This window comes from Nymphaea colorata, chromosome 10 (assembly GCF_008831285.2).
Source record: "Nymphaea colorata isolate Beijing-Zhang1983 chromosome 10, ASM883128v2, whole genome shotgun sequence".
In the NCBI taxonomy this organism is placed as follows: domain Eukaryota; kingdom Viridiplantae; phylum Streptophyta; class Magnoliopsida; order Nymphaeales; family Nymphaeaceae; genus Nymphaea; species Nymphaea colorata.
The window spans coordinates 21,752,392-21,822,362 of NC_045147.1; the positions used below are offsets into that span (position 1 = coordinate 21,752,392).

Genomic DNA, 69,971 nt, shown 5'->3' on the forward strand with positions numbered 1-69,971 from the left:
ACCGCCTTAAGACACAGGAACATAACGCCCACAGGGAACTAGAGACCTGCCTTAGTACAGGCCCCTAGCTCAACCACTAGTCGTCACATTTATGTAGGTAAATTTGTGCAATCTCATTCAAGTTGGTTTCTCCAACAAAAAGTTAGGTGAAGATTTCTACGGGCAGGTTTGGCCATTTTTCTATCGTGTTTAATCAAACTTTGTGGGGCTTTTGTAGGTTTTAAGGCATGTTTAGCGACAAATTTCTTGATTTGCTGAGTCGATTTGCCTCCAAATACCCATCAAACATAACTCAAGTTATTAGACCAGGTGGAAAAGAATTCTCTCCTCTCTATTTCAGGAAACCTTTTCCATGGTAAAAAAAATACATGAATTTTTTCTCCCTAGGCATTAAACGCCCCCATAAATAGAACAGTGACTGAGAATATCAGGTTCCAAACCATTTGACTCCAAATGGCATTTACTTACAAGGAAAGGTACGTTAGGTAGATGCATGAATTTTCCCCGTGAATGGGATGATTCTGAAGCCGATCGGCGGGGTGGGCCCGAACCATGCATGTGAGCTTCTTGAACTTGACCCACCCACCACCCTGGTGTTTCGAACTGAAGACGTGCTTTCAACATGCCTCTAAATAAGTCCGTTTGCTCTGCTGTACCCTTCGCGGAAGTCTTTTTCTTTATTTAATTAGGGAGTTGAACAAAAGGAGTTTTTCCTTTTTTTGGGTTTTACGTGGCCGAGTAAACTGTAAGCAACAGTAGCACGGCAAAAAGATTTAAATTCCGGTGATAAAAAGGCTGACAGGTGCTGGCATTCAATGTCACATTTATAATTAAAGAGAGAAAGCGGGGGAGGAGAAAGAGGTAGGTATCTATAGTATACTACAAATGTTGAGAGTCATAGAGAGGTAGGTATCTACAAATGCTGTAGCAGTAAGCCTGAATCAGAGACGTAAGAACAAAGAGGCAGAGTACTTCTCAACAGCTTCTAGCCTCAACCGCTCCATAATCCCTTGTTCTAAGAGTGAAGAACTAGAAGCATGGCAAGTATGGCACAAAGTTCAGCAATGAATCTCTATGCTGTCATAAGTGGCGTTTTCCTGATCTTTTTGTCTGTCTGTGTGTTTATATATTTATACATAATGGCGTTTTTTACCTTGCAGATTGATGTTGGTTCCTCTCCAGGCACATTTCAGATGGAATTTAAGTACCAAGAGGCATATCTCATTCTCTCGATTTATTTCTTCATTTCTTGTCTGTACTCTCCTTCTAAATTAATGAATGAATTGCAGGAGTACATAAGGAGTCGCAGGGGAGTGCAGCTCTTTACATGCAGATGGCTTCCTGTCCTCCCCCCAAAGGCCCTGGTTTTCCTTTGCCATGGTAGAATCTTCCAATTCCCCGCCTTCGATGATTCATGATCATCTTCTTTCCTGAAATGGATTAACCATCTTGGTTGGTTGCAGGATACGGCGTGGAGTGCAGTAGATTTATGAGAGGTGACGCATTGATGTTTAAGACATCGAATCAACACTTGATTTTCTTTGCATAATTTGTCAAGGATTCTGCATGCATGCTTCTGTAACTGAACAGTTCGATCATAAAAGTAGGCGTCGGGAGGAGACTCGCGTCGGCCGGATTCGGGGTGTTCGGAATGGATTACGAAGGCCATGGCAGATCGAAGGGGGCACGTTGCTACATCAAGAAATTCAGCAACATCGTTAACGACTGCGACGATTTCTTCAAATCCATCTGCGGTGATTTAATTGAATTTCTGAATGCATCAACTCCATGATCATCCTTCTCATGATGACTCCCCACTCACTCTCTTTTTCCTTCTCTTTTTGGCTGAGAAGCAACGGAAGAGTATTGTGAAAAGTCTCGGTTTGTGTATGGCGAATCCATGGGAGGGGCCGTGGCTCTCCTGCTTCACAGGAAGGATCCATCTTTCTGGAATGGTGCTGTTCTTGTCGCTCCCATGTGCAAGGTAGGTGATCTTCTATATATCAGTTTCTTTTTTTTTATTTTTTTTGTTATTGAATAAAAAACCACTTTTAATTTAAATAATATTTGGCGAACTGATCATTTGCTAGTTAAAATTGCAAATAATAGGCAAAATTATATGAATTAGCACGGTGGGGAAAATCGCAGCTTTTTTTTAATAAAATTGCAAGAAAATTGTCAATTTTAGCAGATGTATATTTGAGTGGTCCAAATGCAATATTTTTAAAATATGTGAGTTTTTTAATTTGTAAAAATGTTGTGACATGCACCGCTTCAATGATACACCGTTTTTTATAGGTGGAGACATTTAATATTTTTCCATTTTCTTCTCTTAGTATGACACAAATTCAGCAAACCCTTGTGCTTGTCTTCTCAAGGTTGGCAAAGAAAGACTTATTGCAAGTGAAAAGAATGCCCCAAACTTACAAAGGGCCCTCGATGATAACGTTCCTATTCGCAGTTCATTAAATTGCATAGAAAATTGCCATTAATTTCATTACGCGATTTTCTAATTACAGAGAAGGGCAGTGGGTCGCAGCTTTCATTTCGCCCTTAAATTGTCGCTATTTGTAGTCTAAACAAGTAGCGTTCACGGAAAAACTACAACTTGATTTGTAGCATAAGGTAATTACAACTGAGCTCTCACCAGCCAGCCAACCTCACCAGCTACGGGAGTCCAATCACTACTACAGATTGTAGCCTGAGAAAGTTAATAAAACAAGTAAGATGAAATGGTAAGTGTTTTCATAAGGCCTGGAGTCAAGTGGTGTGACAGTTGCCAAAAGTGAATATCTATTTTTCCATCAACGCTTTGCTCGTTTGTCGGTTAATTAATTATGTAAGTATTTACAAAAGCTCGTTCAAGTTTGTCTAAGTCTTAATCGAGTGGAGCTCGATTGATGACAAAGTAATAGTTCATATATTCAAACGAGTTTGTCGAGCCTTAATTGAGCCGAGCTCGACACGTAACTGCCGAACTCGAGGTTTCATTAGTTGGGCCGAGTTCGAGCCAACTGAACTCGGGCTTGACTCGGCTTATGTTCACCCCTATTCGCATGTTTGTCGTCTGAACTAAGTCAACATCTTGGCATTTGATTTCAACTCTTACAGATATCAGAGGAAGTAAAGCCGCATCCTGTTGTCATCAACTTACTCACTACAATTGAGGAATTGATACCCAAGTGGAAAATCGTTCCCGCTAAAGATGTCATCGACTCGGCCTTCAAAGATCCAGTTAAGAGGGAAGAGGTACCATTCTAGCCAGCCATATTGTTATTGTCATGCATATTCCACTAATTTTATGTACTCTCTGAGGTCATTTGCCTACATGCAAGCCAATTTGTTCACGAACATCTGAAATCCCAACAAGAATCATGAAAAAAGTCACTATGTTAATTTGCAAAATCACATGTCATTGACATCACAATAACCTTTTTTAATGCATTTTACAATTTCCAACATTATGTTCTACTATTAAAATTTGAAAATGAATGAACTCAACAACCTGGTTTCCTCTTACAGCATGGAGACGTTGATATTGACGACGTTTCTCTCTTACAACTTACGTGAGCCCGTGAAGATATTATGGTCTACTGAAAAGTGGCATTTCTATATCTATATAAGGAATCTCATAAAGTTGCACACTTATAATTAACTATAAAAGTTATGTGAACCGATATATATATATATATATACAGAGAGAGAGAGAGAGAGAGAGAGAGAGAGAGAGAGTTTGCCGAGCCTAACTTTTTGATAGGCAAACTTCATGAGGAAGTTTATGAGATGGGTTGTTGACTCGTGAGTCTCAGGTCGCCCTTAGTTGGAGTTTCACGAGCAAGGTGACATTTCTCAGGGTTGTTCGAGTCCATGCGTCAGTCTCAAAGTTGGATCTGAGCTTAATTTGCGTCAACATTTCTTTGGGGATCGTTATTACTTTCGTTCACTGTTTCGACACCTTTGAGGGATTTTCTTGTGATGAATATTCAGATTCGAAACAACAACCTCATATATCAGGAGAAGCCGAGACTGAAAACAGCCCTTGAGATGCTCCGGACCAGCATGAACCTAGAGAAAAGAATGAACGAGGTTTGATATATACACACACATCTCTCTCTCTCTCTCTCTCCCCCTTTCCCTATATATATACACACAAACACACACACATATGTAACTACCAGATTGTATATCATCCTTGTTGAAATCATATGAACCGTCAATTTTAAGGAGATCGAATGGTGGAGATTAAGATACAAAATATATAAACTAAATTACTTTTCAAGAGCCCAAAATGCCCTTAAAAGAAGATAAAGGGTTTTGTTTAGAATGCCTTTGGTTGCCTCTGATCTAAAATCCCCATGATTTGAAAACCATAGATTTAAGATCAAGTCTTCACCCTTTCGATTTTAAATTTGACATTTTCTCAATATAACAAGGTGGAAGTAAAGATCTTTAAGTGTAGATAGTAGGACTGACCTAAGATCCTTAGTTTCATAAACCATAGATTTTACCATGAATTTTTGTCACATCAGCAAAATCACACCATGTTAGATCCATAGATTTCAAACATCGGGTAATTAAAGACACTCTTAAGAGAGTTCTTTTGTTTGTTGGTTTCTCTCTCCTTATTTGAAAAGTATCTCAAATTATTGAAAAAACAACTTGATTTTTATGCTTGTAACTTAATCTCCACCATCTAAACAACTTAACTTATATATATCCTATGTAATGTTAGTATATTGGCAAATCATTAAAATAACAAAGATTGAAAACGGAAATGCTTTTTCAAAAGAATTGGAACAAGTTTCCATTGTTTGGCTATAAAATCGTCTTCGTTTGCCCTTCTCTAACAGCGAAACCATGGGCAGGTGAACTTACCCTTCCTTGTGCTACATGGGGAGGACGACACGGTCACAGACCCGGGCGTGAGCATAGGCCTGTATGAGACTGCAAGTAGTAGGGACAAGACACTAAAGCTCTATGCAGGAATGTGGCATGGGCTCACCAGTGGTGAACCAGACAGCAACATTGACATGGTCTTCGCGGACATCGTCGCATGGCTGGAGTCGCACACCATCCTCTACCCAATGCCTGGGACACCTGCACATGCTGTAGTTAACCAGTCTAGCAACTGGACTGGTCAAAGTGGGTTCAAAAATGGGCGCAGGTCCTCTCGACCGCACCCGCACCAGCGTGCGAGCATCCTTTGCGGACTAAAGGGCCGATCCGTGCTTAATAAGGACATGTAAGGGTGTAACTGGTCCAATAAGGTAGCAATCTGGACCACTTAATGATGTGTGTAGGTGAGTCTATGCCACTATGCGGCAGACATGTTCAGACTGCTTATCTTTCCCTGGAACATGTAGTTTTTATGAGAATCTTTATACTGCTCATGGAGATGCTGGTCACGAAAAATAGAAGAATAAAAAACAAAAATACAAACATCCATTTGACGAAGCGCTTTAAGCAGTAAAAAAATGTGAAAACCAATAAAATGTTAAACTAAGTATTATATATATGACTAAGCGTTTTTAAGCAGTAAAAAAACGTGAAAACTAATAAAATGTGATACTAAGTGTTATATATATATGTGTGTGTGTGTGTAAACTTTAAACCTAGGCAAAGCTAGGCTCACTAGAAGAACCTGTACCAAAAAAGAAAACCAAACGAATTCAATACTAAGGATTACAAAATTAAACATTTCTCAATGGAAAACCTGCAACCATCAATTAACAACAATAAAAGAATTCAAATGCAAACATATTAAAAAACTCATAACATGATAATAAACCTAACTAAAAGTTAAATTTAATGAAGTTTACAAGTTATATAGCCCAAAACAAAAAAAACTTGCAAGTAAAAAACAACGCTTTTCAATATTAGAAAGGAGGGAAGATATACCAATAAATAAATCTCCAATAATCTAAAACAAAAGCCTAAAGTAAAAACTAAATATACTGTCTACTTAAAAAATAAAACATAAATCCTCAATATGATCACATTTCATGTTAACATTGTTTGCTGAAAATTTGTTTTATGCTATAATTCTAATGCCATCCAATAAATTTCCATTTCTAATCTCTAAAACTAAAACACTACCGTAAAACCTAAAATTACTACCTAATTAGAAAATGACATACAAATCCTCAATATAATCACATTTCAGGTTACCATTTTTTGCCGTGAGTTTGTTTTATATTGTAATTCTAATATATAAGAAAAAATATAAAAGAAGATAAAATATACATATAAGTTAAAAATTTAGAATAACATAGAATATTTTAAAATATCATAACATAAAAATCATAACTGTAATGACACATTCACATACACAAACACCATATACTTTAAATGTAAAATCACATGCAACAATAAAAAAAAATAAAAAACACACACAAACAGAAGAAAAAATGTTTCAAAAAGAAATACTATTTAAAAAAATTAGGTTACCAATAAGAAAAACTAAGACATTAACAGCCCAGGCGATGTTCTACAGCCTTCGAAAGGCAGGTTGCCCAAGAAAAAAATAACCTCAGCGATCAGCCAAGCCGGAAAGCCTAAGCAAGCCTAGGCAAAAGTACAGGCAAGCCTTTGTCGATATGGACTGAAACAAACAAGGCTTAAGCCATCGTCATCGCAACACCAAAGTCATTCTAACACCAGGTAACTTTGTGAGAATAAAGGAAACAAATAGTTTCTTGCCCCACTCTCTCTTAATGCACTCAAAGGAACCATGATTTAATACCCTCATGAAAGAGATCAACAGGATCTTCTCTAGTCAAACATACATCATCATGAACCAAACTTGGGGTTATTAGGTACACGAGTCATCCTCTTGGAGAGCTGTTCCACATTGAATGGTAAATACCAAGAAATTACATGATCCTCCTAATGTCACGCACGTGCTAACCACTATGCAGATTACCTAACAACTCATATTGATGACAATTATTGAAAAAAGGAAACATTAAGTGTTCGACAACTTTTGGCAGCAGCAAACCAAAATGACTAACAGGCCAGAACATTAGACACAAGCTAGCAATAACACAAGCTACACAACTCATGTAAACAGAGCATGCTGAGATGATAATTTAGCTTGTAGCTGCAACCCTGCTACTGAGTCTGGGATTTCAGGAACGCCTCCTGGACCCCTGCACCATCAAACCATACACATCTTATGAACTGTTGATACAAATAAAACAAAACATCCAAAGTACAACATGTGAAAGGAGCTGTGGATCATACCGACTTCCAAAAAGTGAAAAATAAACATGCTCAAGAATCTAGAAAAAATATTCAAACTGAAGGATGATGGAAAATATGGATCAAAATTTTGGAGGAAATGGACTTCTAAACTAATATTTGTGCAATGGAATTTCTATAAGAATCAGGCGACTTGAAAAGTAACAACCACAACTACTTGTGGTACCAGACTCATCACGCTGCCTGTTTTATTCAGTTGTGGTATCAGACATGCTACTCTGCTTGCTTGCCTAGTTAGTCCTTGTGTGCAGGGGCATCAAACCGACTGAACTGCCTTGCATATTTGTCTGCCTTTGCTCCAGTCTTGTGATCATAGTATTCCACAACTGCAGCTCCCGCCAATGCAGCCAGTGTCAAGAATTGAGCATGCAGCCTGAGAAAACACAAAAAGAGATACTGAAGCTAAGCCGATGTGAAGCTTCTATGCTTTGATTAGTAAAATGAAAACCATGTCAAAGTGGAATTTTCTTTCATCTAACATGAACAAGGACCACAAATTTCTGACGGAGGCAACATTGTGTCCCTGAAGGTATCACGTAACTTAAGATGCTCTCTTTTAGGTGGAATCTTGAAATGGAAAGTAGGTGTTCCTAAAACTCACGTATCATTATCATGGGGAGCATGCCTTTGAGAATGTCAAATTTATTTAGGAATTTATTCTAATAAGAACATCATGATTGATGCAACTAAATCAGTTTGAGGAATCAATTATAAATAACATGCCTATTATATTATTTATTTTGACTTCTAGCAAAAGCGAACACAGAAATATTCAAACCTTTCTTATCATTATAAAAGCATGCATGCTTATCTTGCTCTCTTATATAATATCCATAGCAATATGATCTTAAATCTGAAAGTAAGCAACATTATCTACCAAAAAAGTAATAAGTACGTATCAAGTAATAATTAATCAATCCATATCATATTGTCCTCATTTTCCCTATCCAAGATTGGTCTGAGCCCCTGGTTTCTCTAGGATAGGATGCAAAATCAAACTTGACCTGATGTGAGCCAAGTTCACATTCCATAAATTTTTGAAGTCCAAGTTGTAGCTATGAGCTGAAAAAACATCCAGGTAAAACGCAAACAAGCTTTCCATATGCACGTGTCAACTCTTATTCTTGTATCGCCCAGTGGGGCATATGGAGAAGGTTCCAGTGTGCAACATCACGCTTTTCTATTGTCACTTGTGAGAATATCAATAAATTGCTAACACAACTTGTTCTCAGGCATATGATTCGTACAACTGTGTTATTCATTCTGAAAAATAAGTAAATGTCATTTACTGGTGAAGCAACAAAAGGCGTCATCAAGTATTAAAAAATAACTCATGTGGTGCATCCTCATTTTCCCTGCCTAAGATTGATCTAAGACTCTATTTCCCTAGTATAGGGTGCAATTCAAGTTTACCTGGATGCGAACCAGTTCAGGTTCTGTAACTGTAAGTACTTAATGTACAAGTCATAGTTACAAATATTGTCTCGGAATTTAAACAACAAAGTTTTTATCGGGTATAATACGGCAGACTTATTTTTCTTGGGAAAAAAATGGGAAAAACATGGCAATTTTTTTTAAAAATAAAAAAAATAATGAGAAGCTAATAAGACAACATCAAAAAATAACTAGAGAGGCAACAAATAAAAATTAGAATATGGAAACAAGTAAGCTTATGTATTCATAAAAACAGATGCAATCGCTATCAACACAATATCTCCTTAAACATCAATCAACAAAATTTGTCATCCAAAAAACCTGCTACCTGCTTTTAGCAGAGTACATGAAACATCCATTACCCAACTCCTAAAATTGACGCCCGTTAAAAGTTAAAAACTAAAACATGTTCAATATATTCAACTTATCCAATACCTACATCTAAAACAAAACATATTAAAAATTTGAAAGAAAAATACAAAAAAGCACAAAAATACACGTCTATTACCTATCTGATTTAAAATCAAACATTTTTAGGCAGTGGCATCATGTGTAATATTAGAAAATATAATGGCAAAAGAGGAACAATGCTTAAAAAAAAAGTCGACTTCTTTTCAGTTTAAAACTTGAATCAATTTACAGAAACAACCATTATTTCTCTTTGTGGAGGAGAACTTCTTTTGGGTTTTTACATCTGAGGAAAACTGAAAAATCGACAAACTTTGGAGAATTTTGCTGGAGGTATTCTGCATTCAGCCAAAGACCGATGCTGGGAAGCTGACTGCAGGGAAGTGTCCAATGAGGTAGGTAGCAGAAAGTAGCATTTCTATTGTTTTTTTTCAAACGATTTTCTGTGACTAGAAGGTTCACATAGAAACACAGTAAAAAAAAATTGCAAAAAACACACTTTTCTGTGTCATTTTTATTTTTGACATCCTTATGGAAAAGAGGCACCTTTTTCGCATCTTGTTCGAATGATTTTTTTACCCTCATTTTTAATGCTTTTTTGTAATAGCATTTTTGTCACTATGGTTCAAGTTACACTTTAACCTAAAAGGACAGACAGGTAAATTACATCCAAGGTTTTCATATCACCTGCTCTTCTTATAGGAGCACAGCAGGACCAACTGAGAAAAAATTAGTGTATAACTTCATGCCAAAGTTTCAACTTTTTTCGTTACTTATCTGTGGGTATATTGATAAATACTGTTTTTCATTTAAGCAGCTAGTACCAGATATCTTTCTTAAACTACACGTTTTGTAAAGCATCAAGTTTGTACTCTGTAGTAACAAATTCAAGAAAACGCATATTATATTATATTATAAGTTGATTAGCTATATTATTGACAAATACTAGAAAAATAATAAACATATCCAATAAGATCTTAGACGAATTAGCAGTAATTGTAAATGATTTCTTGACTATTAAATGGTTATTTCTTGTAACATTCATGTTTCTTGCTTCTGCTTTTGCAGTGCTTCTGTATTATGCATTCTGCTTCAGCAGCATTATAAATTATAATGAACTGTCACCTTTGGAGAGTATAAGTTCAAATTACGAGCTTAATTAGTAAAGATATAGATGTGAGACAAATAAAGTTCACTAAAAGAGGGACATGCCCTTGAGCTCCTAACCTCCTAACCATAAAGGGCTTAAGGGGCCTGTTTGGCATGAGAACCTTGTGTGAGTGTTCTATCATTTTACCCCGAATATTGAGGTAGATTCATGAACCACTCGAACAAGTGTTACATGAATTTGGCCTACTATTTTGAGGCAGATTCATGAAACACTCAGGCTATGTTCCCCATACCAAACGGCCCATACAGAAACCTTTGGTGTCTGACAAAACCGATCAGTTTTCTTGAGCCACTATATAGCTTCTTAATTTTATAACAACCCAGCCGATAACACATTTGAACTGAAGAGGCAGCTTACAACATAACCCCGCACAAGCTAGATCAACTCTCTAGCAATTGCAGGAAGCCAATAACACTTGCTAACTATGTGAAAATGAAACAGGTCCACCACTGACATCAAGTGCCACTAAAATTTTTTGTTTTGAGTTTTAAGGGTTAAACCAAGGAAACACAGCATTTAGACCATGACAATCACCGACTTCTCACATCAATCGTCTCATTCCTGCCAACAACTTCTAGTACTAAGACAATATGCACATATCACTGCCCCATCTGAAACAACATACGTCAAGCACTAGAACACCAAAAAGATTCAAACCACATAATGAAACGCCAAATGAAAAAAAAAAAAAATTAATACGATCTCGACGTGCTATAAGAAACAGCTCATATCGGATCGCCAGAACCTATTATTTCGCCTTATTTTCTTGCTGAGAGATAGTGAGGTTCTGTGGTTCTCGGTTACTATAAGTTGTTGATAGGAAAAAGGAGAGTGGAAAACATTAAGAAAAAGTACAAAAAGATCCAGAAAAGTAGATCTACGGGAGAGAAGTAATTAGTCACACGAAAGAAAATATTCAGCAAATCGCATCCCACGTAACCAAACCATTCGAAATCAGAAAACAAATAAGATAAATGATGGGAGCAATACCTAGCGTGGATGATCTTAACGCTAGTTTTCATGTTGGGTTGAGACCAGTTGTAGGCGACTGATCCCGCAAGTCCGCTCAACCAAAGAGTTCCTAGAATCCCAAAATAGAGCGCACCGGAAAATAAAGCCCCAAAAATGATAAGAAAAACAAGCAAGAAAGCACCGAAATCGTGCTTGCATAGATTAAAAAATAAGAAGATGGATGATTACCAACGGTTCGCAGCTTGTGTTCGACGACCCATTTCCTCATAGACTCAATCGAGCTCGTGCCTTCCTCCGCCATCGTTGTGGCAAGCAGAGACAATTCCCCGATGGCGAGAGGAGTTCTGAACAGGAAGGAGGAGACGGGGAGAACTTGCCTAATATCGAACCTTTTATACATAAGCGTCTAACTTTTGCTGGTATTAGGAAAAAAAAACAGCATCGCTTTTTGGACCTAGGCGCTTGAGTCAATTATTGTGTCAATAAGTTTTACAAATGACCGCTCTTGTCAAAATAGCTGAACGAAACCATCAATTTTCTTGCATCTCTTTATTATTTTACACTTTATTTGTATAAAATATACGTTTTTCATTTTGATTTGAAGAGGGCGATTGGGGTGATATACTTCGTAAGAAAGTCATAACAAACTCACATTTATTTCACTTCCCCATTGGTTTAATGCATTTTGTGCCTTTTATGATAATGTATGCGACGTTATGTTGTTATAAATACACAGCCGATTTTATTTATTTTTTACTTATTTTCATGTTTTTTGGTCATTTCATATCTTTTTGCATTTCACATATACATTTTTTCGCTTATATGATAGTTCTATATACATTTATGGCTTTCAACTTTCTAGTGTTTCGTAAGGTCCAAGTGCTTGTTTCCCATTCCATTCCATGTGTTGCTTCTTGTATTTATTTCGTATATTGATAATGTACGTGCTATTCTTCTTATTAGGGAAAATATTGGGCGTGGACAAAAGATATCAACTTGGTTGATTGAGTGCAACAGAAAACACCAATACAACGAAAAACATGTGGGGCGGGTAAAATGGATAAACGGAAAATTTGAACCGAGGGGAACCGACCCGGTCGACGACCAGGGAGAGTCAAACGACACGGTTTCTTGCAAAAACTGACCGAGACGAACCGGCATTCTGGCCGTAGTTGGCGGGAAAAACATATCACTTCCTTTTCCTGACAGTTACGCTCCACTTCATGCTCACCGTTGCGCGCCAACTTCATTCTCGCAGTTGCAGCGGTCGCTGCAGAGGAGAGGGAGCGAAAGGTAGGAGGCTGGCGAGCCCTAACACTCTGGTTTTCTTTGAATGCCTTGGCGGTCATCCTGATGGTGGCAGTGGCAGACCACGTCGTCGTCCTGAACGAGGGCAATTTCGAGTAGGAGGTAGGCAAAGGAAGAGGCGCGCTTGTGGAGTTCTACGCCCCCTGGTACGATCATGCCCGTCTTGCTCTATGACTGAACTCCTCTGTTTCTTGACTTCATCAGTCGGTGTTAGGGTTTGATGCGTCTCGTTGCCCCCTGGTACGATCATGCCTCTCTTGCTGTATGATTGAACTCCTCTGTTTCTTGACTTCATAAGTCGGAGTTAGGGTTTGATACGTCTCGTTGTGGCCCGGTCATCTTTATGATCCACTGAAAACTGAGATCGTGCTGTGCTTGTAGTGCATTGATGGTCTTGTGATTGATCTTTGTTGTGAATTGTGATCCGGAACTCGGGGGCTTTGTTTCAGGCTGGTATAGTGTTCTGATTTTCACAACCAGAAGCCCGCGTAGTTGATCTGGATCTGGTTTTCCCTGGGGTTTTGTTGTCATGGCAAAATAGCAATGTCTGATGGATGTTGTGGATCGAGAGTCATGTATTTGAAATGGACTATTTGAGACACCGAGATTTGCACGGTGAACCTTTGTATTTGTGGTGAATTATAAGCGAGGCATTACGGCTGACTATCACGGAGACGGCTGAGAACCATATTCTTGCTCGGTAAATTTATTAATTGCACAAAATTAGAAAGATCTAGTTCGGTATTATAATTTCTGGTTTTTCTGTTTACTCATGTCTTGGAGAACAAGCACGTATCGGTCGGCAGAAGTGGTAAGCTTAGGTGTTGCTTTGCTTATTCGTTTTGCATGTTTTTCTTGTTATTCATGTCCCTGAAAGCAAGGAAAGGACACCTGCAAAACTTGATACTCTAGGTTTCCTTTTGCTAGTTTAGTTCTATTTGACTTCTTCTTTCAAGTGGTTATCTGGAATCCTGGATGCTGGATTTTGATAGCGCGTGGGAATTCTTTCATATCCGAAGATTTCTTGTCTTTCATCGCTGATGTCTTTATTTGTTTCTTAGAAATATTTCTCAAGCTTTAAAGTTGTAGTTCCTCAATCATAGCTTTGAAGGTGCTTTGTTAGAGAAGTTAGTTATTTTCTTCAATTTTTTTTTTCAGGTGTCGACATTGTAAAAAGCTTCCTCCAGAATATGAGAAACTTGGAGCAACCTTTAAGAAAACAAAATCCATTTTAATTGGAAAGGTAAAACACTCTCTCTTTTTAAACATGCATGCCATCCACTCGAATCTCAGAAGAACACGGACGAGGTTTAACTGGTCTTACTGTCAAAATTAGGAGGTTGACAAGACTTTGCTAGTGCTGACAAAGAAAATGAAGAAAACATCCTGTATGTTGACAATTATGTATATGAGTGATTCAACTAATAAAGTTTGCGTTTATGAAACAGCATGATTTTGAATAATAAATTTTCTCTATGTTTAAATGATATTAACAAGATGAAAAATGGCTGAGTGTTGCAACAAAATATATGTAAAGTTTAATATTTTTGACATGTTCATTCCTTTTATGCTGTGCGCTTAAGAAGCACTACTTATTTCACTGACTCAGTATTTTTAATAGGTGGACTGTGATGTGCATAAGTGCCTGTGTAGCAAATATGGGTTTGCAGGATGTCCTACAATTAAGTGGTTTCCTCATGGTTCCTTAGATCGAAAAAAAGTAGGTTCCGTATTGTTATTAACTTAAAATAGATGGTGGAGACGAAAACATATTTCTCATTTTTCTTTTCGAAACTGTGTTCATTTTTATTATAAATTTTTACATCATGCTTAATCATATCCAGCTATGAGGGTGCCTGGACTGCAGAAGCCCTTGTTGAGTTTGTAAACACTAAAGGAGGTACTACTTGGCCCTAAATTTAAGTGAAGTCTTTTAGGTTTCCATCTTTCTACATACATGTGTTTGTGAAGTTTATTGTGGTCTTATAGTTGGTCAGAGGTTCTAAGCATCCATTCAAAGATCATGGAAACAAGCAGACCGAAAAGAAAAAAAAAATCTGAGGTTGTGTAGTGTTAAAATCTTTTGTTGTAAATCTGATGTTCTTCTAGTTTGGTATCCTGCACGCTAGAATCTTATCTTTCTTTTCTATCTGTATAGATCTTGAGAAGTCCGGTGTGTATCTATTTATGTGTATACGCTACATGCATGCATGAGTGCACATGTATATGTGTAGAAATGTAAATGACTTGAATACTCCAAAGTAGAATTGTTCAAACTTCATTTATTCCAATCGTGACTCAAAAGAAAATAAGGACTGTTTTGAAGCCAGAAAAAGGCCAGCTTGTGCTGGCTAGTTCATGGAGAATGCATTGTTTCAAGAATATGAAATAACCTTATCACCAAATATGGTGCTTGCAGGGTTGAACATTCCTAACCATTTATTCTACAACCCACACTAAACCATGTGACACAAGTTATGCTTTTTAAGAAGTTGGCATGTGTAATTCAGCCAATCCAATTTATCATAATCACTTATATAAATTCCACACACACTTTACAAGAAGTGCATGAGTAACTTGTCTCATTCCTTGCTTCTCTATGTTTATGAATGAATTTGTGTTGCTGATGTGTGTGTGTGCGCTTCCCTATTTCCTTTTTTTTTTTCTGGTGGCATTTCTTCTCCCATCGACCATCGTCTTATGGGTTCCCTGTTTGGAAGCTGGCATTCTTTACAAGTTTAAAACTTATTAAGACCTTTTGTTATGCCATAAAATAAACAGAAAAATTATTGGTGTTGCCCGAGTTAATGTTGTCAAACCATAATTATAGACTGTAGAGCAGGTTGGAATGTTTGGTTGGCTTGTTTCTTGTTAGTATCTATCACAAAGACGGCAAGCTATGTCAATGGGTGTGAGGCGCAAATGTGTTCTTGCGGGTGCCGGCATGGCACATCTCAAAAAACTTGGGTGAGGGGGTGTGACAAGAGTATATATACAAATATATGTATTTATAACATATATATAATTATATGGTTTTTTTTAGCTTAATCTGTTTTTTTTTTTTTACTTTTATTACTGTAAATAAAGAAAGAGAGGGAGAGAGAACAGAAAAAGAAAGAGGGAAAGAATGTTAAAAGTGAACTGGAGAGGATGCGGTTGGTGTGCATGTCGAAGCCACACCTACGTCCGCACCCGCACCTGTGTCACATCGATGCGAATGCTGCTCCTTTTTTGAAGAGACCATGTGACATAGGTGACAAGTGCCAGCACTTTTTGATGCTTCCTTTGAAGGTCGGCTTGCCTTTCTTGTATAATGATTGAGGTTCATGAGGTTGGCACAAAAAATTACAAAGTTGAATTTAGAAACTTGTGGTATTGTTGCTGGTTCATGATTGTGTTAGTTAACTTCATATGGTTTACACTGCACTGTTTTTTTTTTTTCTGATTGTTCAAAATTTGCAGAAAAATCGAAAATTCTTTACTACAACATTGATAATTCCGAAACAAGAGACAACATCTGTATACCGTAAGACATTCTCGAGCAGGATTGAAATTTTTAGCCTATCTTGCTTTTTGATATCTTCATTCTTCTATTATCACTAACTATGAAGTTGCTCTTGTGCCCTTAAGTGTCAGACAACCAATGAAGAAGAAATTTTTGATGTGCAAGGTCAGCGTTCTCTTTTCCCTTTTGGGTGGATTCATGTGAGATTTTCAGTCATGCTCCTTTTCCATATTAAATAATCTCTAGGATTTACATAATGTCTCTTCTGCTTCTTCATTGGTTTTCAACCATGGCATCTCTGATGTTAGGTATTAGAGAAGGAATAAGAGTTTATTCTTCCTTTATACCAATAAAATTTATATGATGAAACCAATTTTCTTAGCCTAGTTTTTCACCAAGAACGGTGCATTTGTTATATGAATTTTGTCACCATCATCATCGGGTTCACATACTATTTGTCAAAGCCTTTGATTTCTCAGCCTGTGACTGTTGGTTATCTTGTGACCAGCAATCACAGGTTAAGAAGGCCCCGACTTTCACAAGGTACTCCTAGATCACTAGATGCGTTTTTTCTTTTTTGTAAAGACTGCAACCAATTTGACAAAAGCTTATTTCATATTTAAGGTGTATTAGATAAAAGTTTTCCACATTGACAAGCAATAAGCATGCGTTAATAGAATACGATTTACCTACTATCTTTTTGAATGAACTTAAGTGATCACGTTCATACAGTTAACAAACTTCTTCAAACAATTTACTTGAAATTTCAGGGTTATTTTCTTGCTAGTCTTTCTGTTATCTGTTTGTTTATCATGGAGAGACCCTTTTGTTGATTTGCTCCAGTTCTGATTTTCAGACACATCCAACTCAGTTGTGTTTCATGTCCTCAGTGGATGTTCATACTCATTATTCTTACCATGTAACTGTTGAACCCAGGAGCATTTGTAATTTCAACTTTTCAAATCATTTATCTCTTCTTTGTTTGATTATCTTGAAACAGGCTGTTGAAGCTCAAAAAATAAACAGGATGCACAGCTCTCTCGATTAGTTTTAAGTCTACTCAGCCACGTTAAGCAATAAAAATAAAATAAACAGGATGCACCCCTTCTTTTGTTTTGATTTTTGATTTTGTGTTTTATGTCTCGAAGCTGGTTGTAAGTTAAACTGCAAGTAAATTTTGATACAGAAAGTTTATTGTGCCTATTTTCAGATTATGCTTCCTGAGGCGATTGCAATAGTTATGGCACCAACTCATGTTTCTAGGTAGTTCCTTTTTCATCTGGTCGATTCATTTATGGGCAGGTTTTAGTAGCCAACATCAGTCTATACTCTTTTTCTAATGCCACAAGGGCATGCCAAAATTATGAAGCACACATTAAACGTAGGGTCACCATGTGAAACCTTTATTTTTGTTAGCTGTTAACTGTGTTCAACTATGAAAATGCAATTCAGTTTTTTAATGGTCGAAAAATTGAAAGCAATATATGTAGATCATTGTCATAAATATCACCATTTATCACCATTTTTTTTAAAATTTCATTTGTGTGTTTCTTGAATACATATTTAATGTATTTTACAATTTATGGTAATTTACATTTTACAGACTATCTTGGATTTTGATCAATTTTTGTTAGAAAATTCGTACAACCGAAAGTTTCGTTATATTTAAAAAAATTTTGAAATGCTGACTGACAAACATTGGCGCTACCAGGTGCTAGTTAAAATTGGTGCCGAATGAAATACTAGAATTTGGTGATCCTAGCCTGATTTAGCCGATCATACCGAGTCTTCTAGGATTCGGTTGAAGGTGGGTTAGTACTTGGCTCAGTGACCTGACCTCGGTGCCATGTTGACTCGCTATGCTATTACATACTACATATCTGCAGAGTAATTATCCACTTATGATGTTACTTTTATTAGTTTTGAGCAAAAAACCATTATCTTATATTGTTCTTATTGGAGCGTTGGATAATATCTATCATAGTATATTATCGCCAAAGCATTCGTAAGCTCTGATGTAGTTGATAGCTTCAAGTGACCGAAACCACCAATTTCTTGGTTCTATTTATTATTTTGCACTCTATTTTTATAAACTTATTCATTTTGATTTTAGGAGGGCGACCTGCCGACTTGGGTGATGTGCTCTTCCATTATCGTGAAACGTCATAAGACTCATAACAACCTCCCTACTTCCCTTTATGATACGCAGTCATCTAGGCCCCGACTCTGGTCCTTCGGACTCCAGTAAGACTCATTTCATGACTTCCCTTATTAACTCATAACATATTAACATAATAATTACTTCAGGAAAGATGCGATAAAAAAAACTTGAAAAGTTGAACTTTTTCTTGTTATTTGATCAACACTTGAGCATCCTTTTGTAACGTTTTCACTTAAAAATTGCTTCAACAAGTAACAAAAAGCACATGGCCTCACCACATGCCAATAAACGTCCTGTGCAATTGAATTTCTAGTCTTTAATTTGATTAAAGGATTTCATTGCCCTCTCTTCTCCCATACAACAAATTTCATATCGAAAATTTTTCCCCATGATAATTAGTTTCCTTTCTTTGCTATTAACAAGTTGTGACGATAGACAATTTTAGGCGTTTATATCTTTGGTATAATGTCAAATACAGGTCTCATAAGTTTGTACTTTTTGGCAAGGGCCGGAAATGAAGCTCGGTTGAAAATTCCGCCAAACTAAACGTCGGGAAGTAACATCCCATGGTGCCGCTGCTGGCTGTCGTTCGTCTTCTGCGCATTGCTCCTCCGACTTTTATTCTCCTTACCAGATCTCCGTCTGATGGATTGCTACAAATTCCGGGCTCCATATTCCTTCTCCTGCAATGCTCATTTCTTCCCACTCCTGCTTGCTTCTCCTGGACAAATGCAGTACCTTGCTCCAGCTGAAGCAGGCACACGCACAGCTTATCACGCTAGGCCTTGCCCGGCACGCCATAGCTTCCGGTCGCGTCGTTGCCGTTTGTGCACTCTCCTGCTTCCCTGGCGGCCTGGACTATGCGTACTCTGTGTTTAATGACTGTAGAATGCCCAATTCGTTCATGTGGAACCATCTGATTAGAGCTCACGTTCAGTTAAAGGATCATGATCGTGCTCTTTTGCTCTTCAATTCGATGCGTAGGCGCGGTTTTCGGCCCGACCAGCATACTTTCCCCTTTGCGATCCAGGCCTGCTTCTCTCAGTCTATGCTTCGGATAGGAATGGCGTTGCAGGGGTGCGTTGTTTCAGCGGGGTATGAGCGAGATGTTTATGTGGTGAATGCACTTGTTGGCATGTATGGTGGCTGTGGGGTTGTTGGTGCCGCGCGCCAAGTGTTTGATGAAACGCCTGAACGAGATTTGCCCCTTTGGAACATCATGATCCGGGCTTACGTGAGTTCGGGCTCTGTGTGCATGGCGCGGAAGCTGTTTGATGAAATGCCCGAGCGCAATGTGATCTCTTGGAGTTGTATGATTGATGGGTGTGTTCGTCATGGGCTGTATAAAGAAGCGTTGGGTTTGTTCCACGAGATGTTGGTGATGGAAGAGGCGAAACCCAATGAAGTTACTTTGTCTAGCGTACTCTCCGCATGTGGGCGACTTGGTGCTCTGGAGCACGGAGAGTGGGTTCACGCTTACATAGGCAAATTTGGTATGAAGATTGATGTGGTGCTAGGAACTGCACTCATAGACATGTATGCCAAATGTGGAAGCATCGAGAGAGCAGAGAGTGTCTTTTGTGGCTTGAAATGCAGGGATGTTATGACGTGGAGTGCTATGATCTCAGGCTTGGCCATGCACGGTCATGATGGAAAGTGCCTGCAATTATTTTCGCTAATGCAGAGAGAGGGAGTTAGGCCTAACGCTGTTACTTTTGTTGGTGTTTTATGTGCATGTGGTCACGTGGGGCTTGTAGGCGAAGGCAGACACTACTTTGATAGCATGTGGGAGGAGTTTGGGATATCTCCTTTGATTCAACATTATGGTTGCATGGTAGATCTCTATAGCAGAGCTGGACTCGTGGATAAGGCGTATGAGGTCATAAAGAACATGCCTATAGAGCCTGATGTCCTCATATGGGGATCTCTTTTGAGTGGATGCAGAACCAGTGGAAATATTGAAATGGCTGAATTGGCATCGAGAAAAGTGATCGAATTAGATCCTTTAAATAGTGGTGCTTATGTGCTTTTGTCAAATATTTATGCAAAATCCGGAAGATGGGATGATGTCAAAAGTATAAGAAGAGTTATGGAAGAGAAGGGGATAAATAAAACACCTGGATGTAGCTTAGTTGAGTTGGACGGAGTTGTGTATGAATTCTTTGCAGGAGATGATTCACATCCTATCAGTATGGAGATACATTCAATGCTAGAAGAGATCATGAGAAGGTTAAGAATGATCGGTTATGTAGAAAACACTGCAGAGGTTGCACTAAATTTGAACGAGGAAGGAAAAGAGCACGCTCTGCTAGTTCACAGCGAGAAGTTGGCCGTCGCATTTTGTTTTGTCAGTACTCCCCCAAGGACACCTATCCGAATTGTGAAAAATCTACGCATCTGTGTTGACTGTCATCTAGCTTTTAAGCTTATGTCTGGGGAGTTTGACCGAGAAATTGTCATCAGGGATTGCAACCGCTTCCACCATTTCAAAAATGGATCCTGCTCTTGTAGAGATTACTGGTAACTAGCGTTTGAGCTTAATTCTGGAGGTTGTTGATAATCATTGCTGGTAGTTATGGGAATTAATCAAGTTGGCAAAGCTTATTATTTTTTCCTCTGATTGAGCACTGGGGTTGGTTAGCCTATAGGCGTTGTTTGACATCATATGATCCGTTCTAAATTATCGTATTCTTGAGATGAGGAGGGCCGTGAGATGCTGCCTATCAGTTATGCTTGCAAGGCATCGCGCTTGTTGAAGCCACAGATGTCAGGAAATAATTCTGCCAAATGCCAATGTGAATGTTGCCTATCAGTTAAGTGTTGCACCGGTTGATGTTATCCTGCTTTTGAGCGTTGGTCTTAATGTCCGCCAATGCCCATCTATGTGAACGTTATGCAATCAGCTTGGGATACGCTTGTTCGATAGCTTTCTGCTAAGTTCTGCGGTTATTCTGATGGCCGAAACCTGCAAATTTGTTCCTTCTAGATGCCATGCACAGGGTTCAACAATTTGTAGGCAAGTGCAATCTATCCAGAACTGCAGTAAACTGTGTTTAATGCTTCGATTTGTACAATACAACTTATTTTCTTCAATTTATAGTTACCGAGGATGCATCTCTTACAGTCTTATGTATATCTGCGTAACACAGATTTGCCACGGATAGAGAGACACACACATAACGAGAGAGAGAGAGAGAGAGAGAGGTGGAGGAACTGGAGAAAAGAGCGACTATTACTAGGGGTCAACGAAGTCCACGCCCACCTGTTTCGGCGAGTGTGTTAATAAGAGCCAGAGCATTGCTTGTAATCCGCGCAACATTTCCTATCGTGCTGTTAAGTCGTTCCACTACTGTCCCATGGGTGCCATTGAACCCATCTAGGCACGTGTCTTGACTGGTTAGCACGGCGCTCACCCATGTCTGCATATTGCTGACCTGAAAGTCGAAGGTGCTGCTTTCCAGCGAGCGGATCTCGAACAAGGACTTGTGAAGATTATCTAATGCATCATTGAAACACTCGACGCAGTCGTCAAGGGCCGCTTTTTCTCTCCCCCGGAGCCTCAACTCCCTCAGGCCCAGTATATACTGGGATACATTCTTGGTTTCTGCCAACGTCACAGAGATCGCACTGCGGGCAAGAGCGCTTGCATTTTGCTTTGCTGCAGATGGGAGAGTATAGAATGTATTGAAGCACAATTCACGATACTGCGTTACACGGCAGGCGTTTCTAAGGTAAGCATTTCCATCTCCATGTGCGAAGCACCCCATGAACAATGCAAAGAGAAAGACTGCCATTATGGTGGGTGTCAGAGACATGGCGTCTACGGGTAAAGTAGGAGATCAAGTGCATTTAGAGTGGGAAAGAAGATAACTGATGGCTTTATATATCTTTGCAAGGGAAAGTGGTATGTGATTGCAATAAAGAATGGTAGAAGGGGAGATGGCATGCCGGCTAGTTGGTTGTAGCTGCTTTGGCCTTTTAGGTGTACTCTGTACAATAATCTCTTTCTCGTGAATTAGCTTTGCATCTCGTGAAAAAATGAGCATGGAAGCTTGTATGTGGCGATCTTCCGTGATGATGCTCATGAACGCTGCAGCGCTTCTGATGGGCACCAGCTGAGATGCTGATTGCTGAATGCATCTCGCGCTTATCCAGTGAGCTGGCCGATCTGGTGAAATAGGGCTACTGCAAGGCCTTGATGCAGGCTTCACACCAGTCACAGATCTCTGGTGATATTTCGAAAGTACTGCCATCTTAATGCCAGACAGTGGGAAAATTGCTTTACAGGTAAGATCTTTGCGGGATATTGGAAACGATATCTTAGGTTCTCATGATAATATTCCAAAAGTATCATAACTTTATCGTGATATTATCATGAAACTTTCATGAACTCGGATACTTCAATCCTAAAGTCACTTTTTTCTTTTCTTTGTTTTTTTCCCTAGTCTCTATATATCCCAATAATTTCCTTAATTTTGCTTACACAACTTTGTAAAGGAAGAACAAGTGAGCGCCCACCACATAGTACAATCGTTTGTGTTTACTTACCTCGTTGGCGGCATAGCTTCCTTTACTTTACCAGCTTGTTCGGTCGGATAGACATAGTACAAACTTTTTCTTTGTTTGTCAGGAAAGTCAGTTTAAAAATTCTAAGCTCTCTTGGTCACAGACTTCATTGATTGCTGCGACTCGTCGGGCTCATTCTTACAAGTGAAGAAGCAAGGGAAAAGGGATATACACTTGAATTAGTTTCTAAAAGCCATTAAGAGGGCGTTTGTTTCCCTCACACCTGATCTGATCCAGAGATCCACATATTTTGAGAACCATGGAGCTAAAAAATCACACTTACGTTCTTTAATCACATATCTGACCTTTGACAGTGTAAATAGCTCAAAATGAGGATGGCTGAAGGATCCTAAAACAAAAAATGTTAAGATTTGATGGGCTCTAATGTATAAAAAATAAATTATGTGGAGGAACCAATATGTCGAAAAAATAAATTGTGTGGGTCTCTGTGGGCAACTGCCCATATAAACCACACCTAGCTCTGCCGTTGGTCTTAAGCATGGTCCTTAGGTCTAAACTGAGATCCTTATGGCCAACCAAGGATTTCAGCTGAACCGTATGGAAAATGCAGCTGCATTGGCAGTATGAAGTGGTGCCTCCAATATAATATATTTTGCTTGCTTTTTAAAATAAATGTTGATTAATGTTCAGCGTAAAGGAACAACCAAACATAGATTAAATCTGCAATTTTGCCAACACAACCACCCCATATGTAGAAATTTAAATTATTAACCCCTTCATCTTTTTTATGAGAGCCTGTAAAAAGTACACTATTGGCCAAGGATGCCAATATATCTAATTTGGATAGGATATCAGATAGACCTGTTCTGAATAAATTGGATATGAAAAAATTAATATTTGATTAAAAACTTCAGATTGGAGTCAAATTTAAGATATGAAATTTATATTCAAATTTAGATATACATAAATATTATATTGAATTCATATTTGAATCTGATTTAGTTTTAAAATAAATACCCTATATCGAATGCCATTACTTTTTGAAAGATGAATTCAATTTTAAAATTTGGATTCAGATTTGGATGTGAATTCAAATATTGGATTGAGATTGGATTTGGATTGTGAAATTGAATTTTAAATTTAGATATGTCTATTTGACAAAGTGAATATGGTTAAGAGTACATCTGATTCAAATCCGACCTTTAAACATCCCCTATTGGATGACATGATACAATATTAACAACATTGCTCAGAACATGGACTTACAATCTGATAGACCAAGCTTTTTTATGGCTTCACCTTGTGTAGGCACGCTTTAGTTTAGGAGCTTCAACAGTGCTTATTGTCAGCCGGCTTTCAATAGCCCTGTGTGATTGTCGAAGGACCAAGGTGAGGAACCTCTGCTAGCCCAGTCGAAGGGATGGACGAGAGAGCCATGCTCCATGTCCGTGAGTTTCTTTAGTTTGTATGCGACGTAGCCATTTTCGGTCAGACATCAGGCGTGTGCCCGTGTGGGTGTTGAGATGGAGACTTATGTTAGTACGCTTGACCGCTTGACGTAGCCAACCCCTATGCCGAGTCCATTATACGACGCAGCACCAGCCTATACTCGTTTGCTTTAGGCCATTGTCTACGCTGGACAGCAAGAGCAAATGGGCGGAGGAGAGGAGCGTCGCAGCCGGCTATGAGTCGGTAAGTTGCTGAGCTCGGCCGCCCATAGCCGGGACATTTACGGCCTCAACCGTCGGAGCGGTCGGCTGCCTGCAACTGGCCTTAGCCGAGAGCCGACTGGCCCCGGACAACGGGCGGTCGGTATTCCGAGCGAAGGGCCTTCAGAGATTGCTGGGTAGCCGAGAGAGTCTTGGCCACGCTCGGCAGCGTGGCCAGATTCATTCCGAGCGCAGCCTCGCCCGGAAGAAGCGTAGCCGAAAGGTGGCCGGCTCATGCCGACACCATTCCAAGCGCAGTTTTCTTCCGCGCTCCGACCGCTGCCGAGGGTGACTCGGCTGAGCTCTAAGCTGTATCAGAGATCATTCGGCAGATCAAAGACTTCAGCCTCAGTATTCTTCGCAGCCCGCAAGTCTACACAGCCAGCTTTCAGGCGAAGTTCTTTCTCTTGTAGCGTAGCAGGTCAGTGCTGGGATGGGAGGATTGCAGCGTATGGGGACCAGACCCGGGTCGAAGACCCAGAATCGACCCGGGTCATGTTTGGGGAGAAGGCGGGAACGCCCGCTCCAAATCCTCGAGCTCTGATTTCATTTTCTGGCGGGAGTATCTAAACTCTTCGCAAGTGCAATTTTCTTTAAGCTTTGAAATCGGAATAGTGTTTTCGCAAGGAGCGATCCATGTTGTATTTCTCTGCTTTATTCAAGAATTTCGGTTGCTCATTCGTGAGGTTTCCGATTGATCGACGGCGATTCTCTACACCGTCAACGATCCTTAGGAGTATTTCTTCAGTGGTGAGTTGACGTCTCCGATTTACCAAAAGCCTCGAGCTCTTCAACGGTGGTTTTGCTGAAGAACCGATCGTGATCAGCTGTAGTCGGCGAGGAATTTCCGACGGCCTGATTACGGCAGACGACTGACGCATCTCGGGCTTTCGTCTGACCGATCTGAGAAGCATCTCCTGGCTTCAATTGATTTTGATCTGAAACCGGTAGGATATTTACTAAGATTTTAATCCTTTTCCAGCAAATCCTATCGTCTTTGGATTAATCTCTGTTTCCACCGATCGACCAGCGGAAAACTCCTGTTGAGCGTCTTAAATCCGATCAGTCACTCGGATCAACGATCTGAGATTCTGATTCGTCTTTCCACTGCTCAGTATTGGGACTTACCTTCGGTCGATCAGATTGCTCGCTTGAGCAGGAAGATCGTCTAAGAATTTCACCATCCATCCGTGCTTTCATTTCGATCTGCCGCCAGTTTCCGGCGACTGATCAAGATTAACCTCAGGCGGCATTTGCCTCAGGCGGAATTTGTTCTGATTTTCTGTCGATTATTATGCCGGAATTTCCTGCGCTGTTGATTCCTCGTTGCTGGACGGCATGATTTGAGGATTCGGATTGTGTCAATTCCTGTTGACAGCCGATTCCTGCTCTGAGTTAAATTCTCTGAACGGATGCTCGTATTCCTGTCTTGATATCCGGTTCAGAGTCAAGTGGATTATTTGTGGTCGATCGCTCGATTATTCCTCCAATTTTAACTAGTTCTGCTAGGTGGAGTTAGACAATGTCAGAAAAGAGCCACCTGGTCGTTGTTTGTATCTTGTCCATTAGTGAGTCTGGATGATGTGGGTTCAGTTAGCTTTTCACGATTCAGCTGGTTCACACCATGTTCTACGCATAACACATATTTTCTTCACTACTTTTTAAGTAGAGAGTGTAGAGAAACTCTCAATGTTAGGCAGCGGGAGAGAGTTTGATGAGTTGATCTTTTCGCCCATCACCTCATAAGCCACAAGCCAAATAGGAGGGCTCGAATATTGCCTCTTAGTGCGATACGTCGATGTGTAAAGAGTTTGTTTTTTTTTTTAAAGCGAGCCACAAGATCATGGGCTCCTTTTTTTCGGTTTTTTTAGTGTTATCGAAATCGGTATTTGAATAAAATAAAAAACTAAATAAATTATTCAGTGAATCGGTAAATTGAATGTGAATCAGAGTCGGGTTAATTAAAAATATGTTTTAAATTTTCAAATTTAAATAAGTATTTAAAAAAAGAAAAGTCTAATGAATAGCATGAAAGAACCAACACTTTAAGAAAAGAAAAAAATAAAAAAGTCGTAAACATAACAGAGGAATTAGAAGAAGAAGCAACAACAATATTCTCTTTAACTTTGGTATTTACGTCCAAAAAGTTTATTGTATAGTATATCTTGAAAAGGTGCAAGCCGTAATTACTGAGAGAAAGGCGGTGTCCTTTATACGTAATTACCGTGAACGACGGTTGCAAAAAATCGGGCGATTCAAGTTGAATCGCCCGATTTTTACCCAATTTCTGTTACTCGTCAGAAAATCGCTTAGTAAGGGCAGTTTTAGTATTCATTTTTCGAAACGACTTTCTACATTTTCTTTCTTACTTCTTAGGAGCGGATCTCGTTTTCGCCTTCTAAGAGTACTTTTGTCCGAAAAAGCTTCGCAATTTTAGTACCTTTCATCAATTTCTTGTAAGTAGAGGGACGAATTTCGAAAAATTGAATTTTAAATAATTGCACATAACTCCGAGATTGCCGTTCCGCCTCGACCGCTCCGCTCCCCTGTTCCCGCGAAGTTCATAAATGCCAAGGAAGGAAAATTTCCCGCCATCAGTTCAAACCGACGACGGAGAAGCAGAAGGGGTGATCTCCACGATGCTCTTCAATTCTTGATCAAAATCGCAAACTTCCGAGGAGCCCTAGCCTGCTTTCTCAAGAAAAGTTTCTGAAGATCGGGGAAGAAGACGGAGAGAGGTTATATTTTCTGGCTCCGATGGTTTATTCATCCCTTTCGAGCGGATATTTTTTCCGTTTTCTCGCAAGCGTGATGGAGACTATCGATTCCATAGATCATGAACGAGGGAGAAGGAAATTCTTAGGGGTCCGACGGCTTTCTGCAAATCTGGGAAGCGTTTCCCGATCTAAATCGTGAATTCGAAGGAAACGAAACTATCGCCAAACCCTAGCTCGGTTTCTCGGTTACCGTATCACAATGTCCGAATATGAAAGGGACGGCGTGTACCGTCTTTGTTCTTTTTTCTCTTCCATGATTTCATTTTTATCTAGTTTTTGTTTGCAATGGTTTGCCGAATCATCCTTACCTTGGACCTCCTTTTCCTTAGCCTTCACAGTTCACACACGTTGTTCGTACTTTAATCGAATGTAACCTATACCTGGGGGGAGTTTTGGGTACTGTAAATATTGAATTGTAGGGTTTCTTAAAACTCTAGTTATTGGAAAATTACTCAAAAGGCTGTTTATCTCCTCAGTAATTTCGATAAGTTCGAACTTAACAAAACTGGTTTCAAAATTAAATGGTCCTCTTGGTCCTTCACTCATGTATTTATTCCTCGACAGTTCATTGCACAAACTCCTTTATTTTATTATTTTCTGAGGTTGATATACGAGTCCCATATATCCTGCTCTAGACGTGAAGTTCCACAGGGCTTTATTTCTGGCGACACGGGAATTATTTTCTTACAAATAGTATTTCACTTCTTCATGTATATGAATGTCTCGAAAAGCATTTGGTTGACATTCTTTTTGAACTACCACTTTAGAACGCTTTAAGTAAACTCACAAATCATCACGGCATGCAAATAATGAGAATTTGCAGAATTTCATCCCTTGGATACACTAGGTGACCGCTAGGTTTTTATTCAGTTGTTCTGGGAACACGTTCTTGAGATTGCTCCAACCTTGCCACTTCTGTTTCTTTCGAGAGACTGATCCGTCTTTATCCAGGAGAAATAAAATTCCAAGGCAGAAATATATCAGTTATCAACAACTTTGAAAATTCTCACAGAATTGCATGGCAAATACAATTTTTTCTTTCATGGTCAGATTTAACTGATGATGGCTACAATCACTCTTTATCCGGATAACTTTGACTTTATTTACATAATTACAGAAAACTTCCCTTTGTTGCTATGTCTTATTCTTGAACACGCACTGATCATCTCTAGAAAGGCACGGAAAACTCCGGAAATATGGCACCTGAATACCTGAAAGAGAACTATAATGTAGTTCCCGTGTAGAAGGGCTAGATAATCAATTGGCACCTTGATTGGACTCATTAGCCGTAGGATTTGTATTATGGACATACGAGGGACATGCTCTTTCTCGCCAAGCCTATATAAGGAGATGTTTGTTTTTGTGTCCAGCAATTCCTGTTTCATTTCATCACATCGATGGTCACTTGTCATTATGATGTTTGAATGGTTGCATCTCGTTTTTCCGCTAGGATGGAATCCATGCCTGCAAAGCACGTAGATGGTGGTGGTTGGAGAAACTGGGATGAACTAAACTTCTCGCAAATTTATCAAATGGACAAGCTAGCTAGCACAGACCTTAATCATCCCCATCTGAGTTCCACAGATAACAATATCATTGGCAACCATGAGGCTTGTTATCTTGCTTCCGGCTGAAAAAGCCCCCACTTTCTGCTGCTTCTCTCTCAGCCAGACCTGGTTAAAAGATTTGCTTAATCTAAACGCTTATATCCACATAACCGGGAAACAGTGATAGCCACAAAATTATTTGACCAGAAAAAAGAAAAAGGAGAAATGAAAAACCTGAACAATGCTTGGTGAAGACTTGCAACTCAGGTACATAAAGTCCTCTACCACCGTCATTGTCCGGATCACTGTTCTCTTGCCTGCTGTTGCCATAGTGACAAGGGACCCATTCTGCCGTCTTCTTACCTGTATTGTTTATTGTTGTTATTATTATTAGTCATCATCGTTAGCATTGTTAATATTTTAAAGAAATATTCCTGACTGAACATTTCAAGTTCATACCTTGATGTTTGAACCTTTGACAGAAGCACCTGCAGTATAGAGAAGGTCTCTGTAGACAAGAAGAGAATTGATGGGTCTGTTTTTCATCCACCAGCCCTTTGCAGGACTTTCAATTTCACGTCTCTGATCAGTAACCAAATCTATCTCCTGGGAATGATTTGGATCCTTACATGTTAATGCTTGAGGGCTACAGAGTCACAGACATATATAGACACAAAAATACACATTCTGCAGCCACTTGTATATGTCAAATAAGTTCATCACAAGCACGTGCCTGTCATGAATTAAGGGGCATAACTGTTTAAAGCATTAATTGCTACCATCCTTGGAATTCTGGTAATGTTGTAAAGAGAAGTACTAGAACATATGGTCCTACAAATTGTGCCATTGACTTTATAATGATTAGTTCATAGCAGCAACAATTAATGCATGAAATCACTCTCAGTTTTGGGTTTTTAGTTGTTCATAACCATGAAAGATTGTGAAAGTGCTTAATGCGCTTATAGTTCTTGTAGGACAATGATAATGATAAGGAGATCACAAGTCTTGAGGAATCAATAGCAGCAACTAGTATGGATACATTTATAGTTCAGGTTTTTTGCAGAATTGTTTCTCAGCTGATTGATGGGTGCAAACTGCAAAGTACACCATTCAGTCTACTGTTTTCATAGACAATTTTGCTTTTCCTGTTTCTTTTTAGGGTGGTTGGCTGGGATTTGCTCATCTAATTAGCAATCTTGAAGAAATTGTGAAAATTTTGAGTGTTTTCTGTTGTTGACTGCCTTTGAAGGGAACAATGATACCAGCATATCCGACGTCCCTCATATAGATGTACATGGTTAAGACTGCAATGTTCTTATTCCTGAAGCAGAATATAGCCCTGCACGAAATACTTCTTTTGTTGAAGACCTGCAACAAGAAGACATTGAAATGCCAAAAATGCACCCGTAAGCATCTCTCTCCCTGTCTCTTTCTCTCTCTCTCTTCTCCTTTACCACAGATGGTCCTTACTGCTAAGCAAGATGCTCAAATTGATGTTAATGTCTAACATACTAATTTGACTTCAATTTTACGGTCTAAAGTATGTACGTTTTAGGCTTCTAGTTCAATTTGTCATTCCACATGCATGGATATTCTTGACATTTCAATTACCATCAAGGAAAGGAACATAGGGTTGAGACCAAGCGAGTCAGTTGAAAGCATAGTATATGCATGTCTGCTTTTTGCATGCTTGACGAGGTCAACTGTCCACCAGAATACTAAGAAAGAAATAACAAGAAGATACCTGAACACTTGAGTCTCTGCAACCTAGATAAATCTTGTTTTTTTCTACAAAAAGTGTCCTCAAGTTTTTGTTTTTGCAGACAACCTTGATAATCCCTGATGCATCACAAACCTGAAAAAACATCTTCCAGTCAAAATTCGGAGCAATGAATGGTTAAACGTATTGATGATTATGTGTGAGTAGTGTTTCATTGCATATTCTGTGTGATGCTTATGAGCCTTACGCTTTCGTAGAGTTGGCATTTGCAAAGATCCGGAGAAACTTTGCATTTCATACAAAGGATATTCTACCTTACCTTGAGACCTCGACTCCTCGTAATTGCATAAAAGAGGCGGTCATGTGCCTCTACTCTCTGAATTGGTTCCTTCATCTCAACTACAGCCAAGCACTCCAACTTATGCTTTACCATCTGCCAAATCTGTAAAATAACAGACAAATTTTACTTGTTTCTTAAATAAGGAAAGATGATCTTAACGTTCTGAGTAAACCCAGTACATGCTAAAAATCACATTGATTACCCTGATGGTTTTGTCCATTGAGCCACTTAAGAGGCTGTCTCCTGGCTCAAAGAGTCCGAAGCATGTCACTGTTTTTCTGTGCTCCTTGACCTCATGTACAAGCTTGACTGATCTTCCCTTGATATCCCACACCTTAGGATGTACACCATGGTATCGGTTACAAACATGATAAAGACAACTTATATGGTCTACCTATATCACATATGTGCGGCAGCTACTGCGGCATCTATCCCCACTTCCTTTCAGGGAAAAAAATAGACACCAAAAGAACACGGCTGCAACTCAGGGAGTATGTGCAAACACATACAAAGTAACGAGATGCTACACAAAGTGTACCTTCAAGTACCATAGTCACAACAAATAGGTGATGTTTGAAAACATTGCATATTTATTGCCAAAACAACACAAGTCATTTTTAAATGAAAAATCTCACGGTATTTTCAAAATATTGGCAAAAAAATATATATTTAAATATTATTGAAATATTTCGACCCTTTTTATAGTTTCTTAATGTACGTTATCATATCTTTCCATATTTTGTTTGTCTTAAAATTTTAAAAACTTTTTTAAATCTTTATCTTGCAAAAAAGTTAATATAAAATTCTTAATTTCGTAATTTTTCTATTGTCTTATATGCTATTTGGCTTTTTGATTCCCGAGATTTTCTTTAAAAAGCCAACTTCACCGAAAAAATATCCAAGAAAAATATTGCAGGCAATAACCCGAGCGTTGCATTTATGCTTATGCCCTCGACCCATTAGAAACTATTGATTTAGGTTATGTGTAGGCTATTGCGATGAACAAACAGCTTGAGCTGAATTTGTGCTCAACTCATTTAATAAATGAGTCAAGCTCGAGCCAAAAGTCTAACTTCAGCACTTACTTGAGCCGACTTCGAGTTTCATAAACTCACCATATACAAGCTCAGTTAAGCTGGTTTGTATATAGCATTAAGTTTATTTTTTATGTTTTATTCTTTTAAATTTATCCTTTCTTCTTCTTCTTCTTCTCTTTCTCTCTCTCTGAGAAGATCCTTATAAAGGGTCCTTGGGTATCGGGCCTGGCTCTCTTATGGAGACTTTCGTCATCTAGTTGGTGGAGGTAAACCAGGTGGTTGCCCATTAAGTATAACTAACTAGGTTGTGGAAGAAGAGGGTTGAAAGTGGTTTGTTTAGGTAGAGGAACCAAACCAGTTGTTACCAGTTTGATAAATGATAAAATAGAGATGCATGAGGGGTAGCTCAGTGTGGAGCTCAAGGCGTGCTTGGTCTATTATCTTGAAGTTCGTTGGCTCTGATCTACAAGCCTAGGCAAGTCGAGTTGAAGCCTGACTACTACAGTTCGTCAGATTTAAGTTCGAGTTTTGACTTGAGCTCCAGCCGGGTTCAAGCTGACTAGTATAATAATACCTGTACATTTTCTTCAAGCTCAACGAACCTGTTAAAATACGGTTGATTGTCAACCATCATGCGTTAAAAAATGTAAAAATATGCTAGTGATATTTTAGAGTTTTAGTATATTGTGATCCATTGATTGTTCAACTTTGCAAAAAGCATACACACATTTCATGTAGAATGCTGATCGTATCTAGAAGGTGATTGTTAACAAAAAGAAAAAAATAGTTTCCTGTTGTTGGACTACATGCTCAGAAATCCATATATACAGGACATCATTAGTCACAAAATGGGACTGGATTTTTAGGTCCCTTTCTCTCCCTAATTTTCTATCAATTCTCGAGTGTAGAAGTTGGTTGAAAATAGAAAAATGAAAAGTAATAAGAGGGAGAGAGAAAAAAGAAAGGGTTGGAACAACCAGTCCCAAAATGGGACATGCTATATATATATATTCAACCAGTCCCACTTTGGGACTGGTTTTTCAGGTCCCCAACCTCCCTTAGGATCCACCAAATCTACGTGGCAGAGAAAAGAGAGGGTGGTTTTGGAGGGGTGGAGACCTCAAAAACCAGACCCAAAACGGGACTGGTTTTGCTTATTCCCCATATATGCATATGGAAAAAAGATACATGGGGGCAGAGAGAGATTGAATGGAGGTGTGGGTCTTCAACATGTCCTTAGTTCCTTTTTGAAAATTTTGATCACAAAGAAGGGCAGAACTAACTCAGTCAATGTTGGCAAAGCCTGATTCTGCAACAGAAGTGGCCTGTTGTAAACCCAGCCACTCTGACCACGTTGGTTTCTAGTCAAATCGAAGCTCTTTTCACATCTAAAGGATGAAAATGTCCAGTCCAGTTCAGAGCAACCAATGCTACTGGTTTTTACTTTCTCCACCCTCACCCAAGTTGCACCGATTCAGGTGTGGCACCATTTTAACAAGTTAAGCTACATAGAGTTCTAGCAATTGTTACATTTGATGTTACATTCAGTATATTGCTGCTGCTGCTTAACTTCAAATTAGAAAAAATTGTGAACCTTATGACATATCAATCAATCTGAATTTGTTACCTTAATTGTCCCATCTGAATGGCCGCTGTGAAGCTGTCCCTTGTAATATGTAAGCGCATGTACTGCTCCACTGTTTTTTTGTCCAAACTCCAGAAATTGCGTGTGGCCATATGAAATACTCTGCTCTTAACATCAGGGTCAGTAGGTCGATTGAAGCTAGTATTCAGCATTTATTTGTTGATTTAAACTATTAAAAAAATTGAGTTGAATCTAAGAACCATTTACACTCTTGAAAATATGTACGACATTTCTAATTTATAGTGAAAAGAGGGCGCATATTGCAAGTGAAAAAGCTATTATAAGATTAAATTTGGTAAAGGGTAATATGCTGCAAGAGCCTGATTCTTTTATCAGTGAGCGAAACCAAAGTTACTGAAGTTTCTTTGTACAATCAGACTTTCAAAGCTAATTGAGAATGAAACTAGAATGTAGTTCACCTTTTCTAAATTCAATGGAATTGAATAATCTATTGCTTTCGCCAATTCCTCAGCCACCCAGGTCACATTTGATAGCCTTCTTAGTGATTCCCTCAGTTGTTCAGATATATTTACAAGTTTTTGCATTCCTGCAGTACTTGCGTATCAGAGGCCTGTTAGAGATTACTGTCAGAGATATAGTTCTAGCAAAATACCTTGGCTAGATGCATAGTTAAAGAGGAAGAGACATGCAAGGAGCCTTTCCTCTAGCTCAGATCCAGGATGTAGAAAGCGTGCTATTCCAGCTAATATGGTGTCACATGCTGAATCTTGTAGAGAATTTCCCAATGATGCAAATTCATATCCCATTCGTGCAACAGCTATGAGACAATCTCTTGAAACTCTTAAGGACTTGCTCTGAAGCCCCTTTCCTAGTGCATGAAATAATGGATTCCCCATAAGAATAATGCTTCTTGAGATCTTTCGGCACCAACTTTCAGAATCTAGTTCCTGAAAAAATTGTTGCCCTTGTCAGGATCAATTTATTAATGTATGGAGAGAGAGAGAGAGAGAGAGAGAGAGAGAGAGAGAGAGAGAGAGAGAGAGAGAGTAAGACCAGCTAGTCCTACCAGTGACAATCTGGACCCTAGGATGGCTTCAGACGAAGCTCCAGATCTCCATTTCCTTTTATAAAAGGAGCGGAAAAGGAAGGTGGGTAGTTAACATTTATGATTACTACCTCCTTTTCAAAAAGGTAGAGATCTAGATCCTTGGATGCCATAACAACTTCCAGATTCTTACTCGTATGACTAGCTAATATGCTGAACTGGTCCTATCCAATTCACATATATCTGAGAGCCATGTGCCTTTTTGTACCTAACTGTGTCTATATGTGTGCATATCTATTTGAATTCCTCGCAGAAAAAATGCATAAAAATATGTAAAGATATCTATGTTAATTCTACTGGATCATAACTGGTCAAATAGTCTCACCTGTAAGCTTTGGTCTGATATATCTAGACTTTTTATCATGCTCCTATGTGTAGAAGAGCTTAAGCCTGCTTTCTTGATTAGCCATGCAATTGTAGATGGTTCTCCTGTAATAGTATAACTGCCTCCTAAATTCGCTAGAATAGAAGCTGCCATTGTCTGTGCCTTGGTGCTTTGGTCAGATGAAACCGATTTAAGCAGGACCTCCATGGCTTCTTCTCTGAATACACTCTTACCAGCTGCATCTTCCTGAATTAATATTTTGTTATTAACGATGCAGATACATGCTACGAAAAAAGAGTAATGAGAACCTGGAGTTTCTTTCTGTGCCCTTAACAAATTGTATGATGTATGTCCATGGACTTCAAACAATTTTTTATTTTTATTTTTATGGTGAACATCAATAAGATTATATTTCATTCATTGTACAGCAAATTCTTTTCTGAAAGATAGCATCAGCCATGCATATAGCTCATTCAAACATGAGGTCAGATTAGTGGGTGTCCGTTTTTTCCCTACATCAGTAATCTGTGTACAATGCTTCTTCTACTGAAACCTTTTAACTATGAGCTAGAATGTTTACCATAATATCTAGCTCAAGCAACAAACTTGCTGCAAAAAGTTTGTGCTCAAGTTGTAGTTGCTGTATGCAGGCAACCAATGTGTGCATGATGTTGGAATGACCTTCTTGTCGTATTTGACGTAATAGACCTACAGCTGATGACCTGATGCACAGGCAAACATCACGTCAGATCTTTAACCATTGCAAAAGAAAATCAGGAACTTAAAAAAAAAGAATTCAACAATTTGTTCTTAATTATTTGTCTAAGTAAGATAATTATCTTATCTCCTAATCTTGTTATTAGTACTTGATGAAGATGCTCAGCCAAATGATTAGTTACATTTGCTCATTCTTCTATTCTCTAGTAAGTAATATTTTAGCATTCAATGCGGTCATAGACTCATAGCTATGGTGGTAAAAAAGAGGATACAACTAAACTAGAGAATGTGGTGGAAAAGAAAGTCTTAAGATAAAGTATGAGCAAGAATCTGGGAAGCACAAATTACGTGTTTTTGATGATGGAAAAATTGTGATTCTTTCTTTAGGATAATGCAATTATTCATATACATATACATTTTGGATCAGAAAACCATTAATGACACAAAAAACCTGTGACCGATATAGAGTAATCTCGTATAATGACTACAAGAATGATCAGGCTGTCTCCTAAGTCATACATGTGATTAGCTGTAACAGAGGAGGGACTTCAATTTAGTCTCCCTTTAGCTTTGTATGCATCAAGATGGATGAAAGTTGAACTAGTCTTTGTCAAATTACATAGTTACTCAACTTAATTCTAACATGTGTAACATATTATTGTGCTTGTTCACATAGTCCTAGGATATCCATGGCTTGTGTATAAAATTCTGCAAAACTCGTGTACATTATTATCTCTTTGCTTGTTCTCTACTTGGCCTTTCCTAGGATATCCATGGCCTTGTTGGATGGATTGAACATTTCCTTTTCTCTTTTGGTGTTTTCGAGATCTTTTTTGGGGTATATTTTTTTCTGTCTCCTTTCCATTCTATGTATCTTAAGCTACAACAACAGAAACCCAAATCATGTTATTTAGTTTAATAGTAAAAGAATACCTTTAACAATAATTTACCTATGGAAAGGCCAGTTGTACTCTAAGATAATATGTGTTTGATGTGCATACCTTGGTAAACGGAGAATTTCATATAAGAACTCAAGTATAACGCATCTTGCATGTTCTTCTTTACTCTGAAGTAGTCGGATAAATGGAGCCATGGGTGTTACTTGTGCCAAAAAGTTTCTACAGCCTCCATCTGACCTCATGCACCTCACCAATATGGATGCCAAAGAGATCCTTTCCTCAAGATTCGTAGAACTGATGAGGTTCACAAGTCCAGGGAGAATTCTTAATGATAATATTGCTGTTATATGCATGTTGTTAGTTGCATCATCAAATGCTGTTACCAATCTTTCTATCATCATTAATGCTGCCACAGCAGGAACTAGAGGAATAGATATTGGTCCATTTTTATAAAGATCAGCATTGCATATAACCTCCACTAGTGTTGGCAAAATCTCTAGTGATTTTACCTCTTCTGTAGTTGGATGTAATAAATAAATTAGGATAGCTGCCTCATATATCTTCTTGTTTAAAGCATTAGCTAGTGCATGCATGTCCATGTTTTTCTTCTTGATGTAATTGAGTGTGGAGCCTTCTTTCAATATCAAAGATGACAGAATAGATATGCATGCCCTTATAACTTCTTCAACTTTGGATGTCAAGATAAGATGTATCAGTTGGCTAAGCACCACTTCCTGTAGCATTATACATCTTTCTAGAATTTCATTTTCTAATTTTCCCCAAATAGTTGAAACTTCTAAAATAGCATTTTCACTATTCCCCAGCTCCTTTGAGAAGCATAATGCTGATACTGCAGTTTCAAATCTTTCTTGTATTTCTGTGCAGATGTCACTGTTGGATTTCAAGTTTACAAGGCCATGTATCTTTTCCCCTTCTGCAAAATCTATGTTTTTCCATGGAGACCTCATATTATGATTGAAAGGATAGAATTTGTCCTTCTCAGGTTCCATGCACGTGCAGCGGCCTGAATAATTGATATTCTCGTTCATTCTTCTGCTAGCTAAAGTTTTCTCCCTTCTGCTGCCTGGTGGAAAGATAATATTGCTTGTTGGAAAAATGTTGGTTACGTTATCAGACAAGTCAAACAAATATTGTAGATCAGTGGTGCTGAGTTCTGAGTCAGAGAAGTTGAAGTCACTGATAGGGCTATCTGGTCTGCCAGACATGGAGAACGCTTTATTCATTCCATTGGTTTCTTGCAGTAGGCATCTTCTAGATCCCAGCGGACATTTGTTTGTGCACTTCAACACTGGAATCAAATGTTGTCTGAACAGCTTTCTGTGTGTTATCGGTACCAAAGTCAGTGAAAGCCTATAAGTTCCTTGATTCTTCTTCAGCAATCTAAATGAACCACACCAGTGGAATGAAAAGACATTTTCAATTTGAATATGGATTTTACCTCTCAAAGACACTCATATTCAGATAGTGGTCAGAGCCCTTTGATACATGAACACTAGAATTATTGACTGGGAATGCTACTGGACTGTCATTCATGTTCGCCATTGCCTGACTTAAAGTAACTTCGTTAGTACCCAGTTTCCAGCATCATATGTGCTACTACTTTTAAATACAAGTGATTGAAAAAATGATCACGTGCAGTACAACTGCCAAGCACATTCACTGTAAATTATCTATTATCAGTAAATTGTCACACTCTTGACCATCTATGAGGAGTTATAAGAAGTTTTAGGGTTGCATGCAACTCATTTGCAAAAAGCAACTATGAAATTCTGGTGGGACATGCAAAAACAGGATGTATTTTGGTTGCATAGCATATTTGTTTCTCATGACATCAACAAAACATTACTTTGGTGTTGGTTGGTTTGATCAGGTTCATGTCTTGATAGTCATGCAGTTACTGCTTAGAGATTCCTTTAACTGAATTCAGATCTTAACAAGTTTGACAGGAGTGAAAGCACGTGCTGGTCATTTGATTTGAGAACTAGAACGATAGCATGCCAATACATAAATATGTACATACATATGTATAACATGACTGATTGACAGATAAGCATGTACACTCAACTACAAAGCACACACTTTGGTGAGTGTGTGTGAGTTTCTGTGCGTTCTTGTGCTAGTTTATCAAATTTTACTTCAACTTCTTCATTTTCCGATCAACCACTTACCAGGCACGATTCCAGTAAGGAGTATTAGATTTTTTTCCTGTTCAACTTTTAATGTCTGTACGTAGTATTTTTATTGTGGTTCATCTCCCTAGTTCTTTAAACAAGGCCCTGTTATTGGCTGATACTAAAAACAAGAGAGAAATAAAGAGGGAAGCATGAGGCTGGATGATTCTCATTTGGACGATGATAGTGTTTTAGATGTTTACTTGTTTACTCTTTCGCTAAAGGTGCAAGTATTTTCCTGCTTAGTGAAATCGTTAGTAAACTGATTTTTGTTTCATCCATTTTAGTAAGTGTTTGTTGAGACAAGTTGCATTCTATCAATTCCATTGCATTGAACACCAACGGAGAGGGTTTCTTATTCACTCTGGTCTCTTTTTTCCTTTTACACCGAAGTAAATGAATAATTTAGGACCCGTGTTCTGGGCATGCCATTTCTATAACATTTGGAGGGTGGGAATGCTTCTGAATCAGGTGCTACTCCAATCTCATACTGGGGTCACAAAATTTGGTGGGAAGTTTGTCCCCGGTTAAGGTCTGCATTGAATTTGGTTTTCGAAAAAAAAAAAAAGTAAAATTGGTTCGACTTGAAGAGGGTAACACACATGACTAGTCGGTCGCCTTATATTTTGTTTCAAGCGCTGTCACAAATATTGGCGATCTTTTCCCAAATAAATGACAAAAAGGGGGAAAATAGAAGAAAAACAAAAAGGGAAAAATTGTGGTACTTTGTAAAATATTTGAAAATGAGACTATTTGCACTTTTTCTTCAGAATAAATGTTTTTTAATGTAATTTAATTTTCTGGATGAATTTTTTAAAGAAAATTAGTAGAAAACTCATTTTTTCATATTCTTTCTACAACATTTTTCTATTTTTCATTTTTTGAATTTCTGAAAAAGCATTGCCCTTTAGTACATTGGGAGAATCTCGCCAATAAAAAACCAAGAAAGATATTTGTGAATGACGTCCAGCAACACCCTTATGGGTCAGATCTAGGTCTAACATGATCCTTGGGAAGTCATTTCATGCAAATTTACTATCATTTGAGAGTTTCTAGATGCTGCTGCTGAAATTTTTCTCTCTGTTTCAGAAGAACTGATATGGCATATGAATAGATCTTTACCTCTTGGAAGGCTTCTTTTTCAGCTTGTTGACAAAAACCCAGATGTTCCATGCCTGTCTCCTGGTACCTGTACACACAATTAGCATATAAAGATAGCTTATGGACTTGATATATAATACGCGCATGTGCACAAAAGAAGCAGCAGTGAAGCTGGCAAACTGGATATTACTAAAGAACGCAACGGAAACATTCGGCAAACAATATGAATAAATGCAATTTGTCTGGTAAGATCTCCCAGCAGTACTTTTTCCCTCATCAGACGTGCAAGGATTCCTTGTTGGTAATTTGCCTAAAATTTCTCACAGAATTCGGGGATATATGTTTCGTCATATGTGCTGTTCTGTGAATTTCTGCAGTTGTATTGTCTGCTTGTTTTCGACAGAAAGGATGTTCTCAATGCTGAGAATGGATTTGGGCTGGCAAAAATGTAACCAGAACACTCAATTTTGTACTACATCAATGGTTCTCGGCATTATGACCCTGATCCTGATAAGAGGTGGCAAGTTGGCAGCTATTTTTTGTTTCGAGAAGTGTGTACAATTCATATAGTTAACAAGAAAAGCAAAACGAAGTCTAGCTGGATTTTCCATTTAAGCTTCATCTTGAACTATGCGTGCACGACGCAGGCACGCTAGTGCACACACGCAGGCGCGCACACACACACACGCACACATATTCTTGATGCTCCTCCTTTTTGCTAGAAGCTACAAGAAAGAATCTTTTAGCAAATTCTTGCAAATTGAGAAGATCAGAACAAGAACCTAGCTTTTCAGAAAGGCATAACAGGATACCAAAAAACAGTGCAGGTAAAGTCCTGGGACATTAATATGGGACATGCTGCTGGGTAACTAAATGAAAGTCTTTAAATCTTCCAATCATGACTCGGACATGTCAACATTTGCATAAAGAATAATTGGCGTACCGGTATTCATGCACTTCTTCGCTGCAGGTAAATAGCTGCCAGGAGGCGCCCTCTCCATAGAAGACAACTTGGTAATACATCAACCAATCTTTGTACCTGCGAGCCTGCTGTCTTGCTGTTTCATCAATTGCATTCTCACAATACTCATCAAGCGACTCGAGATTTGGACTCCCTTGCAGATCGCACATGTTCTCTCCCACAGGACTTTGGTATACAAAAATCTGTTTCCAAAGAGAGGGTGCAAATTCTTTGCGGATGTCACGTGGTGAGACCAACATTGCTTGAAGAAAGTGGGACGTCATCTGAAGTTCCTCACTCCTGAGCTTCCAAACCAGGGAGAGATAGAAATAAGCACATGCTACAATGTACTGATTCGAAGCAGCCCCTGTTTTCCCATGTTCATCCAAGAGTGCTGGTATTTGCAGCATTTCCTCGGCTTTCTGCAAGCAGATAATTCTCGACTCACAGAACTTCGTGATCTTGAGTGCTGCTTCGATTTTTTCAATTCCCCAGTAGAGGTTGGAGATGACAGAATGGTCAGCGAACTCAAAAAACTCCTGCTTCTTCCGAATATTGAGCTTAGAAGCACATCTGAGCTTCAGAGATTTACGTTGCTCCGGGTGCATGAGGAGCTGGGACATGAAGTCATCAACTAAGATTATCAATGCCCTTAAGGAATTCAGGTCTAATCTTTGAAAGTTGGTGGTAGCCGAGAATGAGGAGGAAGCAGATGAGAGAAAGGAAGCCATGGGGGCTTGCAGAGTGAGTGTAGCAGTATGAAGTTTTTTGGTTAAAAGGTAGCATGTGAAAGAGATAGGAAAGCCAAACGGATTCGAAGAAGAAACACTAGCCCACGGGTTCGAAGAAGAAACACTAGCCCGTGAGTGATGCAGACAAAGGACAACCCAGATTTCGTGGCCAATTTTGGTGGCCCCTAAAGACCCCTCAGTCTGAAGGATGGAAGGACGTTGCTTTCTGACTCGAGAAACAACGGTAATTATTCTCTGCAGCACTGAGGTCAGTCTATTTAACCTGTCTTCTTAGTGAGGGACCTTAATTCCGAAAAGGATCCTCGCTTTTCTGGATTTCCTCATATTAGGTTACGCTATTCTAAAAACTGCCAACCCAATCTCTCTCTCTCTCTCATAATATATATGTATACGCTGGCACACATACACACACGCAGAGTTCGAAAGTAAAACTGATTTTTTCAGTTATTTTTTTCTCACTTTTTCTTCTTTTTTACATTCCATTTCACAACCATTTTTCTCCATCTTAAGATTGATGGACCATAAGAAGAAAAAAAATGGAACTGGTATCACAGAACACACACACACACAAATAAAGCTGTCATGAGTTGTTAGACTTGACATATCAACTAAACTGATGCTTAGTTTGAGTTTATGAGGAATCATGGGAGCAGGTTTTCGTTTGGCGGCTTCGACATAGCAGCACTTTATCAGGGTCTGAAAAAATGAAAACTCGTCTTTGAAATTAGGGCAAAACAAGGACTCTAAATATAAAATTGAGCTTTCCTTTATCCAATGTCCAAACCCCGAAATAGGAGGACCCGCCAACCCTGTGCGCGCATGCAGCCGGTGCTTGCAGGTAGGTCATGTTGCAACCCCGACGGTAGATTTCTTAAATCTACTGTCAACGGTGGATCCTTGCACAGTATTCTGCCATCGAAGAACAGGATCCGTGGACCATTACCAGTTTTCTCGCAACCAATGTCAACATCCTGAATGCAGGCGTCTTTTTTTCGTCAAAAACATAAAGATAATCAGTTTGTCTCTATCGTATTGAATCTGCAAAAGACACAACTTTATAAAATAAATAAAAAATGATGACGATCACGATAATTATGATCATTGTTATTATTAGTAACCAACAGGTTGAGAGCGCAAGCTCTCATTCTTGTGTTCATTTCTATAAAATACTGTGTTCATTTCTATAAAATACCAAGCATGCTTTCAGTGTTTTAGATGAACGTTTCTACTATGTTTCAATTTGTATCTTGGTGCCCCTTTTTTTTAATATATGGAATTGACATCATATGAACTCAAGATAGAAACGAGCTGTGTCCTATTTGTTGCGCTAACCTATGAACAAATATAGATAAAAGCCCCTATTAATTATGGTATGGAAATAGGGTGTCGAGACTCTATACTTATAAAGTCCAACCTCCTATCTAGGTGTTCCTGGAGCTTTAGTTGGCAGGTAGAATCGATTAATTTGAGAACACAGTTACATGTATCGTGGATTAAAAGAACTGGAAAAACAAGTATGATGTGGTTATTTAAAATAGTATTTCCGTAAACGGCCATCGGAAGTGCCGCCTTCAAATTTCATCCCCAACTTTATGATTCTAAGAGGCCATTGACAGTATCGCCTTCAAATTTTAATTTTAAAAATTATGCTCACCGTGTGGTGGTTTCCAAGTTCCAATTTTCCACATAAAACTGATGGGATCGGCGATCATTGGATCCGGATCTTAAATTGGGACCACGCTGCATTATTATTCAATTCAAGCTCTTGCATATCTAACGGGGCTGCTGCTGTTTATCTGAACTTAATAAAAGCTTGCAGACCTAATTGGATATTAATGGGTTGAACCCATTTGCTTTCTTCACGTCCACTGCAGTTTGCTGCTCTTCTGTCAGTGTAGTTCTATATCCCGATTAGATAAAGGGGTCGGATTTGTTGGTGTACTTGTTGCCAATTCTGAAATGATATATATTTAGGATTACGGTGCCAATAAGTGCCTTGCCCACGTTAGGATGTTCGTTCAACTCAATTCATTTTGGAGGCTATAAAACATTGGTATGCCAGGGAACCCCAACCTCCACCTTTGAGCGAGAGAAAATTATTACAGGAATCTGAGGCATTTATTTCTCTAGTTTATTGCATGTCCAAAGAAAGTTGCAACCGAAGAAAGGGAGAACGGGATGCGGTCACGAGCTTTCACGAGAGAAGTTTTGACGTTTGCTGGATTGCAATTTTCTATCCATTTTGTTCCAGAGTCGGAATGTTTCTTGTTCTCTCTGGGCCCTAATCAATAATTTTTGACTCATATTGTTTGTCTCATGTGTCATGTGACTCGATCAGCCGGCCATGGACATGAAGCAAAGCTTTTCTTGTTAATTTCACAGGCAGTATTCAAGGAACATTGCAGATTTAAGAAGGTATGGATTTTTCCAGATTTATTCATGATTTAGATGATTATGGTTTAGATAACTGTTTAAGCCTACCTCATCCGCGGTTTACTGTGATGCCATTTCAGAGCTGCCTTTTAGTTGGGGTAGATCTATCATTTAACCTTTCTCCTAACAGCTGCTGATGGGGTGTTAATCTCATGGATTTCATGTAAAAAGTTTACAGAAAGGCAAGCATTACTCCGAAACATCATGTAAGTTGAAGATTCTAACTCATAACGCAAGTATTATTTTGCAAAAATCCTAAAAAGGTCTTACACCTACCGTGCAGATAGAGACGGGCTAATGATCCACGCAGGATAGCTATGCTAGAATATGGACGCTATTTTTAAGCTCCCTATCTTTGGTCTGCTTACTCATTCTTGGCTGTTACTAGCTGGTAGGAGTGGTTTCGAATTTTGATAGCCATCTAATGTACCTCCAAGAAAACTGATCTCGTTCGGAGAATCGTCCAGATTATGAGCCTGTACTAGTTTTTTGGCCGTTTCCCTATCTATAGGCATCGACCATTGATGCTGTGACAAATTTTTAGGGCAATTTATATAGATGGACCTAACTGCGGTAAATTTTCTTTAGCTGCAATGCGGTACTACACATACCTACTTTCGAGAAATTGTGGAGGTGGCCAGTTATCTTGCTTTTGCTTGCTAAGCTTGTGTTCTTAACTGTGTCTGCAGGAACAACCCGAAAAAGCTTGAGGTACGTTCAGGCTGTCCTGTTCTGTGCAATTGTTTGAGTGGACGGGGGTTTGTCCTAAACATATATGTCATGTCGGTTTATTAATGCATTTGCTACTAAATTAGTTAGTTGTTAAAACATGGAAGCATGTGAAGTTATGTCCTGATAATCAGGCTTGTAGCCTTGCACCAGCATTTGACGGGTCAAACCTCTCATTTGGATGAGAACAAAACGCAAGCAGAGCCTGGACTAATGGGAAATCTTAGAAATTAAAAGTGAAAAATCCTTCCGTTTGTGGAATTGGTAACCACCACCTGAAGGAGATGGAACCCAACAGTAAAAGTATCAACCACTTCTTCTATTTCATAAAATGCCCAGAACAACTTCCCACAAAACAGCTACAACCTTTTATATGTTTCTGGGTGTGTTTAAGAAGTGGAAACCACCACAAGGTGGGATGCCTGGCTCTGATGATCTAACCTCTCGTACCTATGGCTGCCTTACTGATCATGCAAAATTTTCAAGGTCAAGGTCCTATGGACGTCAGGCAATTTCACAAGAGCTACGGGATTCTGCCATTACAATTTGACCAAGACTCCAGACCAAGTTCTCATTTCCTCTCAGGTTTGCTGCAAGATGATGAAGAGCATTGTCTCTTTTTTCAGAATCATGATTGAATTGGGTTATGCGGCTCGAAAAGTTGTTTGGGGGATCATGCAAGGTTTCGGCCAAAGCCACCCTGCAATTTGCAGTGTTCTATTGTATTTAGTGCTCCGAAATGGGTCCTGTTCTTGGCAGTTTTGTGAGTCTGATCCTGTTGCAATCAGCTTCTAAGCTGGGACCAGGGGTGCCACTAAATTAGGTATGCCCAATTATTTACGTTCACATTCCTTTTAATCAGTTAGGCGCATAAATTCGCATTCGATTTGTCTGGTTTCCTCATTGATAACAAGCAAAGGACAAGCTGGTAAGGGAGTTTCTTGCTTGTCGCTGGCATACTGCAGTTTCTCACAATATATATATTGGATCCTTTGTGTACTTGATATAAAATAATCTTGTGACTGCTAGAAAGTGGGGTTTTTTCTTTTGTAACTGTTGCCGAACAAAGTTTTTGTATCCCAGAAAATTTTATGTTTTGTTCACCCAACAGCTAGTGGTAATCGAGGGAAGTACAGGTTTCCCTCGGGCATCAACCGGAAGATCATCACTGAAACACGAGGGCTTCGTCTGCCAGCTTCCTATCTGAATAAACTTGGAAATTGTTCAAGTTTCCATTTCTGAACTTTTTTTCTTCTTCAAATTTTAAAAAGAGACATATTTTCTCAAATTGTTAAGAAGTACTCGAGCCTTTTACAGATTGCCAGCTAAGGACCTGATGCCACTCGTTTGTTCATTGTTTTGCACCATTTTATCTTCTATTCAGCCAGCTAAACTTTTCATTTTTTTTCTTACTCTTCTCATAAAGCAGAGCTGAACAGGGGCGGAGCCAGAATTTTCTTCAGGGGCGGGCGGAGCCAGGATTTTCTTCAGGGGCGGGCCGACAGTCCAACCTCTGGATATGGATAGGGTTAAATTGAATTCAAATCCAAAAATTACATGACATAATTAAAAAAATTTATTTTTTTCAATGTAACTTTTTTTTTTCATTGGTCAGTGAAGCCATGGCCTTGGCGAGCCCCCCCCTCCCTCCCTCCGCCCCTGGAGCTGGACATGCCTTATGAATAAGAGGAGAAGGGCACAATGGTGGAGACAAGTGTGGGCTAATGTGCAGGATTGTTTACACTGGCTTAGTCATTGTTATTGATTTATATATTAGGTGCCCCACAAGTTTAAAATGTATACCACTAATGTCCCTAATGCAAAAATTTCTGGCTCTGCCATGTGGGGTCATGGAATCCACCTAACGTAGCTAGCAGGGAAATCGTCCTCCTTGCAAGGTAGGAGATCTCAAACGAACTAATGCTGTCCGAAAATGTTCATGTTCAGGTTTGGATCTGGGATTTTTGAGAGCTCGGTCCTTCAAGTAATTTATAAGGTAAGAGGCAGGTCTACATCAGTAAATTGTTGATCTAAAATCATTGGAATTGGACGCGTAGCATGAGAAACAGTTTTCCTACTGCAGAGAAAACATGGAGCTGCAAGTAGACAGTACCAGCTCTGGTTTGCTCTGCTTAGTCCAGCCACTGACAGGAGCACCAGTCTGTGGGAATCTGAGGCGTTTTCTCCAATGGTAAAATTTCACTTCCCTCATCAATCATTTTCTCGCATTTATTGGTCGAGAATCAAAGAATAAAGAGAAGAAGAAGGAAAAAGTCGGCGTACATAAAACATCAAAGAATATTGACGTGGACAAATGCAATTGTAGAGAAAAAGAGGAAGGGAGAGGGAGGCAAGACAAATCGTGTAGGTTAAATTGCTGGCCTTCACGTGAACAGCCTGTTCAGAACTCATGGAAACACCAATCGAGCACCGATTTTCAACTCCTTTGACAGGTTATGAAGAAAGAGACAAGTGATTCTCGGGAGAAATTACATGGAACATTGGAAGGATATGAATACGAAATGGAGTCCCTTTCATATGAAAGCGTTCACCTTTCTTACTCATAGTAGACAAGTCCAGAAACCAGGCGTCCCGTGATCTCGAGACAATGAGAAAGCAAGTGCCGGTCAAAGCCGAACTAACATGGTTCATAGGAATCTCGTTCCGATCCATGTGAGACTTCATTTCTCATGAAAATGGGCAATATTTGGTTTCACCGGAAGTGTTTTTCATGACCAACTTCGTACGTGTCGCTTTTCTCTCTTGAGGGGAGAAAGGATCATTCCTTTCACAGTACAAAACACGACAAGACGATCACTTCATTTATATTAAAATTTTGCTTACATTCTCGCTATCGTTCATGGTTATGCACATGAAGCAAGGGTTTTCAAGCATTTTTACATTATAATTTTAGGAGAAGTACAAAGGATTTTACATTATAATTTTAGACGAAGTACAAACTCCCCAGATGCTGATGAACTTGGGATCGGTGCTATTAATGCGGGTGCGTAGATAATATTTTTTTTATTCCTCTAAGTATTCTCATTATCGATACGGCCCAATACAAACCTAATTCGCCTTTGACTTGAAAAGACTGATCCCTGTCTCGATGGTCCAAAGTTATTTCTTCATGCCGCAACCCAACTTTAGATGAGAGAATAGATCAGTAGGTGCTGTCAGAATATCGATCTTACACCAGATTTTTTTTTCTTTGACTATGATCCGACTTGACAAGAAAGTGCATTTGGTTTTTTGAATTCATGATTTGCTTGAATTTTCCACCCATTAGAGCCGCTGCAGCATTTAAGCCAATCCTTCCGAATATTTTTACAAGAATGGAGGAGGCTAATATTGTGCTGAGAGACCTAGCTTCTTGGTTCCTGACTCACTTCCCCTGACTGTGCAAGACTCTGCAGGAAAATCTTCAGTCCTGCAAGAACAACTTATTTTTCCCTTAAACCAAGTTTGTGGTGAGGTTTGAATTCGTGACCGGCTGCTTACCAGACAAAGACTTCCCTGGTTTTGCTAATCCGTTACATCAGCAAATCCTTCAATTTTTGCGGCAATTATGAGAGACATCTGATCATTGTAGCAAGTTGCAACTATGGGTACCGCTAACTATGTTGTTCTATCTTATCTTGTTCTATCTGAACGACATATTTTCTTATGATCCGTCAATACTCAATAGGAATGTCAATGGATTAGATTCGAATTGGATATGCTCTTAATCGTACTTGCTTTTTTGAATGTTCATATATGCAGATTCGAATTTGGATTCAAATACCAACAAAGAAATGTCATATCTGAATCCAAAATCCAATTTTATAATTCAAATACAATTCGAATCTGATTTTTACCTTCTTAAATCCGAATTTTGAGTCGAATCTGGTTGATTTTCAAAATATAAGAGTATTAGACATAATATATTTATTCTTATATGATTTTTTAATTGAATATTGAAAATTTTTTCATATTCTGTTTTTTTTTTTCAGAATGGTTTCGTTCAGATATCTAATCCAAAACAGATATATTTACATTCTTACTTTGATCAACAAATTTCTAATAATATGAATGTTGAGAAAATTAAACAATCCGGAAGTATGTAAACGTACGAGCAAGATTGCCTTCCGATAACGTAATCGGTACCAAGCAAACGACTGTAAGTCCCGGCGATTTGGTCTGACTCACCTGAGTATACATTACCTCAGGTTAAATTATCGACACCACATGCGGATCCGCGTAATTCACTAGTGACAAGAACATCGAACAGGATTCACAAAGATCAGATAACTTCAAGATTGAAATAACGACACGGGAATCTTGTATCAGATAGATTATATAGTTGGTTCTTGTCATGATTCCAAAGAATCGGCCCATAAGGATCAAATTCTGCATACTTGATCTGTTTATCAGTTAAATTATGCCTCCAGCCTAGGAAGTGAAGCATTCTCCCAAATTATTGCATTGGTGAGCAACAAAAGAACCCATTGTCCGAAGCCAAAAATCAATTAGACAATTTGTTGCGTTTGGTCAATTTATTTAACTTTATTTTGAATGATCTTGGCATGTTCCTAATGCTAAAAACAACTTCGGTCACAGGAAAAGAAATGCATTACTGAGGAGAGAGAGAGGGTGGTGGGGCTCGGAATCAGCCATATAATTGAAGCTCACTGTCTGTACTGCGATTGGCATCTTCTCCAAAAGAAGGTTGATGATCTTGCTGCCCGCTGCCTTTTCATTCAAACCTTTGTCACATTCCTTCACACATCATGCGGAACTTTCGGTGTAATAAGGACTCCGAATGCACAATATGTGCTTAAAATAATCTGAAAAGGATTTGAGCAATTTCTTATATACCTTATGGGGCTGCTAAGTACAAAGTTTATTATGCTTTCTGCTGTTTCTGCTATTTATTTATTATTCCATGTATACCATATATTTTGGATGAGTGTTTGTGCTATTCAATGATCCAGGTAGACATGTTCCCACATTTTATTACTGATACAAAATCTTTTACGACGGCAAAGCGAATGATTTTGCCTGGTTAAGCTAGGGTCCTGTTTAAGGCATGTCCTAGTTTGATTCTTATTATGTTCTTGTGTCTTAAGTGATGAGACACAGTATTCAAGCTGAATGGTATACCGTTGCCATCATTGATGCTGCAACAACTAGAACCTGGAGGTGGGGGTAATTTTTTTTTTTTTGGTAGTGGGGGAGGGGGCGGGGGTTTGGGAGAGGGCTTGGGTTCTCTTTTCTAGCAGTAGGGCTGCACAATGAGCCGAGCCAACTTGGGCTTGACTCTAATTCGCTCGAAAAAACTCGGCTCATGCTCGATTCATTCATAAACAAGCCGAGTTTGAACTTACAAAGATACTCAAAACGATTAACGAGTCGAGTTAGAGTTTCAAGAACTCGACTCATTTATACTCGACTCACAAACCAGTACTCTATATAATATTGCCAAAACCGGTTCACCGAATCACCGGTTTTAACTTTTAGGGTAAAAGCAATTTTTCACAAGTTACACGAGTTAAAAGCTTACATGAGTTAAACGAGTTACGCGAGTTAATGCTTACACGAGTTAAATGAGCTAATGCTTATAGAGTTAACGTTAAATGAGTTAACACCTAGCGAGTTAAACGAGTCGAGTTTGAACTCAATTTTGTGCAGTCGAATTGAGCTCCAGCTTGCTATGAGGAGCTTGACTCAAGTTGGAGTCGAGCTCGGGCTCAACTAGGCTCGTGTGCAGCCCTAGGACCAGCAGTGGGTAATAAAGCTCGTGCTCACCCGGACAAAGCGAATGATTTTTTTTACGAGGACAACAAGGATTCCAATCATTTATTACTCATGAATGTGTTTATAGGTGATGAACTGGTTGCTAACAGAAATAATTTTGAGCAGGAATTTTCTCTTGGTTAACCTTTTCATTTTAACGGCTTCACTTATTTGGGATCACGGGCTCTAGTCTGTCCAAAAGAAATCTTTCACTCCAATGAATTTGAATAGCCTAATCCTGACGCTTTAACAGCTTCACTTGTGTGGGGATTCACGTGCTCTAGTCTGTCCAAGATAGGCCTTTCAGTCCAATGAACTTGAATAGTCTTCTATTAAATGGTCGCTGTTGTTTAAAGTTAAACACAAGCTACAAGCCAGAGAAATCACTGGAACAAGTTTTACCATTGCACCAGGAATCTGCAAGCATGTGCACGGATGCAAAGTGTGGTCATGTGAGCGAATTTGTGCCCACATGACACTTTTTATCTAATCAACCAACTACTGGTTTGCAAGCTTGTTCCTTCTTCTTCCTCTCAAGAATAGCTAAGAATTCACCAACAAACCCATGGAAGTTTTGGGTGTGATTCGCTCAATTTCTTGAAGAAACTCTCCACCGAAAATGGATGATGTGGGTTCCCTTAGCTTTTCACGATTCCATCTTCAGGAGAAAAAAACAGGTCCAATATAAGAACATGAACTTTGAATACTTGGACGAGAGGATCCCGGGCGTCATTTTTTGAGACCTGCGAGTACTTGGTGGTTTTACTCGATTTACAGAAAACTGACTGACTGCCAATGAAGAATTACCACATTTATTCGGCTCACCTGACACCGATTTTACGGCAAGGGCCTGGGTGCCTGATGCTCAGGCCTCGTTTAAATTGAGAAAGAGAGCATCATTCTCACACAAGAATGGGCATGGGGGCAGGCACCTCAGTACTCATCTTGGCCTTTAGAAATGGGTTGTCAGGCCAGTCCGAGCGCCTCTGATCAAGCTTGACTCGGTCCAACAACTTATATATAATATTATTTTATAATATATATTATTATAATTAATTATATTTATATATTATTTTATATTAAAAATATTATTTTTTAATGTCAACAGGTTGAATCGGGCAGGCGAGTCGATGCCCAACCTTACACACATATGACTACTAAATCAATAGAAAACACTAAAACAGCCAAACACTACGTTAAAATTGCCTTTAATCGTCCATGTCAATCGACGGCTAGCCTGTTCATCGAAAGCGGAGGTTTCCCTTTGCTCCTCAAACTCGGGGACAGCAATTCTATTGAATTTGGTACGGAGTGCTAAGCGCAAGCCGAGGCGGTGAGTCGAAGAAGCCTAGAGCGTAGGCAGGATCAAGTGCATTAAGTGGTTCCCTTAAAAAAAGTAAACCAATAAACTGAAACGTCAATTCTAGAAATTAATAATAAAATTGAAGTATTTCTCAATGAAAAATGTACGACTCACGTTAGTGATAGTGAAACAATTAAAATGCAGCTAGAAATGGCTAATCTAGAACAAAGGCGCATCGGCGGCTAACTCGCCCATGTATCCTCCCATGGGTGTGATGCATCCAAAGCACTATGGGTTTTCTTCAGTGGTTACTACCCTTTCCCAATTCCATGCTTAACAGATGTGTCAAACCTTCCTTTCAAACAACTTGTTTTTCTGAATTCTACAAAATCTTCTAATTTGACATACATACCCATATGCTTATGTACTCAAATTACATGCAGGAAAAAAAAAAAGCTACTTCAATCCCAGAAGAAGAGAAGAAAGAAAAGAGAATTTTACCTCATACAGCAAAATAATTAGGAAAAAAATGAGAAAATTTTCAAAAATCAAATCACCTAGGAACATCTAGCTAGGCGTTCAGCCAAGCTTAGGGGCATAGACGAGCCCAAACGCAAGCTAAGGCATGTCTTTGCAATATAGCTTCAGGGCATCACCACAACTCCATCTGTGTTTAGATTTAGTTCATTCAGTATCAAGTTGATCCTTAGACAAGAATTTGGTAAATCAATTATATTAGGAGCAAACATTAACCACTGATGCTTTCTATGTGGCCACTCCCATGGAGTTGACAAGACTCCTGCAGTGATTGACAACTTGGACTGCTTCAATAGCCAAAAAGATTTGTTAACCACATTATAAAACTCTCTGGCTGCCAATGGGCCTTCCTGGACTAACGGCAGTGAGGTCATCGATTTCCCAAATGTGGCAAACGGGTGCATACAATGTGTGCACCACTTCGTTCTCGCAAACAAGTGTTGCTCAAATCATGTATAGTCATTGAAGACGGGGTAAAGTTTATTGCAATAACACTGTCGGGAGGATATAAAATGTAAATGCTCTTAATAACACATAAACACTTGTACAGTAAGGGAAGAGCTCCAGCCATGCCAAGATGTAGAACGGAACACAATATACATGATTACATATGATATCATGGTTTACTTCCCATGAACAGAGAGAACCAATATGACAACAAAAAAATGTCACCCACCCAAAAACTGATTCTGCAACAACCAATGGCCTGGAGAGAGAGAGAGAGAAAGTTGAAGCATCTGTATAACAAACGACGACCATGCTCTACCCAGTAACACCAGCAGGTGGATTCCTTGTTATGAGTTTTAAACTGAATGTCCCTAATTCGTGCTGCTTGATGGTCAGCCAACTGCGGTTCAGCATGCCCCAACTATAAGATCCCACATCTTTCCTAAGAGACGACCATTCTATATTCATGCTTCTTCCGTCTACATCTGTGATGACTCTTTTGCTCTGAAAATGCATTGGCACCAACATCTTCCATCCTCTCTGCATGTTAAAAAGGGAGATAAGTAACTGCTGCACCAAAGAGTGCACGTGTGTTGCATACACACTTGTGTCATTCACGGATACACACACACACACACAAAGATAATGTGATGACTGCTGATTTGAGGTCACTAGTTTTTTCACCATTCTCATTTTTTTGTCGGAAATTTGCTGAGACAGTTATGATCAAGTTATGTCTTTCTCTTTGTTCTGCACGGCGATTCAAGTTAAAGCTAGCCAGTTTTTAACTGACAGAGTTGCGTGATAACAGAACTTAATCAGCAAAACTCTCTCAACTGAAATTTTACACATAACTAGATATACGCTAGGCAATCAGAATGCACATATATCCATGCACATATCATGAAAAAGTGTGTGATCTTATTCACATGCCGTAGAAACCTAAGAAAAATTTCTTATTTTTAAGGAAAAGGATCAGTGAACTGATTGAAAAAATAAACTGAGACCACAGAAAGACTTGCCCGCAAGGATTTGGTCAGTTCTCAAACTTTCTATCCATTATTGTGGTAAAAACGTCGGACTCGTTCAACTAAAACAAGAAATAGGATACGCTCTGCTTCATCAAGACAATGGAATTTGCCAAGACAAAGAAAAGAAGGGTATAAAGCCAATGAGTGGAATTAAAAACTTTAGACATTTGGAAACACACCCATGTGCATAATTGTTCCATATAACTAAAAGGCCTTTAAACTTCTAAGAAATTGCCTGAAACCAAAGGATTGCAGTACCAATTTGTGAAACCTATTCTAGTATCTTCTCTTTGCATTTTACATCCAAACATTGTTCTGAATTCCATAATTCCAGGATAGCAAAATTGAAGGACATTAACTAATAGCTGTTAATAGTTGAGCCTAATGGGTCTTCTAACTAAATGCCCAAGCCTCTGAGATTGGCCTCAAGACAACTCATCGGGGTTCCTTGACTTCTGCTTCCTATCTGATTGAGAGGTTCCAGAAATACTACTCCATCCTGCTGCTCACTGAAGTTATGGTTCAAGATTTAATAAAGAGTGTCCTATTGATACCTAACTGAATTAAGATCTTCAAGGGTCTTGAAGCAGGGTGGTCCACTCGATCATTCTCTTTTTATTATGCAGAGGAGATGGTCAAACAGAGGCATTTTTTTATAAAACATTACATACAGGTAGGAAAAACCAGGCAGCAAGAACTGAAAATATGAGGCAACATTAAGAAAGAACGGTCAACATGCAGAAAAATCATGAAAAGTAGAGCCAGTTAAGGAGAAAAGAGGCCCAGCCTACAGAGCAAGCAGGTGTCCTCAGCCCTGAATGCTGACATCAAAAAGATCCATTTTGGCGCCCCAGTATGAATGAAAGCAACTAAAGTTCATTTTTCAGCTTAGCAGCAAACTTGAACATCTAAATTCTAATGCAACTCAACAGATGCTCAAGTAGTAATCAATCAAACTACTTGTGGTGCCAATGTCCCTTTTGCAATGACAACAGAACCATACACTACAGTTGGGCGAAATTAAGCAATGAAGTTTTTAAAATCTAAAGAAAAAACTAGACATGTGATTTTTCCTAAAATCTTGGAATCTATCTAATATTTTGGCAAATTTTCCTATCTCCTAGGTAGGCAACGGGACAAGTAATTGCTTCAAACTAAATGCAAAAAGGGACACCCATTACATCATCGAGTGATCTTAGAAGATCAAAACACCATTCAAATTTCAATACAAACTATAAGTCCCAGCTAAGCTAATCGCGAACCTGATGATGAGCTGACGAGATGGAATATAGAGAAATATGAAGCGTCGATGGAAATGTAACATAAACCAAAGCAAGACGGGAGCTAAAAAGGAAACATAATTAGCCAACATATTAAAGGGATAGAAGATGGAAACGAAGGGTTGCTGATTTTGGAATCAATTTAACTCATGTCTCAGCAGAAATTAATCTATACATGAATTAGCACATAAAAAGAAAATTTACACAACAAAGAAAATTCAGAATCAATTTGTACCTTCAACTTCCATATCGGCGGCGCCAGAGTCGCCCCAAAACAAAATACGCGAATCATCCTCCTCTTCATCAAGCTCATCGCCATAGCCATACTCCACGTCCCCTCTATACCCTGGCTCGCTCACATACCCAGACTCGTTGTTCTGGGAATCAACAACCCCTTGCAACTGGTAACTTGAAGAGCAAACATTTTCCCCTCCACCGACTACATCCTTCCCCTCCTTCCTGCCAGAACCCTTGGAGTCGTCGGAAACCCAATTTTGATCGCAATTGAAAAACAGCTCCCCGCTCGAATCCGTCCCTGCCCAGATGGGGAAATCCGAAGCGGAGGCCGCGGCAACCGCCGTCCGGCTCCGATCGCCGCTGCTGCGTCCAGAGGCAGATCGCGAACCCCGGCGCCTTCGTTTCCACGGGTGGCGGAAACCCACCACCATCTTCTTGGACTGCTGATTGGAATCATTAGTATCGATGAGGGTGGTGGGGCTGGCGAATTCCACGAATTCCATATTCTTTGAGATGGAGGTCTGGGGGTTCATGGGTCGGTCCGAGAGGCACTGTTTCTTGGTAGGGAGGTTGACAAGACCATCTGGGGCCTTGGGCTTCTGCTTATTCGTGGTTATGGAAGAAGATGAAGTAGGGTCCCTGCTTGGGGAATCCGATTTCTGGGATTCAGCAGAGAGGAAGAAAGGCTTCCATCTATTGAGCTTCAGGGTGCAGGACTCTAGGGAATGGCGGGAGAAAGGTTTGTGCGTCATGATGACGACGATGACGATGTTGGTAGTGCTGGTGGTAAAAATGAAGATGATAAATTGGTGGTACACATCTTCAAGAAGGCGTGGAGAAGAAGAGAGGCAACCACGAAAAGCCAGAGAGCGACTCAGAGGTACAGGCTCGATAAGGAACAAGCAATTAAAAGGACTAATCAAAATGGTCCTGCCGACTCCTGCCTTTATACATTATTACACTTCCATTGAGCATTATCAAATAAGGGCCTATTCTGTTCATTTTTTCCTAATATAATGCTAAATCGTGATCAATCAGCCAGAAATTTGGATAAGTATTTCTTTTGATGACTATGCTGTTTTGAAGTTAGAAAAAAGTATGACGACCACAAGATGTTTCTCTAAAAAATGTCAGACTTTAATTTGAGTCTTTGAATTGCTAACTGTGAAAAAAAAAGCATCAGCCAAAATGCATATAAACTGAAGACATAACTGGAATCGGTTTTCATTAAAAGCTTGATTGATTGTGTCCATGGTCCTTTCATGCAAGAGTGTACTTTCCGCTCCAGAAAACGAGAAAGAAGGATGACCATCTTTGCTCAACTTTACATCCTGGTATGTAAAAATGGCTAAAGCAGTCACCTAGTTAACAGAAAACATGCCAATAGAGAACATTGGCTAGGCTGCCTGCTTATGAAGTTCAACAACCTTCCTTGTTTGAAATCGGTCAGCCAATACTGTTCAATGTTTGTCCAAGCAACGCAGATAAAAGCACCAAATTTCTTTTGATTTTATACTAAAGGTCCAAGGCGGAAGCGAGTTGGAGAATTTTTTTTTTTTAAGTCTAAAATGCCATGAAATGAAATACTACAACAATCTATTTGAAAGCAACAGATGTCCGATGAAATTGGAAGGAAACTAAAATATGAAGTGGACGGCTGTAACTCAAACTAAATATGCAATGCATCGGATATACAAGATTACCACTCCAAACCAAAAGAGAAAAAATGTTTAGTGGGCGAAAATGGAACTTGATTAGTAGTAGCCAGTAGGGATGTCAACGGATTAGATCCAAATTGGATGCACCTTTACTATGTCTAATTTATTAAAATTTATGCGATGTTTTTCACGTATTCGGATTCAAAAGCAATAAAAAAAAGGTCGTGTATGTATCAAATTTTAAATTCACAACTTAATCCAATCCGGAACTCAATTTGGATGTTAAAACTGACCTCCAAATTGTTTGGATATTGAAATATAGAAAATTTTAGCTGGTCATGTTGAGATTGAATTTTGGCTGACATTTGGTCTGAATCGGTACTAACATGCCTACGAAACAGTTTTAGAACTGAATTTGAATCCAAGTTTGACATTAAGTAAAAACTTCAGACCTTATGAGAGCTAGATCCAATTCGATTTTAGAAAGGAGGTTTTAAATTTTTAATATGTCAGTGATTTTTCATGGATGTTCAGTCGCTTAGATCAACATTTTCTCACAAAGAATTGTTGGACAATGAATGGTAGTAGGAAGGGCCGAATGGAGTGGTCGGACAGGACAGGGATTATATTCTGTTTTTGCTTTCTTTTTTCTCCACAGCTTTGAGGACGCCGCTCCATTGAGACGTAGCTTCCGCGTTGTCGCCATCACCCCACTCCCTCTTTCATTCTTCAAAAGCAGAATAGAAAAACCCAGTCCAAAACCCTCCTTACGCGAAGGCGAAGCTGCGTGTGGGCCTCCCGACGCTCGATCAAACGCGGAAAATCAAATCCTGACTAACTTCTCTCGATTCATGTGAAAATGGTAAGGCTTTTCCAAGATTGGGTCACCTAGAAAACTTTTTCCACCCAACCAAACAGTCTGGTTCTCCAAGTTCGGCACACATCATGTACGGCTTTTCTGGGTTTTCAGTTGATGGGGAGTCTCTAACTGAAAATCCTGTATTTTTTCCCCTCAAAATTGACCGGTCTCTTGATGGCTTTAGTTTAGGGGTGGGCATGCTCTCGGCCGCTCTGATTTGCAGTCGGGCTTGGGTCGGCCCTCGTGCCATCTTGGCAGTTCGGACCTATGCCCGGCCAAGTCGAACTGGGTTCGGCCTGTCTTGGTTTTATTTTAATAAACAATATATGTTTTATATAAAAATATATAAAATAAATATTAATAATAAACTTTTAATCAACCGGGTTTGGCCCGATTTCTTGCGGGGCTTGAACCAGGCCTGGGCCGGTTCGACCCGAGCACTCTTACTTTAGTCCAAGTCTTATTTATATAGAAATCTTAGTTGCTTTTGGGTTGCATCTGTAAGTCAAATTTGGACCAATAGAAATGATTTCATGTGGAACAAAATTATGCGACATGACTTGTTGCCAAACCTTTGTTGACTTTCTAACATTTAATGCTTTTTATTTCGAGGAAAGGTCGACTTATGAATTTCGACGTAACGGGCAGAGTTTGAAACAGTGAACAAGATTTGGCGTGATGTTTTTTTGTCAGCGGTTTGTCAATTTTGGCTTACACCACTTCTTCGACGTGTAGAAAAAACAGCAAAAAATTCTCGTGTTGATTTACTTTGACCAACTTCTTAAAACTAAAATGATCAAACAAAAGAAATTAAAACTTGGTATCCAACTTAGTTTGCCTGGCTCTATTTGAAATTGAGTCTTATATTTGAGAACCCAGTACCTTGCATGTAAACTACATGCATAAAAGATATGATCATGAGGTTTTCGAAGGCTGTTTTTCTAAGTGAACATTTAAAAAAAAAAAATCGTATTTGACTATTAATAGGATGAAAATAAGATATGGAACTCAAATTCAAATTCAAATACCAAACTGCATAGTGCATACCAAATCCAAATTCCATTAGTAATTAGACATTTAGACTTGAATTGCTTTAGTCCCATTGACTAAATTGATTCGAACCCCCACTCCCCAGTCTCAGGGGCCACTTTCCTGGAGCTGCGTGTGGAAAGTGGAAACTGGGAAATTATAATGAATTGCTTGGTAAATCGATGACCGACCGTGGACCATCACCAGAAGTGGTCACATACCAACGAAGATTCATCGACAATGCCGCTTCCCGGCGATCCTTTTAAAGGCTACCAATCTCTTCAAATCCATCATCGCTTGCCTGTTTTCTTCATCATGGGGAAGCTGATAATCTCTTCCAGCGCTGACGAACCGGATTTTGGAGGACTGTTCGTAGCCCTCATCATTGCATTGGTTTTCATGGCAATATGCTTTCCTCCAAGGCGGCGAATTCTTGTACCGCTGTGCGGTTGCGGTTATTGCCGGAGATGCCGTCCCTTCTTTTAAGGGAAATGAAGCTCTGTTCGTGCTTCCTGCAATCTTGTGTCTCTATTTCTTCGTCGACAAATGGAAGCACTTGTTCCCTGAATTTTGTTTTCCGTTCATGCATTTGATTTTTCATAAGCTGGACGATTGTATGCAACAACACCATCGATTCGGAAGTTGTTTGTATAAACTACCATTCACCAATCTGTGCATGTTTCGCAGAATGTAAGCAAAGGATTCGCTTCAAATGTTCAGTCCCTGTAATTATCTGGTGTGAAGGAACAAGCTGAAACACTAAGTTGGTATTGGGCAGATCCTGATGAGATTACGCCAAGAGAATTATATTCTGGAGATCAAAGGCTTGGCCTTCTTCAAATTTGAATTCTTGATTTAACCCACCAAACAGGTGAATGGAGAACTTGTTGCCATTGTTCAGTTACTCGCATGAAGCTTAATTCTGCGACCGGAAGTCTTTGCATCAGCTGTAAAGTTTGTCAGTTTAATTCCCGTGCATAACAAGAACGTTTTGTTGTTGAAAGGGCGTCTAAAATTCAATATCTTGTTCTGCTTCCCTTGCTGTGTGGTTGATCCAAGAGAAAGAGGAAACTTTTTTCTTCGGACTTGCAGACAATTTTATGCAGTTCTTCTGTAAGAGTAATATTTTCTATGTCAAATAAGGACAGGAAACCAACTCCTGTTTCATGGTTCACAAGGGGATTTTCTCACCCGGCCTCCCTGCCCACCCAATGCTCTTATTTTAGCTCGGTATCAATGTTAGGATCCAATAGATCGAGCCTTTATTCGATCCATTTGTGCCAGTAACCCGGACAGAGTTTTAGTTCCTTTGATTTTGGACACTAGACCTTAATTGCAATTATCGAACAAAGTGCGCTTGTTTACAAGCCTGTTAAGCATGTGTACAGAGCTTTCTTCTTACAAATGCTCGTATAAATTTATACTAATTAATTGGTATTAGGCAATCCCAAATTGTGTTAGGTTTGAACCATAATAACAAATCTTGTTTTTATATTTTAAATGGTGAGGTTTTTCTTCGGTATAGTACGACAAACTTGAAAAAAATGGAAAACATATGATAGATTTAAAAAAAAATTACAAAAAAATAAAAATTAGGAAAAGATAAAAATAAGTTAGAAGCTAATAAAAAAAATAAGCACGTAAACAACAAATAAAATATAAGCAGTATAACATTAAAAAGGGGAAAACGAAAAAGTGTGTGTAGATTTGGCTGACCGAGTGCATTGAGGTAACGAGAGAAAGTTGCGTGCGCGGTGCGATTTGTACATCCTAGGCTCGATTTGGGATCTAAATGGTCGATATAGTTTTGGTTTTTGTCTTGTTTTTTTTCTTTTCAGGTCGGCGGGTTTGAGTTCAACGAGATATGATTTTGAATTGGTTCTAGATTATCCAAAACAGAATCGGATACATCTCTAATCGTTTAATTTAAAGGTGGCTTTTGAAAATTGAACCAAGTTTCGTGTTTGATTCCATTCAAATCAATGGCAACCAAACTTTAGGATAAATTATCTCAAAATGAAAACAGTGATAATCAGTGATTTAAAGCTATATTTGGATGAAGGAAAGAGAGGTGTAGGAATGGATGAAAGGGAAAAAAAGAAGAAGAAATGGGAAAGAAAAGAAAAATAAAAAAAGGAAAATGATCATCCATGAATTGAAATTACATTAAAAACTTATTTCCTTTCTCTTGCATCTAAACACTTTATTTTTTTTTTCTCTATATTATTCGTTTCATTCATTTCCCTCCCTCTCCTTCCATTCAAACTGGCTGTAAAAGACAAACTGGGATTCAACGTCAGTTTTTCGTTCTGCGGTTTACTCCATTACCCGGAACCTGTTGGTTTACGAAGGTTCTTTGTGAGTTGGGGTGACAACATAAAGAAAATACGTGGTATTAGCGATTTGCGAACTCGTCTTAAAAGGTCTAACTAAAAGCCACCGAGGTGGGATTAGGAGATGACTCTTCCAATAAAACATGGGATTTATCGAGGATGATGTCGCTGAAGGCCGGGGTGGAGGACAACAAACGTTATGCTATTGCTATGGCTGCCTGTGAGTTTCGTTTATCTTCTGTTAGTGTTTCCGTTCCGATCAAAGTGAACCTTCTCTGAAAGCCTAAAACTCGACAACCAACTTGCCAGATCGGTGCAATCTCGACATTGTGACATCGAATTTGATCTCTTGAATCGATTGTATGTTGATGCCAATGTGATCTTTTCCTCATTTCCATATTATTCCTTACCAATTTTAACGCTCACTGTTTCGTATGGTTCGTTTTGGGGCTAGTTCTGACAGTAGTAAATTAGGAGTCAGTTTCTGTATTGGGGCATAAAGAATGAAAGGGGTTCTGGGGCAAGTGCACAGTGGTGATTTATGAAGACAGAGATTGAAGTCGACTGGTCGTGGAGGTACCATTACAGACATAATCTGAAGCATCTTGGTACTGTAATGGGTGTGCCAAGAGTGTTAAGAAGGTTGCAGGTTGAATTTTGCAGCGTTGCAAACTGGTGCCCGATAAGTAACTTGTTTGGACATCTTAACATGCTATATGATGCTTTGAGTACTGCAGCTCTTTCTTTTTTTTTTTTTCTTTTTTTTTTGTGGAAATAATGGTGCTTGAATTGGGGACATGACGAGCTGAAAAGTTCAATATTGTATTGACCTGTAGACGGCGCTGTTTGAGCTCATCAATCAATCATGCATCTTTTAGTTTTTCTTGGTTTATAATCGATTCACTTATTTTACTTCTAGTCCATCACTTGGCACTAAAGCGCTCTGTGCAGTGCGGTTATCAGTAAAGGAAGAGTCGTGGGGCACCTGTAGGACGTGCTGCCTTTATGGTCTCAACCAAATATTTTGGTGCTTTAACTTTTGACGAAGACAGTTGATATAGCTAGCAAAATTGTACTAAAATAGCTTAAAATTGTTGTCTTAGGACAAACGGATTTGTAGACAGTCTAAGAGCTTGTGTCATTGTTTTCTGTCTTAACAGCAGGCATTAAGAGGAAGATTTTGAGTTCTTACAATGCTTCTGTCTTAACAGCCAGCATTAAGAGGAAGATTCTGAGTTCTTACAATGCTGCCAACTAGGTTTTTCGGGCACTTGCAAGTAGGGGTAAGCAGCGAGCTGGAGCTACTCGAGCTCGACTAGTTAAAGCTCGGTCAGTGAATAAGTTCGAGCCGAGTCATTTGCTTAACGAGTCGGACACGAGTTCATGTGTCGACTCGTTCAAATAATCGAGTTGAGTTCGAGCTCAACATGTAACTGATGAGTCAAGCTCGAGCCTTAATCGAGTTTGCCGAGCCTTAATCAAGTCGATATATTCAAATGAGTTTACGAGTTTATCGAGCCTTAATCGAGTTGAGCTCGAGCTCAATACATAATGATGGATATCAATTTTATTCAAACGAGTTTGTCGAGCCTTAATCGAGTTGAGCTTGAACTCAACCAGTAACGATGGATATCAATTATATTCAAACGAGTTTGTCGAGCCTTAATCGAGTTGAGCTCGATCTCAACATATAATGATACATATAAATTCTATTCAAACGAGTTTGTCGAGCCTTAATCGAGTCAAGCTTGAGCTCAACACGTAATTGCCAAGTTGAGCTCGAATTGCTTCCGTCAAGCTATTCTCGAGCTCGAGGTTTCATTAGTCAAACCGAGCTCGAACTAAATGAACTTGGGCTTGACTCAGCTTGTGTTCACCCCTACTTGCAAAAGAAGGAGAGTCTAGGTTCATTGCAGTTGCAACTCTCAACGGTTGCTTGTCTACCATGAACATTTTTTTTCCTGTGGATTCTTACATTCTTTGATTCTTATTGAAGCATTGATGTAGCACGTCTGTGGATGAGAAATCTCTCAACTCACGTATCCTGTGGTTGGTTGCATCCAGTGACTTGAACAAAGTAGTTTGAATCTGAAAGGTCCACGCTCATGATGAAAAAATAAAAGTAACATATGTTTGAGAAGCACGTAACTTCAGTATCATGGGTAGATTCTTTCGACTGGTCCCCATTTGAGAGAGAGAGAGAATGAGTCCTTGGTCAATGATTTTTAATGGATGTTCGTTCGCTTACATCAACATTTTATCAGAAGTTTTGTTAGACAAATCCGATAGGGCTTTCGGCTTGTTTTGGGATCTTTTATTTTTTTCCATTGAAGCGTAGCTTTCGCGCTTCTTATCCACCCATTTGTCCATCTCTCTCCTCTTGCATGCCCCTTCTCTTTTTCAAAAGCTGAATAGGAAAGGCCAGTACAAAACCCTCGGTTACCAGAAAACAAACTAAAGCTTCAGACTTTTAAGAAGTTAGAAAAGTTGAAAAGAAAAGGAATTTTTCTGAATGATCTAAATAAAATGGATGATATGTCCATTCATGAGGGCGTATTTGATTGTAAAGAAAAAATATCATGGATGAAAGATACGTATAGCCATATAAAACAACGTGTAAAGTACGTATAGGCGACAAAAATAATGTTTTCAAAAGGGTGCAAATAACTTGACCCCTTTCAGCATGGAGTAATTGCAAACAATATGAGATTGGAGAAGGGAGATACTTTTTTTTTTTTTCCGGTTGCTGGGCTGTAGCTGGTAGTTCCGTCTTCTGTCTTCTTCGTGTTAATGTCATCAATTTTTTTATCTTCTGCAGCCTGCAGGCATCAATTTCTTCTGCAATCAACGGAGGATGCCCAACTTCCAGCAACTTGTCTTGTCATCTAAACTTGCAAACCAAGTTTCAAAACTGGTTAAAAGACTAATCTGCCACAAAATTTAATTTTCATACAAAGTTTTTTGAAGGTGTCATCCAAACCCATCTTAAGATTGTTTTCTAATTGATATTTGCTATGTAAAAGTGATTTATGTGATCGGTTTAACAATAAGAGTCCCTTGCATAATGTCGAGATAGAACATGTAACTTTTTAAAGGTGACATGACTTGTCACCAAACCTTCGATAATTTTCGAAGAATGCTAGAAACGTCGGTTTATGAATTTCTCTATAAACTACTACCACCATGCATGATAACCAACCCAGTTGCAAAAAATCGTGAACAGGGTTTGGTGTGAATTTGTCGCCTTCGATTGCAAACGCTACAGAATCCATCGACAAGCATGACGCTGTGGTTCTTTGAATTTCCGCAGTTTGGTCGATTTTAGCTTGCACCGCCCCTTGGACGTGTTGAACCTGAAACTTACTGTCCACAAGGTGAATTTCGCTATTTATAAAAGGTGTGTGTTTCCTTGCCCTGTCCTGATTGTTTTACCAAGATTTTACAAGAACACATCCAAGTTGTGATGGAATTATAATTAAGTTGGTAGGTAAATCGATGTTTTCAGATCATGGGACCATCACCGGATCGACTTGGTCACTCGCTAATAAAAATTTATACGCACGACTGCTTCCTGGTCTTCCTTTTAAAGGCTACCAATCTCTTCAAATCCATCGCTTGCCCGTTCTCTTGTCGTCATGGGGAAGATGATAATCTCTTCTGCAGCAGATGAACCAGATTTTGCAGCAATCTGTGTAATTCTGATCGTTGCGTTGGTTGTCATGGCAATCTGCTTCTCTTCACCAAGTGGAATCCGTGTAACGGTGCGCTGCTGGCGTTGCGGTTGCCGTAGATGCTGCTGCTAGTTACTTCTTTCAGGGAAAACGAAGCTCTGTTTCATGATTCCTGCAATCTCGCGTCTGTACTTCGTCGTCAACAACCTGAAGCACTTATCCTTGTTCCTTGAATTTTCTTTTTCGTTCATGATTTTTCATAAGCAGGACGATTGTATGGAACAACACCGTCGATTCGAAAGTTGTTTGTGAAACTACCATTTACCAATCTGTGCATGTTTCGAAGAATGTAAGCAAAGGATTCGCTTCAAATGTTCAGTCTGTGTCTGCTGAAGTGTGATAAAACAAGCTGAAACACTAAGTTGGTGCTCGGCAGATCCTGATGAGATTATGCCAGGAGAGTTTCATTCTGGAGATCAAAGGCTTGGCCTCCTTCGATTTTAAACTCTTAATTTAACCCACCAAACAGGTGAATGGAGAACTTGTTGCCATTGTTCAGCTACGCACATGAAGCTTAATTCTGCGCTACAAAGTCTTTGAATCGGCTGTAAAGTTTGTCAGTTTAATTCCTGTGCATAACAAGAACATTTTGTTAGAAGGGCGTCTAAAGTTCAATATCATGGCATGCTTTCCTTGCTGCGTGGTTGACTTAAAAGTCTCCTCTATCTCTTCTCTTCAGGCTTATAAACAATTTTGTGTAGTTCTTTTGTAAGAGCCATAGACAGGTTTTCTTGTCAAATGAGGACAGGAAAGCCAACTACTGCTTCACGTTTCACTCGGCCTCCTTGTCCACCTAATGGTGTTATTTTGGAGCTCGGCGGAAAGGGTTGTTTTATTTAATATGTTTAAGGGGTCTGTCCTATGAAATTTGTGGTCGCTATCACAACCCAATGTGCTACTTTCACTCACTATAAAACCGCTTGGAAGCATGTCTCAGAGACGACGGCTACAGTTCGAAAGCATGTGCTATGTGAACTCAAGGGACGATGGGCACATGGGAGAAAGGGGGCGGGCTAGATCAGTAATCCTTCTACGATTAGCCTAGGGGAATGTATGTGATTGTTCTTTAGCGCTTTATTTGGTTGGAGGGAAAGGAGGGGAGGGAATGGGAAGGGAAGGGAAGAGAAAGGAAAGGAAAAGGAATGAAATAGAAAGGAAATGAAAGAGCTGATTAAAAAGTTTATTTGGATAGAAAGGAAAGAGAAAGTAATGAAATGAAAAAAAAAAAAGACTAAATAGCACTGTATTTAGAAAGGAGGGAAAAAAAAGGAGGGGTAGTGCTGAATCCAAATAATTTTGAATCGAATTTGGCTGATTTTCAAAATGTAAGGGCAATAGATGTAAGATATTTGTTTAAAAATAAATATGATCAGATGTCGTTTCTTAATTTCAAATCCAATTTGATTTCTTAATCAGATTTTTTCGGAGCAGTTCGGTCGAATATCCGATCCAAAACAGATATATTGAAATCCTTAAAATGGACAATGCTACAGTTCACTAGATATTTTTTTAAAAAAAAAGAATTATTTAAGGGGGCCAAGCCTTGTTTTCCAAAAATATTACAGAGGCCAAACAGACATTTTTAAGCCTCTCAGAATTCCCCTTCCGTCGGAATTGACCTACTCAAAGGGAAGGACTTTTAAACACGCTCGAATGTTTGTCCGACATTTTATGTAGAATTCTGTACTTATTCACACTTTGAGAAAGAAAAAGTCTACCTGATAACTGCATATGGTAAATTTTATTTGTAAGATTCTGTACAAGTGCTCACGTTTGGGTGACAGCATTTTGAAAACATCGTTTATATTATGTACAGGCGACAAAAAATAATGTTTTCAAAAGGGTGAAAATAACCTGGCCTCATCGTCATCAAACACAACACCTTAGATTGTTTTTCAAACTGAAATTTGATATGTAAGAGTGATTTATGTGGTTGGTTTTACGACAAGAGTCCAACGTCTCAGATAGAACACATTAACTTTGTAAAGTGACATGACTTGTTACTAACCTTTCAATAATTTTCTAATAATTCTCCAGAAACGTCGACTTGTGAATTTCTGTATAAACTGCTGCCACCATGCATGATAAGCGACAAAAAATCGTGAACAGCATTAATTTGGCGGTGATTCTGTCATCTTCGATTGCGCAGGCTACAGTGGCAAGCATGACATCGTTCTTCTTTGAACGTGTTGGACGTGGAGCTCACCAGACCACAAGCTCACCAAGGTCTCCGCTATTTATAAAAGCAAAGGTGTACGTTTCATTTGACATATTCTAAGGTCACCATGTCCTGTTGAACTAGTTTTGATTTCATCAAAGCATCCCAAAATTTTGGTTTCGCCTCAAAAGTCACGTTTTAGAGTGTCATCTAACCGCTTCCTTAGACTTTTATTTCCTATAAATAACTTTTTAGATCAACAAAAAGTGAAGGAGAGAAACTGAAAGTTGCATGCTTTTTACTTGATCTGATTGTATGTAATAGGATTGGCAATTGGGTTTTCTTTTCTGTAACCGAATTCAAGTTTGACTATTATAAGATCAACATTCATATGTAATAAGGATGGTTATTTGTAGGATGCAAGTGGGGTTCAACTTCCAAGTATGAAACTGCGTAACCAAATTCTGATTAGCAATTGGATTTGAATTGCTTTAATCAGATCTGACCAAATGGGTTCCAAATCGAATCGATAACTAATTTACATCCCTAACATCAAGGCCATTATACTGGCCTGCTGCATGTGGTCTTCTCTTTTCCATACCGTGGAGACCGGGAAATTATAAAAGTTGGTAGGTAAATCGACGCTTTCAAGGAACAGATCGTGTGGCCATCATCACATCGACTTGGTCTTGTCAATGAAGATCGATACGCGTGACTGCTTCCTGCTCATCCTTTTAAAGACTACCAATCTCTTCAAATCCATTGCTCGCCCGTTCTCTTTCCCTCATGGGGAAGCTGATAATCTGTTCTAAAGATGATGAACCAGATTTTGCAGTATTCTGTGTAGTTCTGATCATTGCATTGGTTATCATGGCAGTCTGCTTCCCTCCAGCAATAAGGGGATTCCGTGTAACGGTGTGCCGCTGCGGTTATTGCCATAGATGCTGCTAGTTTCTTCTTTCAGGGGAAAACGGAGCTCTGCTTCATGATTCCTGCAATCCTGCATCTGTACACTACTTCTTCGTCAACAAACGGAAGCACTTATCCTTGTTCCCTGAATTTTCTTGTTCGTTGATGACTTTTCACAAGCAGGACGATTGTATGGAACACCACAATCTATTCGAAAGTTGTTTGTAAAACTGCCATTCACCAATCTCTGCGCGATTCGCAGAAGGGAAGCATAGGATTCGCTTCAAATGTTCAGTATGTGTCTCTTGTGAACTGTCAAATAAATAAGAAGCTGGAAGGCTAAGTTGGGTTTACATTCTGGATATCGAGGGCTTGGCCTTCTTCGATTTAAACTCTTTTACTTGAACCCATGAATTACAAGGCAATGAAGATCTTGTTACCATTGTTCTGCGATTCGCACGAAACTTAATTCTGAGTTTCAAAATTTTGCATCAGAGTTTGTCAGTTCAATGCCGCGCATTGTTTAAAGGGCGTCTCATTCTTTCCTTTGCTGTATGGTTGACTACAGGCAATCACGTCTGGTTCTTTCTATAGAGCCATACTTTTCATAAAAACGGTTAAATGAGGGCAGGAAGTACACTTCCCTTAACCTGAAAATGAGAAAACCCCAGCTAAAACGAGGCTCCTGTTAAGAAACTTATTGAAGTGACTACCTTTTTTTTTTTTACATTATAAGCAAAGTGAGCTCTAAAGTAGAAATTTTCCAAAATAACACAAATGGACGAAATGAGTTGGGATGGTACCAGACTGTATTACTCCTCTTTTTCATTTTTATCTATTTACAACAATTTTTACAAATTTTTAAACTAAATATGAAGCTGAATTTTCGTTTTTCACACGACTTGTAGAGCCAATTTATGCATGTCACTTTGCAAAACATATGTACTGATATTGCAGCATTGACATTGTCATTTTCTAAAGGGAACCATCTCAATAACTTTCCTGAAAACAATTACAATTGGTTGAAAGCTTTTTTACAATACGTTTGGTGTCCAAAATGATCAAAATGTCCTTCTGTCCAAAAAGATCAAACTGTCCTTCTGTAGAAAAAAGAGAAAAAGAGAGAGGACGACTCTCTTGTAAGGGCAAAAATGGAAAAAGGAAAAGTTTTTTTTTTTTTTTACATAATGACTAAAACGCCACATTATTTTTTAAAATGACCCAAATATTATATAGTCTTTCAAAAGGGGGTGGGGTCGATGAAACCCACATTATTGCGCGTTCAGTTCTGGTCCGATCGTATACCGCGTTCTATCCCAATTTGAAACCCACGAGGCAAGATTTCAACGTCAAGCGTGAAGTCCGGTGAGAAACGAGAAGCCGGAGGTTAAGGTCTACGGCTACATCGGGTTGTTCACGGAGCTCACGTCTATGAAAATCGAATAAAAAGCTTGTCTTCTACTACTCACTGGTGCCAACCCATGAAATGTAAGTCAAGGAACCAAGATTGAGAAGAAAACTGAAAGCATGTAGACATCTTCTAACGGAACACTAACATTTAACAACAAGCTGTTTCCCGTTTTTTCACTAAAAACAAGATGCACAAAAAAGACTTTCTCATATGTAATTTTGCAGAAAAATTCCATCAAATTTGGTCATTCAAAGTTCAAACTTATCTTTAGAAAGTATCATGCCTGAAGATAAATGATGTGAATGGAGTTAACACCCCATTCACCAACACTTTTTTGGTTTGACAAAGTTTCTCATTTTAAGAAGGCACTGTTGGGAGATACAAAGTTTCACCGGTTTCAATACGACAGGCTTTAGCTTTACTCTTATCTGACAGTTATCAGCAAAAGTTTGGGCCCATATCAGGAAAATTCAGGAACTTCAGGTCCGTTTTTGGCATTTACAACCCAACAGTAGGTCCGGAAATGGAAATTCCCTCCGTTTCTGGCTTCATTGTCTAACTGTAGCATTACAGGCAG

At 39.0% G+C, this 69,971-nt stretch overlaps 6 protein-coding genes and 1 long non-coding RNA gene across 18 annotated transcripts; 3 read left to right on the forward strand and 4 right to left on the reverse strand.

Moving 5' to 3' along the window:
- The first annotated feature begins 1,259 nt into the window (after positions 1-1,259).
- Positions 1,260-5,390, forward strand: LOC116261832 (caffeoylshikimate esterase-like). Its single transcript, XM_031640717.2, has 7 exons — positions 1,260-1,380; positions 1,464-1,496; positions 1,608-1,754; positions 1,854-1,984; positions 3,112-3,249; positions 3,988-4,086; positions 4,866-5,390. Exons 1-7 carry the CDS (start codon positions 1,275-1,277, stop codon positions 5,244-5,246), a joined length of 1,035 nt encoding a protein of 344 aa, XP_031496577.2. The 5' UTR covers positions 1,260-1,274; the 3' UTR covers positions 5,247-5,390.
- Positions 5,391-6,714: 1,324 nt separating this feature from the next.
- Positions 6,715-11,631, reverse strand: LOC116261799 (uncharacterized). Of its 3 annotated transcripts, none has more exons than XR_004174364.2 (4): positions 11,474-11,631; positions 11,264-11,354; positions 7,444-7,633; positions 6,715-7,148 (listed from the first exon to the last, which is right to left on the reverse strand). XR_004174364.2 is itself a non-coding variant. In XM_031640663.2 (4 exons), the coding sequence occupies exons 1-3, from the start codon at positions 11,544-11,546 to the stop codon at positions 7,495-7,497; spliced, it is 303 nt and encodes a 100-aa protein (XP_031496523.1). In that variant the 5' UTR covers positions 11,547-11,631; the 3' UTR covers positions 6,715-7,148; positions 7,491-7,494. The 3 variants fall into 3 exon arrangements, 1 of the variants encoding a protein (XP_031496523.1); XR_004174363.2 differs by having other exon boundaries at positions 7,427-7,633; XM_031640663.2 differs by having other exon boundaries at positions 7,491-7,633.
- An 871-nt stretch (positions 11,632-12,502) lies between these two features.
- On the forward strand, positions 12,503-21,342 carry LOC116262922 (pentatricopeptide repeat-containing protein At3g62890). 9 transcript variants are annotated; one of them, XM_050080192.1, is made up of 7 exons: positions 13,724-13,796; positions 14,398-14,453; positions 16,016-16,079; positions 16,184-16,223; positions 17,269-17,321; positions 18,172-18,302; positions 18,726-21,342. In XM_050080192.1, the coding sequence occupies exon 7, from the start codon at positions 18,908-18,910 to the stop codon at positions 20,741-20,743; it is 1,836 nt and encodes a 611-aa protein (XP_049936149.1). In that variant the 5' UTR covers positions 13,724-13,796; positions 14,398-14,453; positions 16,016-16,079; positions 16,184-16,223; positions 17,269-17,321; positions 18,172-18,302; positions 18,726-18,907; the 3' UTR covers positions 20,744-21,342. The 9 variants fall into 9 exon arrangements, with proteins under 9 accessions (XP_049936143.1, XP_049936149.1, XP_049936144.1 ...); XM_050080186.1 differs by adding an exon at positions 12,503-12,699 and having other exon boundaries at positions 13,712-13,796; positions 14,398-16,223; positions 17,059-17,321; XM_050080187.1 differs by having other exon boundaries at positions 16,016-16,223; positions 17,059-17,321.
- On the reverse strand, positions 21,285-22,718 carry LOC116262923 (pectinesterase inhibitor 6-like). Its single transcript, XM_031642460.2, has one exon. It carries the CDS (start codon positions 22,032-22,034, stop codon positions 21,462-21,464), a length of 573 nt encoding a protein of 190 aa, XP_031498320.1. The 5' UTR covers positions 22,035-22,718; the 3' UTR covers positions 21,285-21,461.
- Positions 22,719-28,189: 5,471 nt separating this feature from the next.
- On the reverse strand, positions 28,190-41,880 carry LOC116262390 (putative E3 ubiquitin-protein ligase LIN-1). 2 transcript variants are annotated; one of them, XM_031641719.2, is made up of 16 exons: positions 40,765-41,833; positions 39,843-39,909; positions 37,988-38,094; positions 36,631-37,866; positions 35,493-35,634; positions 34,913-35,158; positions 34,135-34,429; positions 33,941-34,068; positions 33,504-33,623; positions 31,042-31,173; positions 30,819-30,941; positions 30,524-30,634; positions 29,239-29,385; positions 29,014-29,142; positions 28,789-28,905; positions 28,190-28,696 (listed from the first exon to the last, which is right to left on the reverse strand). In XM_031641719.2, the coding sequence occupies exons 1-16, from the start codon at positions 41,511-41,513 to the stop codon at positions 28,679-28,681; spliced, it is 3,867 nt and encodes a 1,288-aa protein (XP_031497579.1). In that variant the 5' UTR covers positions 41,514-41,833; the 3' UTR covers positions 28,190-28,678. The 2 variants fall into 2 exon arrangements, 1 of the variants encoding a protein (XP_031497579.1); XR_004174460.2 differs by lacking the exons at positions 28,190-28,696; positions 28,789-28,905; positions 29,014-29,142; positions 29,239-29,385; positions 30,524-30,634 and having other exon boundaries at positions 33,504-33,628; positions 40,765-41,880.
- Positions 41,881-52,819: 10,939 nt separating this feature from the next.
- Positions 52,820-56,217, reverse strand: LOC116261670 (uncharacterized). Its single transcript, XM_031640450.2, has 2 exons — positions 55,305-56,217; positions 52,820-53,298 (listed from the first exon to the last, which is right to left on the reverse strand). Exons 1-2 carry the CDS (start codon positions 56,056-56,058, stop codon positions 53,201-53,203), a joined length of 852 nt encoding a protein of 283 aa, XP_031496310.1. The 5' UTR covers positions 56,059-56,217; the 3' UTR covers positions 52,820-53,200.
- Positions 56,218-64,379: 8,162 nt separating this feature from the next.
- LOC116263049 (uncharacterized) lies at positions 64,380-65,234 on the forward strand. The gene is made up of 2 exons (XR_004174555.2): positions 64,380-64,582; positions 64,691-65,234. It is a non-coding gene; the product is annotated as an uncharacterized LOC116263049 (long non-coding RNA).
- Positions 65,235-69,971: the final 4,737 nt, after the last annotated feature.

What these genes read in the sequence shown, in the direction of transcription:
- LOC116262390 (XM_031641719.2), bottom strand. Translation starts at nt 41,513, where the DNA reads ATGGCTTCCTTTCTCTCATCTGCTTCCTCCTCATTCTCGGCTACCACC. An exon ending in AATATGAGTGTCTTTGAGAG is followed by an intron (nt 37,867 to 37,987) that starts GTAAAATCCATA and finishes GATAACACACAG; the next exon opens with AAAGCTGTTCAGACAACATT. An exon ending in TCAAAGGTTCAAACATCAAG is followed by an intron (nt 29,143 to 29,238) that starts GTATGAACTTGA and finishes TAAACAATACAG; the next exon opens with GTAAGAAGACGGCAGAATGG.
- LOC116261670 (XM_031640450.2), bottom strand. Translation starts at nt 56,058, where the DNA reads ATGACGCACAAACCTTTCTCCCGCCATTCCCTAGAGTCCTGCACCCTG. An exon ending in CGCCGATATGGAAGTTGAAG is followed by an intron (nt 53,299 to 55,304) that starts GTACAAATTGAT and finishes TTTAACATGCAG; the next exon opens with AGAGGATGGAAGATGTTGGT.
- LOC116261832 (XM_031640717.2), top strand. Translation starts at nt 1,275, where the DNA reads ATGAATGAATTGCAGGAGTACATAAGGAGTCGCAGGGGAGTGCAGCTC. An exon ending in ATCCAGTTAAGAGGGAAGAG is followed by an intron (nt 3,250 to 3,987) that starts GTACCATTCTAG and finishes ATGAATATTCAG; the next exon opens with ATTCGAAACAACAACCTCAT. An exon ending in TAGAGAAAAGAATGAACGAG is followed by an intron (nt 4,087 to 4,865) that starts GTTTGATATATA and finishes AACCATGGGCAG; the next exon opens with GTGAACTTACCCTTCCTTGT.
- LOC116262922 (XM_050080186.1), top strand. Translation starts at nt 18,908, where the DNA reads ATGCTCATTTCTTCCCACTCCTGCTTGCTTCTCCTGGACAAATGCAGT.
- LOC116262923 (XM_031642460.2), bottom strand. Translation starts at nt 22,034, where the DNA reads ATGTCTCTGACACCCACCATAATGGCAGTCTTTCTCTTTGCATTGTTC.
- LOC116261799 (XM_031640663.2), bottom strand. Translation starts at nt 11,546, where the DNA reads ATGGCGGAGGAAGGCACGAGCTCGATTGAGTCTATGAGGAAATGGGTC. An exon ending in ACACAAGCTGCGAACCGTTG is followed by an intron (nt 11,355 to 11,473) that starts GTAATCATCCAT and finishes TTGGGATTCTAG; the next exon opens with GAACTCTTTGGTTGAGCGGA. An exon ending in GTTAAGATCATCCACGCTAG is followed by an intron (nt 7,634 to 11,263) that starts GTATTGCTCCCA and finishes GTGTTTTCTCAG; the next exon opens with GCTGCATGCTCAATTCTTGA.